General features: G+C 34.2%; 1 long non-coding RNA gene and 2 pseudogenes across 1 annotated transcript; all 3 read left to right on the forward strand.

Annotated features, from left to right (window-relative positions):
- Window positions 1-39,658: 39,658 nt before the first annotated feature.
- On the forward strand, window positions 39,659-41,123 carry LOC120144396 (annotated as a pseudogene).
- Window positions 41,124-45,649: 4,526 nt separating this feature from the next.
- Window positions 45,650-47,054, forward strand: LOC120144550. Its single transcript, XR_005518045.1, has 4 exons — window positions 45,650-46,259; window positions 46,360-46,435; window positions 46,531-46,679; window positions 46,811-47,054. It is a non-coding gene; the product is annotated as an uncharacterized LOC120144550 (long non-coding RNA).
- A 1,549-nt stretch (window positions 47,055-48,603) lies between these two features.
- LOC120144407 lies at window positions 48,604-55,429 on the forward strand (annotated as a pseudogene).
- Window positions 55,430-61,731: the final 6,302 nt, after the last annotated feature.

The following is a 61,731-nucleotide window of genomic DNA, read 5'->3' on the forward strand; positions in this document are numbered from 1 at the left end:
TGCCGGTAGAATTTCATCTTGAAAATCTGGGAAATTCTTTTGCACATGGGGAAGTATTTCCTGAAACATAGTTTCCACCACAACATCTCTATGTTTCACATAACCAAAGAAATTTTTGATGTCACCATGCAAAGCATGTAACTGAGTCTGGGTTTGCATGATAACTTATTCGAGGGTAAGCATTCTTGCCTTGACATTAGATGGTACATTATCCACATACTTTTCATTATTAGGGGCCTTAGATTTTGGGTTTTCAAAACCCAACAATTATGGTAATCGGGCCCTAGTAATACCCGAAACTCCAGATAAAATTTCATCAAAAGAGTTTTTATATACCTTTTTCTTGAGACACAAAGTAGTAATCAGATTTGGAAAAACTAAAGCATTAGCCTTTTTTACCCAAGCATTCATGCACTTGTTGGACAATAATTCTACCCACGTCATTAAAACAGGTTACCATAATAGAATGTAAGAGCATTAATCAGGGGATAGATATTGTCATATTGTGGGTTGTTGGCATTAACTTGTGCTTCATGAAATGGTTCCACAGCTTAATACGTGGTTGGAGGTGTTCATGGTTAACCGAGTAACGTCTTGTTTGGCGGTCATTCCAAGAGGTATTCGAAAAAGACAAATCCTCTAAAACTTTGTCGTAAGTTGCACTGTTGGCATCTTTCTCAAACTTTGCATGTTGGCCTTAAACACCCTGCAAACAAAAGTAATGACTAATGGTAGTTGGTTTAAATTGAATATACTTATCTCACACGAAAATATCATTTTGGTTTAGTTTGGAAATATTAGCTTAAAACTCTTTCACCAACGATGCATTCACCGAACCGGGGTGCTTTGCAAACTTGTGCCACTTGTGTGGAATGACTATATTTAATATCCCAAATATTAGACCAGGGATTATATCGAAAAGATTGGAAAATTTAAGATTTAAATTGAATAAGTGGAAATAGAGGAGAAAAAGGATTTGGAATAGTGTTTAGACTAACTTGTATCAATGGATAACTTAAGATCGCATTTTAGTCTATTAAGAGGAAAATGAAATTAAAAATAGATAGGGATTTTAAATGGGAAGAAAGAGGAAAGTAAGGTATTTTTCTACACTTCTTCTTCTTCACGTGGGTGCTCTCTCCTCCCTAGCATAAGGTAAATTCTCATTAGCTAGTATCTTTTTTAAATTATGGGTTGCTTTGGTATCATTAGGTGATTTATGTGCATAAGGAAGGATTAGATGAGATTTAAAATGAAGAGATAAAGGAAATAATGGGGATTTTATAAAATGGGTATTGAAATGATATGTTAATATAGGAGTGTTTCTGGATGTTTTATGGTAAATTTGACTTGTCATAAACATAAATGAGAGATTAGAAGCATTGGATATAATTAAAAACACATTAGAAAAATGGTGTGATTCTTAGAACTTAGCGTTCTTGATAGATGTTAGATGCTTTATGAAACAAGATGAAGGAAAATTTGTATGGATAAGTATAAAAGAGTTAAATAGCATTGTTGGGTGTAAATATAAAGAAATTTGGCCCCATTTGGCTAATAATCGGGTTTAAAACTGGAAAATCTGGGCAAGGGTATTGGTACTGATACCGTAAGGGGGTATCTGTACCATATTATGGTAGTATCGATACCATGGTAAGGGTATCGATACCAAACAACATCAAACCTAATTTTGGTATCGGTACTCGGAGGAAGTATCGGTACCATAGTATTGAAGTATCGGTACTAGGGTAGTAGTATCAATACTACAGAGCTTGGAATGACCAATTAGGTTGTAAATGTTATAGAAATTTAGATAATGATATTTTGAATATTCTTAAGGTACAAAGTTAAAGAGTATACTAACATTGGCGTGTACTACATTAATGGATAATGGTGTAGAACATAATCAAGCTCCTGAATCACATAAAGAAAAATGCAAAGGACAAGTTTCGGAGTAGCAGTTGGTGAGTTTTGGATATCAAATCAAGGCAAGCCAAGTGAGTAAATTTATTGTATGCAATATATATGAAAATGATTAGAAATTATTCACGATGCAATATTTAATGTTAATGTATGTTTTCCAGTGACTATTATGTTTTATTGAATACATGAAAATGGTATTGTTAATTAGTTTTAGAGTAAGAACTGCCTTGAAATGAATGAAAATAATAATGCATATGGGTGCATTAACGGCATGAAAGATATGCTATAGTTGAAATGCATATGGGTGCATTGTCAACATAAATGTATGCTATAGTTGAAATTAATATGGGTGCATTGTCAACAGAAAGATATGCTATAGTTTAAATGCATATGGGTGCATTGTCAACAGAAAGGTATGCTATAGTTAAAATGCATATGGGTGCATTGTCAACAGAAGAGTATGATATAGTTGAAATACATATGGTGTATTGTTAACAGAAAAATATGCTATAGATTAAATGCATATGGGTACATTGTCAGCAAGAAAGTATGCTATAGTTAAAAATACATAATGTACATTATAAACATTAATGGAGGTTATAAACAAAAAAAAAGAATAATGAACAATGATTATGATAATTGTGAGTAAAATACTTATATATACATAAGGGTTATTTTACAATATTATGACTCACTAAGAAATACTTAATGTGTGTGTTTCCACGCCTAGGTAACAACAGAGAATAATCAAGTAAGGAGTGCAGCCGTAGCAACATATATCATCCATTAAGGTTGACTCACCAGTAACATTAGGACAATAGTAATCATTTTGGAAACTTGTTTGGCATGCAATTAAGTTAACAAAAATATTTTGTAATATGTCTTAATGAATACTTGTTTATTATGTTTATCTATGTGGAATTAAAATTTGCAACCAAATTTTAAAGGTTTTTCAAAATGAGTAAATAGTTTTTAAAGTAATTTGACATTTGTATTTGTATAATTAAACATATATAGAATATGGATGTTATAGTTATTGGTATCAGAGCCACAAGTTTAACCGATTCTCAGCCAAATCTAGTACTACTTTAAAAATAGAAAAATGATTACATGCCAATAAGGTTGTCAATGTTATTGAGATGGTGTCATTAGGGGGTGATTGATAATACTCCTTACTATTGGTATTTTTATTATTATGAATGTTTATTAGATGTTAGAATCCTCGAACTCACGAAGGGCGGGGAAACAAGATATGCAAGAGGGAACTGAGAGTGAAAGTTATGAGGATAATAGTGCATAACCTCTTCCTTCTGAAAATGCAAGTGCACCTGCACCTCAAGGGATTCCAACACCTAAGTTTGGAACTTTCATGCAAGTCCTTGATGCTATATTGACTCGGTTGCAACCTCCCCCTACTCCTCCAGTACCTAGAATGTTGATCCCAAAGGAGCTAAAGAGTTTGAGAGCTCCAGAGTTCAGAGGAGATGAGAGTGAGGGTCCTATGGAGGCTGATGTGTGGTTAAATGATGTGATGTTAATGCTCGAAAGCCTACAATGCTTAGATCAGGAAAAGTTGGGAGGAGTTGTATTTTTCTTAGAGGATCAACTTGAGTATGATGGTCCAACACTACGATGTATGCACCACTGGAGCAAGTCACCTGGCAATTTTTCCAAGAAGAATTCAAAAATAAGTATGTGGGTGAACAGTTCAAACGAGCAATATTGTTGAAGTTCCTTAATTTAAAGCAATGTGATCGAGCCATTCATGAATTTAAGGTTAAGTACAACAAGTTGAGCCATTTTATCGCTGAAGTTATGCCAAACAACAAGGCAACATGTGATTGGTTCATAGAGGGTTTGAGGTCGAAGCTAAAGATATGATGTTGGCCTTGAACTTGTCGAGTCTACAAGAAGTTATAAATAGAGCAAAAGCTATTGAAAGAGCACATGAGGAAACATTAGCGGTGGAGCAGAGTGTTCAATCAGTGAAAAGAGTGGGAATATCTTCCACTCCCCATCATGCTAAAAGAGGAAAAGGCTCGAGTTCCAGATTCTCTGAGAGAGATAGTTTTGCAGCAGCATCACAGAAGAATAGGCAATCCCAGTATTTTGTTGTTAGCTCGGGCAGAGCTTCTGGGGAAAGGAATCCATGTCATAATTGTGTAAATTTCACCGAGAAGTATGTAGATTTATCAATGTAGCTTGTTTTCTATGTGGCGATATGGGTCACTTTGCATGGAACTGCCCTAAGAAATTTGGTGATAATTCGGTACAGTTTGAAAGATCAGTAGTAGCCTCAAATAGAAGTAGAGGAAGGGGTGATCTAGGGGGAAAACAGATTCAGTGTAGAGACAAGGTACTCAGGGAGTCGCTAGAATTTATAACATTAAACCCAATGAGGATCGGGATGACCCTGAGATCATAACATGTATTTTTCATCTTTTCAATGAACATGTATTTGTTTTGGTCGACCCTGGTTCTACACATTCAGACATTAATACAAAGTTGGTTAAAGCTAGAGGAATTCCTTTAAAACCAATTGTGAGTGAAATGATAGCAATAAATCCTATGGGTCACAGTGCGAGAGTAGTTAGAGTATGTAGAAAATGCCCTATAAAGATCTAGGGGATGGTGTTTTTGGAAAACCTAATGGAATTACCCTTCAATGAATTTGAAATTATTCTAGGCATGTATTGGTTATCTTCACATTATAGATGGGTCGATTGTTGTAAGAAACGTTTGTTTTTAAAGAATGTCGAAGGTTCAGAAATGATTGTAATCGGTGAAAGATTGAAATCACCCTCGAATATGATATCGACTATGACTGCAAAGAAGATGATGTCGAAATGATGTATACATTTTCTATACAATGTGACAGATACTAGAATTTCGGAAGTCAGAATAAATGATATTCCCACGATTAGAGAATTCCGATGTATTTCCTGATGATTGATTAGGACTGCCTCCAGATCGCGAGGTAGAATTCAGGATTGAGATTTATCCGGGTACCGAACCTGTTTCTATGGCTCCGTATAGAATGGCTCCGATGGAATTGACAGAATTGAAAGCCCAACTATAATAATTACTTGATGAACCGAGTGACATTTATGGACTTAATGAACCGAGTATTCCAATCTTATTTGGATTAATTTGTGGTGATATTTATAGAGGATATCTTGGTATATTCCAAGTCAAGAGAAGAGCATGATGTTCATCTTCAAGTAGTTCTTCAAACGCTACGCGAGAAAAAGTTGAATGCCAAATTGTCAAAGTGTGAATTTTGGTTAGTAGAGGTTTCTTTCCTTGGTCACATAGTTTCCACAGAAGGCATATGAGTAGATCTCAGAAAGATCCAAGCTATAGTGGATTGGCAATCTCCAAAGAATGTTTATGAGGTTCAGGATTTCTTGGGCCTTATCGGTTATTGTGGATAGTTTGTGAAGAACTTTTCAATGTTAGGTTTGTCGCTAACTAAACTGTTACGGAAAGATGTGCCTTTTGTTTGAATGGAAAAGTGTCAAGAAAGTTTTAAAGGGCTCAAGAGAATATTAACAGAGGCCATTGTACTCGTATAACCTGAGTCCGAAAAAGACTATGTTGTGTTTAGTGATGTATCTCATAATGGATTGGGGTGTGTGTTGATGCAAGATAGTAAGGTTGTGGCTTATGCTTTAAGACAGTTGAAGAATCATGAGAAAAATTAACCGATGCATGATTTGGAATCAGCAGCATTTGTGTTTGCATTGAAAATCTGGCGCCATTATCTGTATGGGGAACGATTCCATATCTATACTGACCATAAGAGTTTGAAGTATTTATTAACGCAGAAGGAATTGAACTTGAGGTAGAGAAGATGGATTGAGCTTCTAAAGGATTACGATCTAATCATCGATTATCATCCGGGAAAGGCGAATGTGGTAGCAAATGCATTAAGTCGAAATATATTTGTTTCTTTAGGGCCTTTGATGCACATATGTCATTAAAGGAAGATGGTGCTTTAATTACTAAGCTTAGGTTAAAGCCAACGTTTTTGGATCAGATTAAAGAATTACAAAAGCAAGATGCGAAATGTTTGTCAAATATGGCACATGTCAAAATAAATGAAATCAAAGACTTCGAAATAAGAATGGATGGATGTCTATATTATAAAAGAAGACTTTGTATTCCTTACAATGATGATTTGAGGAAGGATATTCTGTGTGACGCACATTATAACCCTCTGACTATGCACCCCGGTGGAAATAAAATGTATCAAGACTTAAAGAGTCGTTACTGGTGGTCTGGCCTGAAAAGAGCTGTAACAGAGTTTGTTGCTAAATGTCTGACATGTCAGCAAGTAAAAGTCAAACATCAAGTGCCATATGGGTTACTACAGCCAATGATCATCCCTGAGTGGAAATAGGATAGGGTTATGATGGATTTCATTTTGGGGCTACCTTTTTCACTGGGTAAAAAGGACTCGATATGGTTAATAGTAGACCGATTGACCAAAACAACTCATTTTATCCCAGTTCGAGTGGATTACTTGATGGATAAGTACGCAGAGTTGTACATTAAATAAATAGTCAGATTGCATAGAGTACCTATATCAATAGTGTTTGATCGAGATCCAAGGTTTACTTCAAGGTTCTGGAACATGAGGCATTGGGTACTCGATTGAACTTTAGCACAATTTTTCATCCGCAGACAGATGGACAGTTAAAGCGAGCCATTTAAATACTTGAGGATATTTCTAAAGGCATGTGTGATTGACTTTAAAGGATCATGGGAAATGTATTTGCCTTTAGCCAAATTTGCGTATAATAACAGTTATCAGTCAAGTATTAAGATGGCCTCGTATGAAGCATTATATGGAAGAAAGTCTCGTACACCATTAAATTAGTTTGAATTGAAAGACCGAGACATAATTGGGCCAGAGTTGATTAAAGAGATGGGGAGAAAGTAAAGATTATTCAATGGAATCTCAAAATAGCCTCTAATCTCCAGAAATCATATGCTGATTTGAAAAGAAGAGAAATTGAATTCCAAGAGGGAGATAAAGTATTCTTAAAGGTGTCGCCTTGGAAGAAAGTCTTGAGATTTGGGCGAAAAGGAAAGCTGAGTCCAAGATTTATTGGACCTTATGAAATTTTGAAAATAGTCAAACCAATAGCATATCAACTAGCCTTGTCTTTGGATATGGAAAAGATTTACAATGTTTTCCATATATCGATGCTCATAAGATATCGATCTGATCCATCCCACGTTATTAATCTGGAGGAAATAGAATTGTTAGTTAAGGTACTCTGGCAAAATCATAAGGTGGAAGAAGCTACTTGGGAAAGAGAGTAGGACATGAGAATGCAGTTTCCCTACCTTTTTGCCTCAGGTATTTATCTAAATTCGAGGATGGATTTTCTTAAGGGGAGAATTGTAATATCCCAAATATTAGACCATGGATTATATCGAAAAGATTGGAAAATTTAATATTTAAATTGAATAAGTGGTAATAGAGGAGAAAAATGATTTGGAATAGTGTTTAGACTAAATTGTATCAATAGATAAGTTAAGAGGGTATTTTAGTCTTTTAAGAGGAAAATAAAATTAAAAATAGATATGGATTTTAAATAGAAAGAAAGAGGAAAGTAAAGTATTTTTCTACACTTCTTCTTCTTATTCTTCTTATTCACGTGGGTGCACTATTCTCTCTAGCATAAGCTAAATTCTTATTAACTAGTATTTTCTTTAAATTATGGGTTGTTTTGGTATCATTAAGTGATATATGTGCATAAGGAAGGATTAGATGAGATTTAAAATGAAGAGATAAAGGAAATAATATGGATTTTATAAAATGGGTTTTGGAAGGATATGTTAATATAGGAGTGTTTCTAGATGTTTTATGGTAAATTTGACTTCTCATAGACACAAATGAGAGATTAAAAGCATTGGATAGGATTAAAATCACATTAGAAAAAGTGGTGTGATTCATAGAACTTAGTGTTCTTGATAGATGTTAGATGTTTTATGAAACAAGATGAAGGAAATTTTGTATGGATAAATAGAGAAGAGTTAAATAGCATTGTTGGGTGTAAATATAAAGAAATTTGGCCCCATTTGGCTAATAATAGGGTTAAAAACTACAAAATATGGGCAAGCGTATCAGTACTAATAGAACAATACTGATACTATAGGCAAAAAGGATATGAATTTACTGGATATTATCGATATTGATTCAATCAGTATCGATACCGTTGAGGCAGTATTGATACCATTGTAAGGGTATTGATACCAAGCAAACATCGAATCTAAAATTGGTGTCGATACCGTAAGGAGTATCGGTACCATAGTATGGTAGTATCGATACCATGGTAAGGGTATCGATAACATAGAACCTAATTTTGGTATCGATACCCGGAAGAAGTATCGGTACCATAGTATTGAAGTATCGGTACTAGGGTAGTAGTATCGATACAACTGAGCTTGGAACGGCCAATTAGGTTGTAATTGTAATAGAAATTTAGATAATGATATTTTGAATAATCTTAAGGTACAAGGCTAAAGAGTATACTAACATTGGTATGTTATGTGTACTTAATGGATAATGGTGTAGACCAGAATCAAGCTCCTGAATCAAGTAAAGAAAAAGGAAAAAGCCAAGTTCTGGAGTAGCAGTTGGTGAGTTTCGGATATCAAAGCAAGGCAAACCAGGTGAGTACATTTATTGTATGCAATCTAGATGAAAATTATTAGGAATTATTCACAATGCAATATTTAATGTTAATGTATGATTTATAGTGACTACTATGTTTTATTGAATACATGGAAATGATATTGTGAATGAGTTTTAGAGTAGGAATTGCTCTAAAACGAATGAAAGTAATAATGCATATGAGTGCATTATCGGCATGAAAGGTATGCTATAGTTGAAATGCATTTGGACGAATTGTCAACAGAAATATATGCTATAGTTGAAATGCATATGGGTGCATTGTCAACAGAAATGTATGCTATAGTTGAAATGCATATGGGTGCATTGTCAACAGAAATGTATGCTATAGTTGAAATGCATATGGGTGCATTGTCAACAGAAAAGTGTGCTATAGTTGAAATGCATATGGGTGCATTGTCAACAAGAAAGTATGCTATAGTTAAAAATGCATAATGGTGTATTATAAACATAAATGGAGGTTATAAACGAAAAGAAAAAATAATGAACAATGATCATGATAATTGTGAATAAAATAATTATATATACATAAGGGTTATTTTGCAATATTAAGACTCACTAAGAAATACTTAACGTGTGTGTTTCCACGCGTAGGTAACAGTAGAGAATAATCAAGTAAGGAGTGCAGCCGTAGCAGCATACATCATCCGCTAAGATTGACTCACCAGTAACATTAAGACAATAGTAATCATTTTGGAAACTTGTTTGGCATGCAATTAAGTTAACAAAATATTTTGTAGTATGTCTTAATGAATACTTGTTTATTATGTTTATCTATGTAGAATTTAAATTTGCAACCAAATTTTAAAGGCTTTTCAAAATGAGTTAACAATTTTTAAAGTAATGTGACATTTGTATTTGTATACGTAAATGTATATAGAATTTGGATGTTACACTATATCCATTACGTCTGGTCTGAAACCACCATCCTCTTCATCTATAAAAATGACCCCTAACTCAAAGTAAAACTTCATATTTTTTAAGTTTTGAAACCTTGTTTTTTCTTCATCATTTTCAAATTATTGAGTAATAGGAGCTTCTCCTTCGATAGGTCTCGTACGCACCATTTTTTTATAGTTTTGAATAAAGAAAAATGAAAAAGATGTGAGCTTTGTGTTCTTGGAAAGCTTGAAGAGTTTCGACTATGGAGGAAAATGAGGGAAGAATAAGATGTAAGTAAAAATTAAAGGAAATAGTGAGAAAGATTGAGTGAGTGGACGATTGAAAAGAAATGAGTGGGTGGAGTATATGGATAGGTGGGAAAAAGAAAAATTAATTGTAAAATTAATTGTGATGTTACAAGACAATGGAGAGATAAAAGTAAAAATAAGGAAATAAAATAAAAGAAAGGAATAAATCAAAAAGAATAATTTACCCTTTTAATTGCTTTGTCTTTTCCGCCCTTGATAATCTCTCCATGCATGGCTGCAATACTGTAGGTCCCCTACAAAACAAACCAGAATTATACACAAAATAATAAAAGTAAAAATAAGGGAAAGAATAAATTTATTATTTATGCATAGTCAACAGAATTAAATGTCGTGGCATTGAAATTTGGTTTTCAGTTAGGCACACTCCAGCATCATGCAGGTACAACACTGCCTTATCGCGCAGAGGTGGAACTGTATTGTAAGCTTTCAGATGCTGGCCATTGACTTTGAAGATTGTCCCATAATCTATGTTCTTAATGTCAACGGCTCCATGGTTATAAACATAATGCACCTCAAATGGTCCTGACCATCGATATTTAAGCTTCCCAGGAAAAAGTTTAAGTCTGGAATTGTAAAGAAATAATTGTTGGCCAACATGAAAATGTTATGGTATAAGTTTTTGTTCATTCCACTTCTTGGTTTTTTTCCTTGTATATTTGTGCATTTTCATATTCTTGTGTCCTAAACTCATCCATTTCATTAAGTTCCAGTAATCTTTGCTCCCCAACTAACTGAGCATCAAAATTCAATCGATTAATGGCCCAATACGCCTTTTGTTCGAGCTCGACAGGGAGATGACATGCCTTCCCATACACCAACTTGAAAGGTGACATGCCCAGAGGAGTCTTGAACATTGTTCTATACGCCCATAGTGCTTCATCTAATTTTGGTGGCCAATCATTTTGCCTTGGGTTCACCGCTTTTTCTAAAATATGCTTGATCTCGCGATTGGATATCTCAGCTAGACCATTTTTCTGTGGATGATATGCATGGCAATCTTATGATGAACTCTATATCTCCTTAGTACCATGGCAATCAACTTATTATCGAAGTGGGTTCCTTCATCACTAATGATGGCTCGAGGTACTCCAAACCGAGTGAAAAAATTCTTGTGTAAAAACTTGAATATAGTTTTAGAGAATTCCATGATGTTGTTATTGCTTCTACCCACTTGGATACATAATCCACATCAAGCAAGATGTATAAATCACCTCCAAAAGATGGGAATGGTCCCATGAAATTGATGCCCAAAACATCAAACATCTCTATTTCCAAAATACCTTGCAGTGGTATTTCATGTCGCATAGATATGTTGCCAGTGCGTTGGCATCAATCACAAGGTTTGTAAAATGTCTGAGCATCTCTGAAAAGATTTTGCAAATAAAATCATGATTATAGGACATTGGCAGTAGTCCTTGCTCCACTAAAATAGCCTCTGCTTGGGGTCGAGTGACAATGGTATAGAGTGTCACGTTACTCATCTTCAGATACATATCGTCTAATGATCTGAGAAGCACAATGCTTGAACAAATATGGCTCGTCCCAAAAATAATACCTTGCATCGTGCTTGAATTTCTTTTTGCCCTGGATGTTTAAATCAAAAGGCAGTATTCCACTAACAAGAAAATTAACAAGGTCAACGTACCACGAGATTGTTGTGGCATATAAAATTTTCTCATTAGGAAATTCCTCTTGAATATTTATAGTGTCATGGCATTCAGAATATTTCTCTAGCCTAGATAAATGATCAGCAACTTGGTTCTCAGTATATTTTCTTTCGAAAACCTCTAAGTCAAATTCTTGAAAAAGTAAGATCCACCTAATAAGTCAAGGCTTTGCATCCTTTTTGTTCACTAAGTATTTTATAGCCGAGTGATCAGTGTGAACAATAACTTTAGTGCCTATTAGGTATGGTCTAAATTTATTAAAAGAAAATACCAAGCAAGTAATTCTTTCTCAGTGGTGGTTTAGTTCAATTGTGCTTCATTCAAGGTACGACTAGAATAAAATATAACATGAAAGAGTTTACCTTGGCATTGCCCCAAAATAGATCCTACGGCATAATCGCTCACATCACACATCAGCTCAAATGGTTATGTCTAATCAGGAGGAACAATAATAGGTGTTGAGATCAATCGTTGTTTCAACTCAGTGAATGCGCCAAGGTATAACTCATTAAACAAAAAAGGATGGTTTTATTGAAGTATGTGCAAAAAGGGCTTAGAAATCTTGGATAAGTCATTGATAAATCTTCTATAAAATCCAATGTGTCCAAGAAAACTCCTTATACCCTTGATCGAAGTTGGTGGTGGCAATTTTTCAATTACTTCAATTTTTGCTTTATCTACCTCAATGCTCTTGTGAGATATTTTATGGCTTAACACAATGCTTTAGTTACCATGAAGTGATATTTTTCCCAATTTAAAACCAAATCAGCTTCCTCGCATCTTTTGAGAACTTTTGCCAAATTGTCAATGCATCGCTCGAAGTTGTCTCTAGAAACAGAGAAGTCATATATGAATATCTCAAGGAAATCCTCAACCATGTCAGAAAATATAGCTTGCATGCAATGTTGAAAAGTTTTCGGGGCATTACAGAGTCCAAAAGGCATTCTTCTAAAGGAAAAAGTGACATAGAGACAAGTAAATATGGTCTTTTCCTGGTCCTCTGGTGGGATGGCAATTTGATTATACCTTGAGTACCCATCTAAAAAGGAATAGAATATTTTGCCTACCTATCGATCCAATATTTGGTCGATGAAAGATAGAGGAAAATTATATTTCTTTGTAGCTTTGTTGACCTTACGGTAATCCATACATATCCTCCATCCAGTAACAGTACGAGTGGGTAATAGCTCATATTCTCATTTGTAATCATAGTCGTGCCTTCTTTCTTCGGCGCACATTAGACAGGGCTCACCCATGAGCTATTTAATATAAGGTAAATCACTTCAGCATCAAGCCATTTCAGAATTTCTTTCATTACCACTTTCTTCATAATAGGGTTGAGTCTTCTTTGGGGTTCTATCAAGTTGCCAGGGCATTCCTCTAGTAGAATCTTATCCATGCAAATCGTGGGACTAATTCTTTCAAATTATCCATTGTCCAACCAAGTGTTTTCTTATGTTGCATCAAAACACTAAACAAACTTTGCTCTTGGTTAGTAGTAAGGTTAGAGGAAATAATCACTAGTAAATTGTTTTCACTACCCAAGTAAAATATGTAAGCATTAGGGTAGGTGCATGCAATAAAGATGGCTTAAGAGGAATAAATTCATCAAAATTCAAAGGTTCAAAATTCATACTTGATCTAACTAGTAGTAAGCTAGATTGATCCTCCAAAATTGGGAAGTTGTCATACTCCTCTAAGCTTTCATCATCTATCAAATATTCCTTGTCTGCTAGTTGAATAAAATTTTTCTGGCAAAGTTGTTCAGTTTCTTCTTCAATTACTGAGTTCAGTTTAGAAATACCTTGGCATTCTTCAGTTTCATCAACATACTTGAGAGAACGAAACACATTAATAGTCACACATTGATTAGCCACTCTCATGGTGAGTTCACCTTTTTCACAATCTATCAAAATACGACCAGTGGCTAGAAAAGTCTACCCAGAATGATAGGTGCCTTGGCATCAACTTCATAGTCCAAAATTAGGAAGTTGACTGGAAACACAAATTTATCCACCCTTACTATGACATCCTCGACTCTCCCTTTAGGTTTAACATGTGATCTGTCAACAAGTTGTAAAATAACCAAGTGGGTCTTGCATCTCCTATGTCAAGCTTCAAGAATATAGATTTCGATATTAAGTTCACAATTGAACTAAGATCACATAGTGCCTTTCGAATGAAGTTAGCTCCTATAGAATACGGAATAATGAAGTTGCCCGAATCATTTTACCAAGATCACATAGTGCCTTTCCAATGAAATTAGTTCCTATAGAATACGGAATAATGAAGTTGCCCGAATCATTTTTCTTTCGTAGAAACTTACTCAATGAAGAACAAAATTATGTTGTCGTGGCAACTGTCTCATACTTCTCTACTTTCCTCTTTTTGGTATAAATTTCTTAAGAAATTTGGCATAAGTCGACATCTGTTCAATAGCTTCTAAGATAGGTACGTTAATATGGAGCTGATCAAGAATGTCCATAAACTTCTTAAACTAAACTTTATCATTATGCTTCTTCAATCTTTGCGGAAAGGGTGGTGGGGGTCTAGTTTCCTTAACTGCAGGAGTAGGAATTGTTTTCGCCTTGCCATCAGAATTTTGTGCCTCGGCAGGCTCACTAGTAGAACCCTCCTCCTTGTCCTTCTCAATAATGATATCATCATGTAATTCAGCTTCAACCTCTTTAGTAGTGGGGGTAAAATCATCATGTTGTGTCCCAATGACCTTGACTTGTTGGTTAATTTGTGTTCCACTCCTAAAAGTTAACATGTTACAATGCCCTTTTCCATGCATTTTAGTGACCTCAGTGTCACTTGACAAACGTCCTTGCTGACGCTGTTTCAATGCTACAACAATCTTACCAACTTGACCTTCCAAAGCTCTTAAAGACTAGCTATGACTTTGAAGTAAGGCGCCTTGACTATGAAGTAAAGCTCATTGATTCTTAATTAAAGTAGAATGGTCTTACAGAATTATATTTATGGTAGATATGAAATCTTGAATTGTAGCTTCCAATGAATTAATGATCGCTAAAGATGAATCTTCTTTGTTGGTATTATGCCATGGCATAGCATTTTTGGTAGCCTTGAGATTCATTGTGATTCTGATACCGAGTGGATTGACTAGCATTATGGACTCCTTGATTTCCCTATGAAAAATTGGGATGATGATGTCATCCTGCATTATAAGTGTTAGAATAAGGATTATTATTGCCTTGATTGAAATTACCCACAACGTTGATGGACTCATGGTTGGTTGGGCATTCACTCTCATGATGATTTCCATGGCATAACAGACATGCCAAGCTGGCTGCTTTCACTTCCTTTACCTCAGTGGATCAATGTAAATTTTTTAGCATATTAGTGATAGTTGAGAGTTGAGCGGACACCGAGTCCTTGGTATCTAACTCGAATGTTCCATGTGCTTTCCTCCCACTCCCAAGTCTTGAGGAAGGAAATTGATAGTCATTATTGGCAATTCTATCCAAAATAGCAAATACCTCACTAGGTGATTTATCCAACAATGTCCCATTTACCTAGGCATCCAACATCATCCTTGTGGGTGTATTGACTCTATTATAAAATATAACTACTTGAGTCCAATCGTGAAAACCATGATTGAAACACTTTGAAACAAACTCTTATAACGATTCTAACACTCATACATAGATTCGTCATCGCCCTGGTGAAAAGATGACATGTCATTCCTTAGCTGAGTGTTCATGTTTGGTGGGTTATACTGCAATAAGAAACTCTTGCAAAGATCAGCACATGATTTCATCGAACCAAATGGAACACCACTCAACCAAGCCCTTGTTCGGCCACGTAAAGAATATGGAAACAACTTTAATTTCAACACATCCTCATGCACTCCTTCTTGGCAAAAAAAATCACAAACCTCCAAAACATTACGAATATGCTGCCTCACATCTTCAGTTGGCATGCCCCAAACTGCCCTATAGAATTCAACATATTAAACATAACTCATTTAAGCTCAACATGTGCAGCTTGAATTTCGGGTGCCACAATTCCAAGATTCAGATCATCTAGCATCGGATTTAAATGATCACGTATAACACGAGGCCTATCAGAAGGTCCAACATTTTGTAATGCCTCGACATTCTGATTTTTGTCATCTTAACCAATGCCCTGATTTCCAATTTGATACATATTTTCTCGAGCACATATAGCACGTCTCATTTGTCTAAAGAGTCTTTAAATCTCAGGTTCTATGGGTTCCAATGGCTCATCAGAATGTCTTCTAGGCATACACTAAATAAACTTGAAAAAGAAAAAAATTAAATATAAAGTAAACTATACAAGAATAAAGAAGCAAGAATAAAATGCTTTGGAAAAACTAATTAACTTCATGTTACCAATCCCCAGCAACGGTGCCAAAAACTTGTTGTGTGTTGTGAGTACTATAAAATTATACGCAAATAATGTGCAAGTATACACAATCGCTCAAGTAATAAAATGGTGAGTGAGTATCGTCTCCACAGGGATTGGTGGAAATTTTAAAGTTTAACCAAACCAAAGCACTACTCTATGTAATTATAGTTAGTGATTATATGTACCAATGAAGAATGTCATGATAATGAAAAACGTGTGTGGATCGATATGGATCGATAGTTTGATAGAGTAGCAAATGGAAATGTAGTGGCAATAGCATATTATAATGTTGAAAATGATAGAAATGTCAATGCAATGAAAAATGGTAAAAACAATAAATGATGATAGTTTGATAATCCTCACACAACAAGCTTCCATCGAAATGAATGGTAGGGATTGATTTAAGAATGCTAAAACTTGTCTCTCAAGAAGGTTTAATTTATCTAAGTTTCACTTGCTCGACAGTGTTTGCTAAAAGTGCTCTCGCTATCTCTAGTCAAATGAACCTAATAAAATAGAGTGCCACTACATCTCCTCCCAGTCTGAACTATGGCAACCTATGATATTGATAAAAACTACCCCTCTTAGTCGTTTAATTCGTATCTTAGTCTCTCTCAATAACTAAGGGATTAGGATATAGTATTACTATGTCGGTTCTAAGCATAAGAAAAATACTATACCCCATTGCTTATATGGATCTTACTTGTGTTTCTCTCGAATACTACAAGTATTAATGTCTAAGTTTCTCTCGAACACCTAGCCTTACTCTAAGTAATGGACACTCTCATGCCTCCTACAAACTTAGAAGATGAAGCATTCATAAGTAAAATAAGTAAATGCAAAAGATAAATTTAAATCTACCATTAAAATAATATCAAACATCTATAAGATCAACCCCACCAAATAAGGTTAGTTCATGGTGGGGTTTGAATCATCCATGAAATAAAACATGAAATTCATCCGTTCCAACAACCTAATATTGAATAGAAAATAACAGAAAAGGGGAAAGGAGAAGAAGCATTCAATGCACGCGGCCGAAGCTCTCCTCAACCACAACAACTCGCCTTAGCTTGCTAACTCCTCTCAGACACCTAGCTCGCCACTCCTTGGAGCTCGTTAATGGAGGAACATCACTAGAGAATTGAATGAAGGATACGGTGCAGAAGGTGAAGAAAATTCATTTGAAGATGGTCAATGCGTCTCTCCCTCTCTTCTCTCTCGTATAAGGTATATATAAAAAATAATTTCCAAGGGTAATATTGGGCTTTAATACTCCAATTACATATCATAACCCTAGAATCACTCCTTGGGAATGAGTCTTATCCTCCCAGGTGGTAGTGGTCCCCACCAGGCAATTATAACCATTAGACACGTGCCTTGTCAGCTGTACTTTTATAAAAATATATTTTTTCCTTTTCTGTGACAGAAATGCCAAGGCATTTCAATATGCTTCAGCAACGTGTGATGTTACGACATTCCTTCCCAATGCAACCTTTTGCTTGTTATTTCTTGCGCAACATAAACAACCACACATTTCCCTCACACAACACCTTTACAAGATAAAATAGCACCATCACCACTAATGCAACTATATGCAACTACATGATCCTAAAATGACCAAAATGAGTTTTTAAACAAACAATAACTTAAGTGAAAAAGGCCTAAATGTAGCCTTTTTAGGGAGTTATCAGTGGTTAAAAAGCAATTTTAATAAGTTGCGTGAAAATTATTTCGAGGACGAGGCAACATTTACTCAGGCGTACATATTACAAATCATTGGAGGTATATTAATGGCTGACAAGTCTCGAAACCAAGTCCATTGTATGTGGTTGCGGTATCTCATCGATTTTTAAGTAGTCGGCACATTGAGTTGGGGGTTCTGCAGTGTTTGCATTTTTTAGGGAAATGCGTTGGGCCACGAAATATAATAAAACTGCCATTAGTGGTTGTCTTATGATTCTCCAATGGTGGGTATGGTATCGTATGTCTTTTTTTTGTCTGATCATGAATCAGTCATTTGTTTTTCCGTTACTATCAAGGTAATTTCAATACTAATTTTTTTAAAACAATGTTTTTTATTATTATAGAATGTCATGTGATATACATATATTTGTATTAAATAGGTGGTCAACAAATAGAAAAAAATAATTATGATATCCCACAAGAATTACAAGATATATGATTATTCATTGACTAGAAATGTGGTGTAAAATTATATGTTTTACTTTTAATTTTTTAATCTAATTGTCTTTATATAATTTGGATCTCATTTTAATTTTAATAAGAAATGTATATTTTTGTTTATGTTATTTCATTTTCTTTTAGCTCCAATTAATGTGATTTCAACTTATAATTTATTTTACAAGATCTCCCTTTATTATTATTATTATTATGATTATGATTATTATTATTATATTCATTTTAATGTTTAAGAATCATTATTTTTTAATCTAATCCTAAACCTTAAACAAAAAACCCTAAACCATTATAAAAATAAACCTAACCCTAAACCACTCCAAAAGAAAATCTAAACAGAAAACCAGGACTAGAAAGCGTGTGTCATGAAACGCGCCTTCAAAGGCGCGTCCACCGTGGTGCCACCTCACCAAAACACACAGGAAGCCGTGTCCCACATATTTTGCCTTCCCTAATGCACATTCACCAAATGCGCCTTATATTCTCTCTCTTCCAAAGGGTGTTAGATCGGGCATATTTACTAAAAGGGTGTCTGAAAGGGATTTATTTAATATTAGTTGCCCCATAATCGTAACCAAAAGTTCAAACTGAATTTATTAGGTTTTCTTAGGTTTTTAAGTTATTTTACCTTCATTTTCAACTAAAACTCGTTTATTTATATCAAGTATATATGTTATTATATTTTTATTTATATGGTGAAAACATATTTTTATCAAAGCTCATATAAAAATATTATACTTTTTTTATAGTCAATATCAAGAGAAGAACCTCTACGATACATGGAAATTTTTCTTAATTTAAATAAAGAATGAAAAATATAGAACATGGAGGATATTTGAAAGAAAAAATGAGTACTTTGGTGATGAAATATAATTTTTAAAAAATACGATAATACCCTCTTTACGTCAGAGTGGATGGTTAACATCGATAGAAATAATAACTTTGATGACTTATAATTTATCCTCTTGATTTAAACGAAGAATCGATGTAGTATGACATTTTATTAAACATGATAAATACTTGAAAGTAAATATACAAATATTTTTAAAATGCATCGTGAGATCGAACATAATGCTTTACATATAAGCATTCACACCGAACACAAGTTCAATGCTTGAATTCACACATAAATAGAGACAAAATACACTTGGTTTAGTTCCAACAATAAGTAGACCTAATCAACAAAATGCAGTTTATTTTTTCAATTAAGTTTGGATTCCATAGAGGGGAAAGAGAGAGGTCAAGTTAGATAATATTATCCATAAAAAACATGAGAGAGAGATTGAAGTTAAGAGTTGAGTTTTCATGTGATAATGGTGTTTTTCTTTTGGGTGGACTGTGGACAAGACAGGTTGTCATGGTAGACATGTAAGGGACAAACTATGGGCGATTTGACCAAACTGACACCGTTTAACCGAATATCTCTCTTTTTAGCACCGTTTGACCTATATTTCCTGAAGTGGCACCCTTTCGGCTGAGGTGGCGAAAGGCGCATCCCCGGGGACGCGCTTTATCTGATTTTACGCTGAGTTGGATGCCACGTGTGAAAGGCGCATCCCCAGGGACGCACTTTTCGCCACCTCAACTGAAAGGGTGCCTTTTATTAAATTTCTTAAATGTCCATCCGATTTTTCCCCAACTACCCCTCCTCCCCCCTATATAAACCCCCTCAACCCCCCTCATTCTTCACACCAAAATCATCTTCTCCTCTTTTATATAACTCAAATTCTCCAAATCTTTGAGTTTTAAATTTCTTATTAGTGGTAAGAAATTTATTTTTAAGTTAATATTTTTTAAAAATAGTTATTATATGCAACATATTATAAACTTTCAAAACAAACTTCAGTTCACAAGCTTTCAAATTCTCAAACTCTAAATTTCTCAAAAATCTCAATCCTCTATTCTCTGAAAATGAGTCGTCTTTCTGCTGTTGTTTTATATGATGGAGAAATTAAGGAAGCTGGAGAGGGGGTTGTTTTTGAGTCAAATCATTATATCCCCTTAACGTTGAAGAGAAATATCACTCTTGAGGAGTTAATCACAAAAAATTCGTTAAAGATTCGTGTAGCAGGCCGGAGAAGACTATCTTCACTTCAGTACAGATTTCCTACTAAACTTTTTCCGCTCACGTATACATCATTTCAGCTTTCAAACGATGATGATGTTTCTATGATGGTTGATGCTCATATGGGAAGTTCACAATCTCTTATTGAAATGTATGCCACTTTTATTGTGGTTTGTGCTTCTCGTGGTCTCTCATATTCCTCTCACTTTGGCATTGTATATCAAGCTGATCAAGTTGATAGCCCGACACAACTGATCTGTAATGATTTCACATCATTAATGGCAGATCCAACACCAGATTCTATGTCATCAAGTTCAATAGGAAGGCATTCATCTGCAACTGCTTATGATCTCAACCCACGTGGTTTCACCAATAATCCATATGGCAACATTTCTTTTACTTCAAGGGGCAGACATTCATCTGCTAATGTTTTCGACTTACATATGAAAATGCCAACGAGACGGCAGTCTATTCACATCCCACATGATACAATGGCCTCAAGTTCAAGGGGAGGACACACAAGCGGGAACTTATTTGACCTTAACATTGGATTATCGAATGAACCCTCATCTCCACCAGAAGAACCTCTTCGGGAGCCAGGTGTAGATGGTGCTGAAACGGGATTATTCGTTGAACCTGACTCACCGCAGTTTAACGTACATTCTGATGATGACAAGGATGACGTTCCGATAAATACAACACCAGCTGAACTTCCTGCACATATGTATGGGACTGATTATGATGCAATGTATTAGCCTGAATTTCTGGATCTTCCTGATGTTGGCAACTATGGACTTCAATCAACAGTCAATGACAGTGATTTATATATTGGAATGGAGTTCGCATCGAAGGAGGAAGCAATGATGGCAATAAAGAGTTACAATATTCGTAACTCAGTTCAGTCTCAAGTTGATCGATCTAACACAGAGAAATATGTCTGCTACTGCGTCCAACGTGACAACGGATGTCAATGGATGGTTCGTGTATCAAAAAGGAAGAGGAAGAACAACTTATGGGAACTAACCAGATACAACGGTCCTCATACGTGTTGTGCAAGAGGTATAAACCAGGATCATCCCAACTTGGACTCCAACATTATTTCCCAAGCAATCATGCCCATTGTGAAGAAAAGCTCTGATATAGCTGTTGCAGTGTTGATTTATGCTATACAGTCACAATATGGGTACACCGTCTCATATAAAAAAGCTTGGTTGGCAAAACAGAATGCCATTTGCAAACTTCATGGCGAATGGGATTCATCTTACAATGAGCTGCCCAATTGGTTTTATGTTGTGCAAAGACTCAATCCCGGGACAATTATTGAGTTCAAAACTTAACATCATTACGTGAATGATCGAGTGGTTCGCGATCACTGCCAATTCTACCGTGTCTTTTGGACTTACCCTCAGTGTATTAATGCAATCAAGTACTGTAAATCAATTGTCCAAATTGATGGTACTTTCTTGTATGGGAAATACAAGCAAGTTTTATTATTGGTTGTGGTCCAAGATGGAAACCGCAATATTCTTCCCGTTGTGTTTTCCCTCGTTCAAGGAGAAGACACTGAGTCTTGGGCTTTTTTCCTTAAAAATTTATGTTTACATGTTGTCACCAGGGAACGAGTATCCATTATTTCAGACCGAGGAGCCGGGATAAAAGCAGCAATGGACTCTTTGGGTACAATGTATAGACCTCCATATGTTCAACATCGTTATTGTGTCCGTCATATTGCTGCAAACTATTACGGAAAATACAAGAAGAACGATGAACTTCAATTAGTCGTGCGGATGGGTATGTTACTTTTCCCCAATTTTTCTATCATTTTCGTATTACTTATTTATACTTCATATTAACTATTATATATTCCTAATGGCTTAGGTTACGAACTCTTACCTCAAAGGTTTGAGTCGATGCTACAAGAGTTATTTGGCAAAAATAAGAAGGGGTGTGAGTACATTATGGACATTAGCAAAGAAATGTGGACAAATGCGTATGATAAGGGGTATCGCTATGGTCATATGACAATAAACTTGGCTGAAGCAATAAATTCAACCTTAAAGGGGCGCGTCATTTACCAGTCATGGCGTTGGTCAAAACGACTTATTTTCGTTTGGGTCAACACTTTACAAAGCTCGGTGGATAAGCTCTTACTTGGATGCAAAACGGCCATATTTACCACCCAAGACTAGTAACTGATTTACAGAAAAAAGTGGATGCATCAAATGGGATATTGGTTACAAATTTTTCTCGCACCCGTGAATTGTTTCGTGTAACCGAAATGCCACGTCCATTGCAAGGGATTGAAGCTAACTCTTTCAGAGTTAATCTGCATGAGAGGTGTTGCGATTGTGGTTTCTTTCAAGCACTCAAATATCCATGCTCTCATGTCATTGCAGCTTGCTCACATTCACATTTGGACTACAAAAATTATGTTGATCCCGTATACCAACTTTCACAAGTATTCAAGGTATATGAATGTGAGTTTCCGCCCATAGGAAACGAAAGAGACCCAAATGAGATTTAAACTTGGCTTACAATTGTACCATATTCATTACTACTGAGGGACTCAGGTCGTCCAAAATCTACTAGAATACATTGTGATATGGATATTCGAGAGAAGTCAACAGAACAAAAACGATGTGGGCATTGTAGAAACATCGGACACAATAGAAAAAAATGTTCAGCTCTATTATCATCACATAACCTTTAACCCTTATGTAACCTAATATTCTATTTAAATGAATGTTTTTGTTTCTAATATTTAAATGTCAACTAGGACTAATTTTATTAACTTATGCATCAATATTTTGGTTAAATAATAATAACATATGACTAGATTGATAATATTTAAATAATTAAGTGATAAAATTAATAGATCGATAATCAAAATAAAAAATAATAATATAACCATACGTGTAATATAATAATTTTATACATTTTTCATATAACTGCAATAAAATAAAAACTAGTTTTCATCTATCGTTCTATCCGATTAATGTGGATAATACACTCCACCTTTAACACACATTAAAAAAATACATTCGATTATTATTAAATTATAACCGAAAAAATTTACATAATATATTACTAATTTATAATAACAATAAAAATAAAATTTTTATTATTTAAAAAATGCCACCGTGGCAACCGAATCAGCAAAACCCCGTGAAGGCGCGTCCCAGGGGATGCGCCTTTCACACGTGGCATCCAACTCAGCGTAAAATCAGATAAAGTGCGTCCCCGGGGATGCGCCTTTCGCCACCTCAGCCAAAAGGGTGCCACTTTGGGAAATATAGGTCAAACGGTGCTAAAAAGGGAGATATTTGATTAAAACGGTGTCAGTTTGGTCAAATCGCCCAAACTATGAGCTTCTATAGCAGAATACAATAAAGCTTATCGAAGAAATAAACTGTGAACCACATATACAAACTATCTGTTGTCTCATACTTGACATCAACTCAAACCCTAATAATAATAAGGCTTAATATAAAAATAAGTGCTTAAATTATACCATTTTTTCAAATAGGTGTCTAAACTATTTTTTTACTCATCCAAGTGCCTAACATTACAAACGTTACCCATTTAGGTGCTCGGGTCATCAACAACATTAATTTTCCCGTTAAGTGTCACGTGTCATAATATGGTGATTTTGATTTTTTTTTTTAAATTCAAAATATTATGATATTTATAAAAAAAACACTAATTTTTTCTTTTATTATAAAATAGCTCCAAAATCACAAATCTTAACCTTAATATGTCGCTGCAGCCCTTTTTGGCCACGACCACCGCCACTGATATAGTCTCTGTCATCCTCCTACTCATATGTTGTCGTAGTTTCCATCGATTGGCCTTCAGAATCGCGTGGGATTGTGATTTTCATCTTAGGGTACACGGGGTATAAAACATTTGTAATCACCATTTTTACCTCCATCCAGCAGCCCCTCCACGTGCATTTCCAGCAGTTTCCATCCAGCAACCCCTCCACGTTGCAGCTCCAGCACCTCCCAGCACCAACGACAACTCCCCCCCCCCACGTCACAGCTACAAGGTGACTCACCAAACTCGACCCTTGTAACCCATCCGAGCAGGGCTCCGTGGTGGCTATAAAAGCCACCAAATCCTGCAAAAGAAAGATAGACAGCCACCACCAACAAATAATCTATATCTACAAAACTGAAAGAAAAGAGAAGAGAAAGAAGAGATTTACCATCGAGAAGTCGAACGTCGCCGAAGACAGCGTAGAACCGAAGGTAAAACTTCGGTTTCTTTTAGATCTACAGAATTTGGTAAAACTTTAGGCTAGAATAACCTTAGATTTGGGTTTAGAAAAATAAGGGCTTTGATTTGGGGTACTTTTGTGATCCGGCCACCATGGATGGTGGCTGGCGGCAGCGCTAGCGAATGCTGGACGACCGGTGACCAGCTCTCCCTCCGGTGAGGGAAAGCCAGAGAGAAGGGAGAGCTTCTCTCTAGAGAGAGAAGCCAAATAGAGAAATAAAAAAAGGGTTAAATGGCCTATTTATAGTCACTCCAAAGCTACGTCGTTTTGGAGAGGGACCTCTGTGCAAATTTACGCATGGGTAAACCTCGTCCTCAGTCCCAATAAGTTGTATTTAGTTTGTTTTAGTCACTGAAATCAAATTTTGAGCATTTTATTTCGATCTTTTAATTTTGTTTTATTTATAATTTAGTCATTATATATATGTTATAATAATTAAGGTAAAAATATCTATATAGTCCTTACAATTTTAATGACTTTTATTTTAATCCCGAATAATGAATTAAGGCTAAATTACACTATTATTGCTTATTTTTTTGGTAATTCGAATTAGGCACTCAATTTATATATTTTACATCTTAATCCCTAATTTGTTAATATTTTTTATTTTAGATCATAAGTTTTATTTCTTTTATATGTTAATGCTATAATTTTAATTTTCTTTATTTTGTCATTGTTTTATTTAATTCTATGTTTAATTGCAATTTACTTTTATTTTATCTCAATATGTTTAATTTAATACTTTAAATATTAATTATTATTTTATTCGTATAAATATATTTGATTAAATAATAATGTTTATTTATTTTTAAATATTAAGAAAGGGCGGTCTTAAAATAACTAGACGTCCTATTCTGGTATTTTAAAAATAAATAAATATATTATTTATAAATATATATATATATATATATATATACTTCAATTTTATTATTTTTAGGAAAAATTATTATCTTCTTATAAATATTTATTTATTTATTAATTTTAAAGAAATGAGCTGTCTTAAAGCAACTAGATGTCCCATTCTGATATTTTTAGATAAATAAATATATCCTCATTTTATAAATTATATATATCTTAATTTAAATTATTTTTAGGAAAATATTTTATTAATATTTATTTATTTATTTTAATATTAAGAAATGGGTTGTCTTAAAGCAACTAGATGTCCTTTTCTGATATTTTCAAATGAATAAATATCATATTTATAATAACTTAAATATTTACTTTACTTTTATATTTTCTTAGAATTATCTTAATAAATTTGAAATAAGAGGATCATAAATTAAATTTACATTCGAATTCTTAAATTTCCACTATTAAAGACAATTTATAATCGACAAGGACCAATTTTGGGCATTGTGGGGGTGTTAATCTTTCCCCAAACGTAACCTACCACGAATCACTTTTTATTATTAAAAAGAACGAATTTTTGGTTAAACGCAGACCGACTTATCTTTTAACTGATGTTTTCTTAAAAACTCTTTTAAAAGATGATTTTTTAGATATTCGACCTACCTAGCCCAAAAGGCTGATGGCGACTCCCAAAACATTTCAATAAAAAACCATATATTTATTCACTTTACTTAATCCGCCAAGAAAAATTCATGCCCGAGCGAAAACCGGTTACGACAACGTTGATTCGTTGTCGATCGGTCACGATTTTATGCGGGTTTGGTCGCCAAGGAAGGGGAGATCAGGTGGAACTTCGTCAACGACAAAAGGCGACGACCGATGTGGGTTTAGGGGTTGAAATATTTTCAAAGTTTTAGGTTTATTTCAAAATTTGTGTTTTCTTTTTTTTTAAAAATATAATATTATTTTTAAAATTTTAAAATTACCAGGTTGTGACATGTGTCACTTAACGGATGAATTAACACCGCTGACGGACTGGACACCTAAATGGGTAACGTTTATAACTCTAGGCTCTAGAATAAGTCAAAAAATAGTTTATGCACCGATTTGGGAAAAGAGGTATAGTTTGGGCACTTATTTTGGTATTAAGCCTAATCATAATGGAGGGTAAACAAGACGGATGACCACTCAACTATGGTAAAAATCATTTTGACCATCGATATTTCAATTTGATCAAACAAACCACTCAACTATTTAAATGGTTCAATCAAGCCACTTTCCATTAAAATTTAACGGAGATAATTACATGTCAATTAAATATCTCAGAAAAATTATACATTTGGTCCCTATTACTTATACAAAATGATAATTTAATCCTAATTTTAATTAAATACAATAATTTTAATCATCTAATTAAATTGTGACACGTGTCAATTTATTTAAATGACAATACAAAAGTCTATCACTCAACTATTTAAATAATTCAATCAAGTCACAATTTAATACATATAATATCATGTCAATTAAATATCTTGAAATAATTATACATTTGGTCTTTGTTACTTATAATTTAATCCTAATTTAAATAAATATAATTAATTTAATCATATAATTAAATTGTGACACATATCGGTCTATAATTGAATAATTAAATTTATTTATAGCTTATTTAATTCATTAAATTTATTTTCTTCCTCTGACCAATCTCTGTTTGTAAGAAAACGAATTGAAGAAAATGGTCGCAAGGGTATTCAAACCTTGAAAGCCTGGTTTAACAAGCCAACAAGCAGCCACTGAGCCAAAGGTATTCAGTTGTTTACGATTTACGACAAATAATATATATCTTGTATTTCACTTTGAAAGATAAAGTTTTCATTTGAGTAGGTCAATAGGAGTCTACTGGATTACTGGGTTTGACTCAAAACTTGAAAACTATCTCTGGGTTTTACAGATCTCCATCACGATTTCAATCTTTATCAGCTATGATGATGGGGTGCAAATCTAGCAAAACAGCAAGTGGTCTCGAAGTATCTTCGCAAGGCAGGACCGATTCTCTGTTGGAATCAGACTTGAGATCCTACGAGGCTGCTTGTAGAAAGGATTAAACTTTCCAGCAATTTGATGGGATCCTCCGTCGACACACTAAGGAAGTTGAATACCCTTGGCTCGGTGGCTGCTTGTTGGCCTGATAAACCAGGCTTCCCTGGTTCGAATCCCCGTGCCCATTTTCTTCAATTTGCTTTCTTACAAACTGAGGGTGTAAATAAATTTAATGAATTAAATAAGAGTTATAAATAAATTTAATTATCTAATTATAGATTGACACGAATAACAATCTAATTAGATGATTAAATTATCATTTACTGTAAGTATCAGAGACCAAATGTATAAGTATTCTAAAATATTTAACTGACATGTCATTATTTTCGTGAAATTTTAAAAGAATGTGATTTGATTGAACTATTTAAATAATTGAGTGGTTTGTTTGATCAAATTGAAATATCAGTGGTCAAAATAATTTTTGACAATAGTTGAGTGATTATTCAAGTAGTTTGTCCTTCCTTTTATTAAGATAAAGGATTATGAAATATTATATGCTCTAAATATCCTCAACTATTTGACAATAAAAGTTCAATCACTCTTGTAGTTGTCGGTGTTCGAATTCGTGACTTCTAGGAGCAACAATAATTATTTTAACAACTTAAATAAATTGGTTTGTGCCTAATAATAATGGAATGTAACAAGATATGCAGTGACATATCCAGAAATATTTTTCAAGGTAGACACACATATACTAACAGCATACATTTTTTAAATGGGATAGGTATAAATAAAATTTTAATGTGGGCATCATCCATAAAATAAGTAACTAATTGAAGAAAACTCAGATTTCAATGTGAGCACAAAAAATTTTAGAGTGAACACCATTAGTAAAATAAGTAGCTAGTGGAAGAAAATTCAGATTTTAGAGTGGACACATGCCAGCTCTCGGCAAGATGTGGTTTTGCCACTGAATATAGGTAGGAATGTCATGGGTCGGATCGGACTTTTATCCATCCAAATTTGATCTGAATATTACACCCCTCTACTTTTCATTTGATTTGATATAGGTTCAAAGAGTTTTTTTCCAATCCGAATTGGACCTAATTTTTTTAGATAAAAATTATATTAGACCTGATAAGTAAAATAGAAATTTAATTAGAAAAAAATAATATTATAATTCTACTTAATATAAAGAAGAGTCATAATATTATCTCGGTTCGAATTAATTTTTTTTATCTTAATTTCTAAAATTTATTCTAATTTAAATCTAAATCCAAATCAAATTAAATCAAATCCCAATATGCAGGCACGATAATACGGTAAAAAACCAGACCCTTTTTTTTAATGAAACCAATAACAATGTTATTCCGAATGTTGCGGAGGGAAATACGGGAGATCTTCTCGAAGAGACTACTAACTCCTGCCTTTTTTATTCCCTTTAGGAAATATTGACATATTTATGTGAACATGGTTAAGAGCGAGTATTGGATCGAATCGAGTTGATTTGAGTTAATATTTTTTAATTATTTAAATTGATGATTCATATTTTATAACTAAAACTTGATTTAAAATTCTTTTATTTTAAATCGAGTTTTTGAAATTCAAATCGAATTGAATCGAGTTGTTTGAACTTCTGTTTAAATTTAATTGTAACTATTTATAATATTACGATACTATTTAATTCAAATTTAAATAGTTTTCTATACAATACTGTCGGAATTATCTTTTGGTTGGACCCCGGAGTTGGACATCGATTTGAATAATTGGGCTAGAGTCGCCACCGATCACTTTAAAAATATTTAGGTAGATCAGACACCATCTTACATGATCTGTGCTTTACCATAAATATGTCGGTTCGAGAGTCGGTTACGGTCAAGGAATGATTAGCACCCTTGAACCGCCCTTTCGGTACCAATTAATTTGTCGGTTGTCTTAATCCGTGAAAATTTAAATTTAAATTATTCGATCTGAATTACTTACCTTAGATAGTTTTAAAAGTGTACCCTTAAGAGAGTCAATAAACATGTTAGATAAAAAAATAAAAATAAATAGAATAAAAAAATAAAAAACGACTGAAATAAAGGAATAAAAAAAGGAGTGAAGATAAAAATGAATATGATAAAAAAAATTAAATGAAGAAAAAAAGAATAATAATGATAATAATATATTAATAATAAACATGTAAATAAAAAAGAAGAAAATATAAATAAATAAAACAAATGTAAATAAGATAAAAAAATGAAAATAAGGAATAAAATGAAAATGAAATAGAGGGGAAAATAAAAAAAGGTAAATAGAAATAAATAAAATAGAATAATAATAATACTAATAATAATAAAAACAATAAGTAAAGAGTAATAAAATAAAATAAAAATAGAAGGGTATAAGAATAAATAAATATGTATATATGTATAATATATAATATTTGCAACAAATAAAAAATAATGAAAAAATTATATATATATATTATATATATATATAATAATACGTATAGAAAATAATAGAGAGAAAAATATAATAATGGTAGGAAATGAAATAAAATAAGATAAAAATATAATGAATATACATATAAATAAAATATTTAAAAAAAGATAAAACAAAATAAACATATAAAATAATAATAATGAAGTATATATAATAATAATAGTAAGAAAAAAATAAAATATAAAAAATTGAATTTTTTTAAAGCTCTTCCCTTCCTCTTTCCAAATGTCCGAACGATTTTCTTAAAATAGTCTCGGGGTTCTATAGATCTAAAAAGTTAGTTTCGAAAAAAATCCTCCGGTCATCGGCCTTTTGAGTTTTTGTGGTTTTATAAATCGAAAGCAATAAACAAACGACACATGCAAGCCTAAAAACCGAAAAATGTAAGGTCTTTTACCTTTGTTGCCTTCGAAACTTTGCAAAAAAAAAATGCTTTGATTGCTCCAAATTTTCTGTTTGTATTTCGTCTATAAATTGTTTGTTATAATAGTGAGTTACAATGGCTATTTATAATGCTTGTGGATCCTATTTTTAGGAGCTTGAATAAGAGTAAAACTCTATCTTGCTTGTAGGAGTTTGAATCCTAGCAAAACTCTAACATTATGTTTGTTTTCTGAATTCCACTAAATCGGGGTTATTGAGAGTATTGTACCCGGACAAAAAGGTGTGTTGACAACTGTCCCTCTTTGCCCATAGTCGTGTAACGGGGATAGGACAAAGATTAAAAGACACGCTTTTCGTTCAGTGGAGTTGAAAATTGACTCTGATATTTCAATAACTCCCTGTCGAATTGAGTTGTGGATGACTCCTCCGTCGTGAAGTCGAGTTCATCTTGAAATGATATGGAATTGAAGCCGTAGTTTAGAATTTGAATCAGCACGTGGCTTCTCGTTGCCCTTCGGTATTCTTCTCAATTTAAAGACCTTGGATCGAAATCGAACTCAGAAATCTTCGTTGACATATAGCTTTTCTTGACTTAAGCTCTGCTGCTTGAAAACGGTTGCTTGTCACTAAGGAACGGCTAACCCAGGTCCTCTTCTCGACTTGAAAACCTCGACTGCAACTGGAAATTAGTGTGATTGATGTGTCATCGAGCTGAATAGAATCGAACTCGACAATTTTGTTGGCAGATAGCCCTCCTTGCCTTGAGCTATGCTATAAATTTGATTTGCCTCTGAGTTGAACGGAATCGAACTCGAAGGTCTTTATTGACCGATAACCCTTCTCGCCTTGAGTTATGCTGGATATGCCTTTGAGTTGAATGTAATTGAACTCGAAGGTCTTTGGTTAGCATATATCCCTTCTCGACTTAAGCTATACTGCAAATGATGTGCCTTTGAGCTGAGTGTAATCGAACTCGAAGGTCTTTGTTGACAGATAACTTTTTTCGACTTAAACTATGCTGTCGGAAAACAGTTTTTTTTTTCAAGAGAAACAATTTCAAAGGTTTTTTTTGTGTTCCAAGATAAATGATTTCAAAGGTTTTTTTGTGTTTCAAGAGAAATTGTCTCAAGAGAGACAAAACTTTGTTTCAAGGGAAACTGTTTCAAGAGAGACAAAATTTGTTTCAAGAGAAACTGTCTCAAGAGAGACAAAACTTAGTTCCAAAAGAAACAGTCTCAAGGGAGACAAAATTTGTTTCAAGGAAAACATATTCAAAGATTTTGAAGGGAAACTGTCTCAAGAGAGACAAAATTTGTTTCAAGGGAAACTGTCTCAAGAGAGACAAAATTTGTTTCAAGAGAAACTGTCACAAGAGAGACAAAACTTAGTTCCAAAAGAAACTGTCTCGTGGGAGACGAAATTTGTTTCAAGGAAAACATATTTAAAGATTTTGTTTCAAGGGAAACTCTCTCAAGAGAAACAAAATTTGTTTCAAGGGAAACTCTCTCAAGAGAAACAAAATTTGTTTCAAGGGAAACTGTCTAAAGAGAGACAAAATTTGTTTCAAGGGAAACTGTCTCAAGAGAGACAAAATTTTGTTTTGAGTAAATTAATCTCAAGTGAGACGACCCCTTGTTTCGAGAGAAACAATCTCAAAGGTGATCGATAATCTGCTTTTTCTTGCATGATAAAGAAATCCTTTCAGAAGCTCTAATCGTTGACTTAAGGAAGTCAAATCTGTGGATGGTTTGCTGTGACGCTAAATCACTTCATCGGGCACTATATCCTTCTTCGTGAAGTTGAAATCGTGGATGGCTACTTCGCTGTGAAATTGAGCTTTTAATTGGACGTCCTTTGTTGTGAAGTTGAAATTGATTCTGAATGAGACTCAAAAAGTTATTTTGTCGTTAGACAGTCGCCCCTTCGATGTGAGGTCGAGCAACCACCCTCAACTTTTGAATGTGCTTTTGAATCGAGTATCTTTCGTCTTGAAGTTGACACTTGACTCAAAAAGCTACAAAAAATTATGTATGCTAAAAATGATAAATGTGATGTCTAAGATGCATGCAACATGAATTAATTCTTTTCTATCTCCTGGATGAAGCCTCATTCTTTGTCTGCTTGTTCCTACATGTGGAGGAAAGACCTTCAGAAGATCTGATAATTCGCATCAGGATGTTGAATCCCCAAAGATACCTTAATATTCGATATTGGATCTTCAAAGATGCCCGTATTGTTCCTCATTTCTTGCTTCCACATTGATTCTAAGTATGAGTTTAGTGTCTGAGAGCCACATGTCATTTACCAAGATCCACTCTAGAGAGATTGTCTTGTTTGAAAAAAAATGTTTTTCTTTCTCTTTTATTTTCAAAGTTCTGGAAATATCAATTAAAAGAGTTTCAAAAAATGTTTAATCAAAAGTTTTGAAAATATTGCCCCTTTTACGATTTTACAATTGAAACGAATCATAAAACTAGAGTTCATTGGATATCAAAGAATTAATTACAGTGTTAATCCTTCAATAAATTATAGCTATTTGACAAGTGCCAAGATCAAAGCTATCTTTGAGAAATTGTTAAACAAGGAAAAAAAAGTCCCATGTTATTGTGTTTGGTCAACGGTTTGGCATTTTTTGTTTATTTGATTCTCAATGATTTCATGGGGTAGCTCGTATGCTCCTTTACTGGAAGTGTTCTCCGACTCCCAGCTTTTATGGTCAGACTCAGATTGTGCGATGACTTATCAAGAAATTTGTATATTCGAGCTACCTTTTTAGGTTTTCAACTCGAATCCTCCTTTGGTTTCAAGACGTAATCAGAATCTATGTCTTGAACCCCCCTTTGTTTTTTTCTCTATCATGCATTAAAGATTTTAGAAAACGCTTTGCAAATAAAGATTAATTCTGATGGGCGGGATGAAATCTAAAGATAGTCTCTTCTGTTCAGAAATCCATGTATGATTAGAAGGGACTTTTAAGGCACGTAACGTAGGCCATGATTCATGGTTATGAAAGAAAAGGATAAATAAGCCCAAACAAGTGTTTCAGGGTATTGAACCAAGGATCAATTCATTCTGATGCCTTCAATCATGTCTTGCTCAATTTGAATCTGCTCGTATGTGTTTCTCTTGATTTTCTCTGGATGCTCCATGATCTTCGAGTGAAGTGATTCTGAAATGATTGTGCTTGATCAATCTGAATCTCGATGCGTAATTTGAATCGAGAGAATCTTCGCATATGCGTCTTGTCTTCTTTTTCACTGTTTTGTTTTTTATTTTTTATTTTCTCTTTGCTTTTTTCTTTATTTTTTTCTCTTTTTTCTTTTTTATTCTTATTATCTTCGCACTTGGCATTTGGTTCGCCTTTTGGTATCTCCTTTATATTGATGTCTTCACTCATGTGAGCAAATTCTTTCCACCTTGCCCCCCAGTATGGAGGGTGATCCTTGGTTAGGGTTGAATCAGGAGAAAAATATTGTAGGCTCAAAAGGGGACACAAGGATATATGTTTTCTCCTGTTGTGAAGGGATAAAAAAAAGAAAGTCGTTCATCATTTCATACATGGAAGTCTTCACAGAAAAGGTATCCCCAGAGAGATAGATTTTCAGGATTAATTTTATTCACGTGAAAACAATGTAATTAATGCACGATAGAATTATTTCAAATGAATTCTTCTTTCGTCTTCTTGCTCCCAACATGTCTCAATGTTCAGGCTCCCTGCGAGATGCTCCAAGTTGTGTCTTAGAAGAATGCTCATGTTCAAAAGAACAACTCAATGCCTTGGCTTTTAATGGTATAAAAAGTCAATTTTGAGTCTAAAGAGACAATGGTGTGACTTTATTGACTCAAAGAAAGGTTCAAAAGTTTCAAATGGTGATAATGTCAAAATCTGGTCTTTTGGTAATGACCATGAGTTATTTTGGGTAAAGAATCAAGGTATTTTATTTTGGGGTTTGAGAAAGGATAAGAAAGGTCTAATATTGTCATATGTCAAAAATCTATAATTCTTAAAGAATTAAAAGAATCCTTAATTCATTTAAGATTCGAAGAACTAAAGATTAAAACTCGTTCAATTATTTTATCTTAAAAGGTAGCATAAATTCAGCCGTTTAAAAGATTAAGCAAATATGAAAGATTAAAAACGTGTACACACAAGACAATGCTCTCAATGTAAATGGTAGATGCAATGCCCCATTCTTCGATTGCCCATGCCCCTGAATCTATCAACTGATCAGGCTCCTGTACTGATTTCAATTTTTCTTTTAATTGTTAAAATTTTGCTTCCATCTTCCTTTGCGTAAGTGTTGTGAGGATGACACATGTCCGAAGCTTGTGGAGGTACGTCCAGTGTTTGTACTCCTTTGTTCATGAAAATCTTTTATTAGTTCGTGTTGATGTAATGAAAAAGAGAAATTATGTGAAATATGCAAGAATGCAGATGCATGAAATGTTCGAGGCATTGATCCAAAAATATGTATGTTATTGTAAATAATCCTTATTGGGGCCAAAAGTGTTACGTCTTAAGAGACAAAACATTTTAACATGAAGATTAAAACGTGTTCCACAAGACAATACTCTCAATGTAAATGGTAGATGCAATGCCCCATTCTTCAATGTCCAGCCCCTGAATCTATCAATGATCAGGCTCCCACTGTACTGATTTCAATTTTTCTTTTAATTGTTAAATCTGCTTCATCTTCCTTGCGTAGTGTGTGAGGATGACAAATGTCCAAAGCTTGTGGAGGTACATCTAGTGTTTGTACCCCTTTGTTCATGAAAATCTTTTGTTAGTTCGTGTGGATGCAATGAAAAAGAGAAATTATGTGAAATATGCAAGAATGCATGATGCATGAAATATTCAAGGCATTGATCCAAAAAATATGTTGTTATTGTAATAATCCTTATTGGGGCCAAAAGTGTTACATCTTAAGAGACAAAAAACATTTTAAAGGTATAGACCTCGAACAACTTTGAACTGGTTGATTCGCCTTCAGCCTTTTTCTGTCGTTGGTTGAATGCACTGTCGAACCATTCGGCTCCTTTGGCTAAACTGTGCAAGTGAAGAGCTACTTGCCCCAAAAAATTCTCGAAGAACTGTATCTCCGGCTTTCACTCTCTACTAAGTATGTTCCTAACGAAAGTGCCATTGGAGTCCTCCATTGATAGGAACTATTCGAAGCTTGCTTCTTGAATTTGTCAATAGTGGGCTCCAGTTTCAGCTATCACTTTGCCACTTTGTCTTATTATCTTGAAGGGATCAGGTCAACAACCTTTTCTCGTTTTACCCCTGCAACCTTCGCCACCCATTTTGGAAAAAAGTTGACTTTTGACGAGCTTGATGGAAACCCGGTCTATTCCGAGTCTTTTCTAACCATAGATGGATTTCTGAGCTTTTCATCTTTTGTATTATAACCCCTTTGTCCATTAGTGCGGATTATTCAAGTTTACAACACGTTTTATGGATCACATCTCTTGTGAATGATGCAAATGAGAAAATAAAATGAAAGAGAAAACAATGAAAAGAGTTAGTGAGGTAAAAATAATCAAAACAACCATGAAAAAATCCAACCCCACATGCTTAGTATTCCTACCCGGACATGATATCTATCCCACAAGTTGATTTTGAACAAGTCCTAACCGCATAAATTTCTAGTTCACATGCTTTGAACATAAAATAAGGTAAAAAATGAACTCATAATAGCCTAGGGTTTGGAATGAGGTTTTGGGGTGGGCTCTAATTCCCTGTACTCTCTCGATTTAGGTTCTAAAGAGGGTACCCGAGTTCTCCTTGCTGGTCCCCCCTTGGGCTTGCCAGACCCTTAGTCCTAAGCTCATTTCAAGCTTATGTGGACTAAGTTAAACTCGAGAGGAAACATTCCCTTATGCCCATACAGAGAATAAATTCACACGAAGACATAAGGTATATGAATCCCGAAAGTTACTTGCTAGGCCTATACAGAGAATAAATTCCCACGAAGGCATCGCTTTCACCCCCACTTAAACAAGGTTCGGAGCTTGGGTATAGAGCTTGAGATGAAAATTTTGAAAATCTGAAATCATTGAGAAAATCGTCAGTACAACTATTTATTTGAAAAAAAAATAATCAAAGATAAATAATAAGATTCGAAGAATTAAATTAATTTAAACTTCCAATTTTCAATTAAAAAAGACAAACGAAAATTAATTCGGCTTGACTTACTTATATGTCCCCAGCAGAGTCGCCAAGCTGTCGGAACTGTCTTTCGGTTGGACCCCGGAGTTGGGCTTCGACTTGAATAATTGGGTTAGAGTCACCATCGATCACTTTAAAAACATTTAGGTGGATCGAACACCATCTTACCCGATCTGCACTTTACCAGAAATATGTCGGGTTCGGGAGTCGGTTACGGTCAAGGAAGTATTAGCACCCTTGAACCGCCCTTTCAGTACCAATTAATTTGTCGGTTGTCTTAATCCGTGAAAATTAAAATTATTCGATTCGAATTACTTACCTTAGATAGTTTTAAAGGTGTACCCTTAAGAGAGTCAAGAAACGTGTTAGATAAAAAAATAAAAATAAAAAAAATAAAAAAAATAAAAAAAAAGACTGAAATAAAGGAATAAAAAAAGGAGTAAAGATAAAAATGAATACGATAAGAAAAATAAAATGAAGAAAAAAAGAATTATAATGATAATAATATATACATAATAAACAAGTAAATAAAAAAAGAAGAAAATACAAATAAATAAAACAAAGTAAAGAAGATAAAAAAATAAAAAATAAGGAATAAAAATAAAAATGAAATAGAGGGAAAAATAAAAAAAAGGTAAATAGAAATAAATAAAATAGAATAATAATAATACTAATAATAATAAAAACAATAAGTAAAGAGTAATAAAAGAAAATAAAAATAGAAGGGTATATGATAATAAATAAAAATATATGTATATATGTAATAATAAAATAATATTTGCAACAAATAAAAAAAAAATAAAAAAATATATATATATATAATAATAAAAATAATAATAATACGTATAGATAAAAGAGAGAAAAAAAATATGGTAGGATGAAATAAAATAAGATAAACAATATGAATATGCATATAAATAAAATGTTTTAAATAATAATAATAAATTAAAAAAAAAAAGATAAAACAAAACAAAATATATAAAATATGAAGTATATATAATAATAATAGTAAGAAAAAAATAAAATATAAAAAAATTGAATTTTTTAAAGCTCTTCCCTCCTCTTTCAAATGTCCGAACGATTTTCACAAAATAGCCTCGGGGTCCGTAGATCTAAAAAGTTAGTTTCGAAAAAAAAAACTCCGGTCATTGGCCTTTTGAGTTTTTGTTGTTTTACAAATCGAAAGTAAGAAACAAACGACACATTAATAATAATAATAATAATAATAGTATAGATAACTAATAGAGAGAAAAAATATAATGGTAGGAAAATGAAATAAAATAAGATAAAACATATAATGAATATGCATATAAATAAATGTTTTAAATAATAATAATAATTAAAAAAAAAAGATAAAACAAAACAAAATATAAAATATGAAGTATATAAATAATAGTAAGAAAAAAATAAAATATAAAAAAATTGAATTTTTTAAAGCTCTTCCCGTCCTCTTTCCAAATGTCCGAACGATTTTCACAAAATAGCCTCGGGGTTCCGTAGATCTAAAAAGTTAGTTTCGAAAAAAAAAACCTCCGGTCATTGGCCTTTTGAGTTTTTGTTGTTTTACAAATCGAAAGTAAGAAACAAACGACACATGCAAGCCTAACAACTGAAAAAGGTAAGGTTTTTTACCTTTGTTGTCTTCGAAACTTTGCAAAAAAAATGCTTTGATTGCTCTAAATTTTCTGTTCGTATTTCGTCTATAAATTGTGTGTTATAATAGTGAGTTACAATGGCTATTTATAATGTTTGTGGATTCTATTTTTAGGAGCTTGAATCATAGTAAAACTCTATCTTATTTTAAAGAGTTTGAATCCTAGTAAAACTCTAACGTTATGTTTATTTTCTGAATCCCACTAAATCGGGGTTATTGAGAGTGTTGTACACGGACAAAAAGGTGTGTTGACAGATACATATATATATTTGTTTATATTTTTCATATATGATATACATATATCATATAGAGCCAATATACTCAACTCAAATTTAAAAACAATATTAAAATTTTTGAATTATTAGAATTACTATTCAAAATTTCATAGCTTAAAACTTATAGGCTAAAAATAAGTAAATTAGAATGTATGGATTAAATCAATAACTTACACATAATACATGGAACAATATAAGAATTAACCTCCTTAAGCTCGAACATGATATTTATATTCCAATAGATTTATGTCGGATCAGATCAAATGTAGATTTTCATCCTAAAAATAAGTTCAGATTACAGGTTGAATTAAATTTTCATCCCAAAAATTCACTTTAGTCCAATAATGCCAGTATGTGTTTTTTTTTGTTTAACTTTGGACAAAACATCCTCGTATATCTTTCTCTAGCTGATTTGTAATTATTATTATTTTCGTTGTATTTTTTAAATAATTATGATATGACATATTTTGTTAATTAATTTTTTAAATCGTGACTTTTTTTTATATAAAAAGGGTCATTGTTAGGTACACCTAAGATTTATGTATTTACGTTACCTTTCTTTAGCAAAAAAGACGTATATAGTTAAAATCAGGCTTTGGGTACAACCAAAAAAAGAGGGGGGAAGGCAGGAAATTAAGATGCCAAATATGTTATTTTCAAATTTATTTGTTATTTATGTTATCAACATGAGAGTACGTTTTGAAATTATTTGGTGCTTGTCACCCAACCCATTTATTTGTATTTTGATTAGCCGAATGGCAGGGGTCAATGTGTTCTAGAATCAGTGTTACCAAATGTGTTTTAAACTTTATCATAATATTCAAGTTGATGCTTTATCAGGTTGGTGTGACTGGGTGATCCAAATCCAGCATCCATGAAAGGCTTAATTAATATAATCATTTCAGGCGATTATGACATATATTACTCTTAATTCCCAACTGGGCTAAACTTAAACCCTAATTGGATTTTACTGGAACTTGCCTGATTTACTTGCAGGCAAAACCTACATTTTTTTAACACTTTTTGTATTTGTAAGAAAACGTATTTATCATTGAGTTCGTTTTTTCTCTTTTAAATTTACGCTCAATTACTTATATATATATTTTAATGAAAAAGGACAATTGCTCAATGGAGGAGATTCAGATTCATGCATATTCATAGATTGTAATAAAAAAATTCTTTTTTTTTTTAATTTTTAAATGAAGTTCAAAGTCAATAACTATTCTGGTATGGCGAGTTGGTGACACAAAATAAGCAGGCTTGTATACATTAAAACCTATAATTATATGTATATTAATATATAGTAGGTAAGTGAATGAATTACTATAAAAATCACAAGAGCCTTCGCAAAAACTCCATATTCCCTGGAAAAGATTTATATTATATTCTCTCATTTTCTTGGATACTTTTCTTTGCATACCACATTTGAAATCTAGTGTTGTGTTTTATTTGCAAAAACATGACAGTGAAGAAGGTTACATGGAAATCCCTCATGTTAAGCTGTTACAAGAGCCAGGACATCTCCATATCAGATTCCGGGAGGAAAAATTCGAAACCGAGTCAATTCCAGAGACTGTCCATGTCCGACGTAAGTTATCCGAGCTTGCCGATCTCGATCGACGACCTCTCGACTTCTCTACCTGGCTCAAATCTTCATGTGTTTACCTTTGCGGAACTAAGACTAATAACCCATAATTTTGCTCGGTGTAATCTGCTCGGCAAAGGGGGGTTCGGTCCAGTTTTCAAAGGTTTCATTGATGGCAAACTTAGGCCAGGATTGGAAGCTCAACCAGTAGCTGTCAAGGCACTTGACTTGGATGGCTTGCAAGGTCACAGGGAGTGGTTGGTTAGTTCAACTCACAACTACAATTTACATACATACATATGTAGCATAAGTTCTGATGTGACTACATGCACAATTAATCAACTCTTTAGAAGTACATTGTTTTATTTCAGAAAGTATATATATATATATATATATATGGGGAATATGTTTTAAACCATTCGATACCGAATTTTGCAGGGGTGTTCGATGGAAATTCTGAGAGAACATAGTTCTCAAAAGGCTGATTTGGGTTGCCTGTGATTCTCATTTCAGGATTACAATTGTAACTATCCGATTTTGGGTTAGCGAAGGACGGTCCGGAAGGAGGAGAGACGCATGTAACGACACGAGTAATGGGCACACAAGGGTATGCAGCTCCGGAGTACATCATGACTGGTATGATGTGTGCAATTCACTCAATTAAATTTGCAGCATATGTACATCAAACGTCAATATCTTTGTTTTTCTTATGTTAATTTGAGGTCATTTGACGACAATGAGCGATGTGTACAGCTTCGGAGTGGTTATGTTAGAGTTATTAACAGGGAAACAATCTGTGGACAATAGCCGTCCTGGTCGAGAGCGGAGCCTCGTGGAATGGGCAAGGCCATTGTTAAGGGACCCTATGAATGACAGGCTAATAGATGCAGACTCGAGGGTCAATTTTCCAACAAAGGAGGTCAAAAGGTGGCCACATTGGCGTACAAATGCTTGAGCCACCAGCCGAAGCCGAGGCCGTGCATGGGCGATGTGGTCAAGATCCTGGACTCTGTTCAAGGGTTTGAGGATGAATTTGTTGGAACATTTGTTTATGTAGTGCCGAACGAAAAATGATAGCAACGAGTTCTTTACGACGGAGGACCGTGGTGTCGGAAACACAATCGGCATCGTTGTGGTTGGCGGAATCGGATCAAATTTCCTCGTTCTTTGGTGGCTAAGCGAATCTCCATGTAACATGAGCATATGATAATTGCATATACATATGGTTAAATTTATATTGTTTAAATCGTAAATATTATGAGTATATTTATATATCGGCAATCCATCATAATTTATATTTACAATATTTACGATGCAAACATAAAAGACTCAAAAGTATTTATTGAGTGGTTGAAAATATCTTAACTTACATTTTATATTGGTTTAGCTAAATTTTGAAATTATGTACGATTTTCTGAAAATAAAAAGTAATCTTTACTGCATTAGATTATAATTTTGAAGGAGTTAAATTGAAGTTATTTTCATTATAGAACCAAATACAAATTCACCATTGCATTAAATAAAAGCATTATAATTTACAGTGACATCGAATATGATTTTTCCATTAAGAAGCGTCAAAGCCGTTGTCAATGTCCTCCCCCTAATTCATTACTGGAGTTAGAGATGGACAAGAGACTTATCTAACGAGATTCGACAGACCTGATATAGGATTGTATTTTTTTTTTAAAAGTCGTTCGAAAATGAGTATGAAATTAAATTGTTTCACATTTTTTTGAACTATAACAACAACAACAACAAAACCCTATTCCCATATGCAATGGGATAAGGGGGAGGTAGGATAGTAGTTGTCCCCCATGCCAGGTTGAGAGCAGCTTCCGTGGAAGACCTCCGGCAGTCAAAAATTAAAATAAGATAAATGCAATGCAGTTTAAATAAATAAATAAATGCGTAGTTGAACAATCTTCATATGCAGTCTTCATATGATCTGTAATGGGAAGTAATCCCTGCATAAAATATCTGCATATAGATAGAAACGTAGACCCGACCAAAATTAAAAAGAGGAAATGAAGAGCATTATACACAGAATTCAACGAGTGGTCTACGAGAAGGAATAAAGTCAAATGGGATAAAACCTAAACTAAGGCAACACTACTCTGCTACCTTAGTTCTAAGCCTTCATAAATTCCAATAACAGAACGTATAGAAATAAGTATTGAAATTACTACAAAGGCATTAAAGAAGACAAAGATGATACACCAATGGATGTGACTCGCCTACTCGGCTACCCTGGTCTTAAGTCGCCATAATTTCCTATCAGAGGTCAGTCCTCGGTAAGGGCTAAATCCTTCAAATCAGATCTCAAGCAGTCTTCCCCTTCCGCCTTGGTCGACCTTTCCTTCTGGTACCATCGACTGTAATCGACTCTACCCTCCTACCGCATCCGATGGTTGTCGTCTTAGGACATGCCTAAACCACCGTAGTCTCCCTCCCTCAATTTTCGGATACATGCACCACCCCCAAGGACATCCTAAGAGAAGAGTTTGGTGTCAGTCCCACAGAGTCTTACCACATACCCATCGAAGCATTCTCATTTCTGCCCGCCTCCATCCTCCTTACTGATCCTTCTTGATTGCCCAACATTCTGATTCATACAGCACGATGGTCTTATTGCCATTCTATAAAATTTTCCCTTAAGTTTTAGAGGTACCTTCTTGTCACACAAAACTCCATAGCAGCCCTCCACTTTAGCCATCCCGCCTTTATACGGTGTGAACATCATCATCTACACCCCTATCTTTACGTATCATACACCCTAGGTACTTGAAACAATCCTTTTGAGGGGAGAACGTGCCCTTCTATGCATATTTCTACATCTTCATCGTTTTGGTTCCCACTGAAGTTTGAACATAAATACTCTGTCTTTTCAATATTGATCCTTAGACCTTTTCTTCCAAAGTTGTTTCCCAGGTAGACAGTTACTATTCAACTCAGTTTTTGTTTCAGCCACTAAGACAATGTCGTCAGCGAAAAGCATACACCATGGAACATCGTCTGGTGTCACACAATAGATGTCGTTCATAATCAAAGAGAAGATGTAAGGGCTAAGAGCCGACCCTTGGTGGAGTCCGATTTCCACAGGGAATGCCTCGGTGTCGCCAACTGTAGTCCTGACGTAGGTAGTAGATCTACAGTACATATCATTAATCGCACGGATAAGCAGTTGGGATCCGTCTCGTTTCCAAGGTCTTCCAGATCGTACGCGGGGAACGCTATCATACGCCTTCTCAAGGTCATGAACGCCATGTGAAGATCTCTATTTTTCCCCTATATTTCTCCATAAGCCGTCGAAGTAGATGAATCGCCTCCAATCGCACGGATATAAGCAGTTGGGATCCGTCTCGTTTCCAAGGTCTTCTAGATCGTATCGCGGGGAACGCTATCATACGCCTTCTCAAGGTCAATGAACGCCATGTGAAGATCTCTATTTTTCCCTATATTTCTCCATAAGCCGTCGAAGTAGATGAATCGCCTCCGTAGTAGACCTGCCTGGCATAAAGCCAAATTGGTTTTCCGAAACCCTAATAACCTGTCTCAACCTAGACTCTATCAACCTTTCCCATAGCTTCATGGTATGGCTGAGTAGTTTAATACCTCTTTAGTTGCCACAACGTTGGGGATCTCCTTTATTCTTATAGATTGGTATCACCGTAGACTCTCTCCACTCCTCTGGCATATTGGAAGTCTCTAGAATAATATTAAAGATGTTGGTTAACCACTTAACTCCCTATTCTCCTAGGGCCAACCACACAATGATAGGAATTTGATCTGGACCGACTGCTTTGTCCCTTCCCATCTTTCTAAGTGTCATTTTGACTTCCTCAAACCCAATCTTACTTGTAGAGCGGTCAATGACCGTTGTATGATAGTCGGCTGACCCCTCAACGGTACTATCTCTATAGGGAGAGACACCGTTATTAAATAAGCCAAAGAAGTAACTACCCCAAACCCTCTTAATATAATGATCTTTCACTAAGAGAACACCATTATTGTCCTTAATAAACCTAATTCTACCTAGATCCTTTTTCCTATTCTCCCTGGATTTTGCAAGCATGAAGATATCGTTTTGTCCTTCCTTGGTGTCTAATCTCTTGTACATTTCCTCGTATGCCTTATCATTTGCTTTAGCCACTGTTTTCTTGATTTCCCGCTTTGCCTCCTTGTATCTTTGTTTAGCTTTCGATCTTTCTTCGTCGTCATTGCATTGTAACAACTCCTTGAAGCAAGTTTGTTTTGTCTTCACCTTAGTTTGGACTTCGTCGTTCCACCACCACGATTCTTTATGTTCCTTGACATTCCCTGTCGACAACCCAGGGGTGTTTTTGCCTACCTCTCTGATGGAATCTGCCATATTTTTCCATAACATATCTGCATTTTTTGAGTTTGACGTTCCAAAACCTGTATTAGACAAAACCTTACTCCTAAAGTCATCAGTTGTCGCTCCATGTAAGTTATTCCAAAGGATCCTATGTTTACCAAGCTTAGCCCTCCTATGAGTGATCTGTCTGTGGCATACGCGGAACACCAAAACCAACAATATGTGTTGTGATGCACATGCCTCTTCAGGGAACACCTTACAGTCAATGCAAGCCCATCGATCCCGATTTTGAATCAGGATGTAGTCGATTTGGGTATAATGTCCACCGCTCTGGAACGTAATCAAGTTCACATATCTCTTGTTAAAGAAGGAGTTTATGAGCACCATATCGTGTGCAGTTGCAAATTCAAGCAACGTACGCCCCTCCTCGTTCCTACTACCAAATCCGAAACCCCCATGAACACCGACATACCTGTCGGTTGCACTACCTACATGGCCATTGAAGTCTCCCCCTATGAAAACTCTTTGGTCCTCCGGAATGCTTCTAAGTACATCATCTAATTGATCCCAGAAGTAACGTTTCTCCCCCTCCCTAGGCCAACGTGTGGGGCATACACTGAAAGGACATTCACCACTTCCGCTTCTATAATAACCTTAATCATCATAATCCTATCTCGATATTTACAAACTTCAACTACATTTTCCTTGAGCCTAGAGGATACCAAGATACCCACCCCATTTCTAGCGTTATCTACGCCTGAATACCACAACTTGTACCCATTACACTCCCTGGCGCGAGCCCCTTTCCACCTAGTCTCCTGAATACATGCCAAATATATTTTCCTATTACTAAGTACGTCGGTCAGCTCCAGGAGCCTAGCATTTAATGTGTCTACATTCAACGAACAAACTCTAAGTCTAGTCTCCTTGACACCACTCTGTCGAGCCCTCCCCTATACGCCCTATGGAGTCTAAAAGAAGGACATGACCTCAAGTGATCATCTAGAGCTGAAGCTATGAGGAACTATAAAAAGGAAACAAAAGAAGACAAAATATGCACCAATAAAGCTCTAGAAAATTGAGGGGTACTAAGAAGCCTAGTTGGTTACTAAATATGATTTTAAGACAAATTAACACTATCTTACTTAACTTTAGGGAAAACAAAATATTAAAACAGATCCCTCAAACTATTAAAACAACATATATAAATAAAAATACCCAAAAACAGATCTAATAAGTTGAAAACTCGCAGAATCCAGTGTGATCACGTAAAAATCACTAACAAAAATATTCTTAAACTAAAAAATAATTAAACTTCATAACTATGTATAATTCATATAAAAGATTAACAACTGGGTCTTTCTCTTTATATAAATGGAGTTTAGCCGATCTGACAAAAGATTTGCATTGAAAAAAGGAAGCTGAAGAACAAAATAAAAACTGGGAAGTGGCGTAGGTTTGGTTTAATTAGTTCTGGAAAAAAAAGGATCCCAATATAAACACGATCCTAATTCGTGAAATTAAGCATTAAATAATAACTAAACCTATTTTAATTATAAAAGAGGGCATAGGGACACCTTTAGGAGGATGATATAAAACCAAGAAAAACCTCAGAGCTTGATTTAGAAGGTTCTCTGAAGACAAATTTGTAAAACTCCTCGGCAATTATGTACGCAGTTCAAGCCACCACGTATCTCATTGAGCCTCCTCTTCAACTGCCATCGATGTTTGTTCGATCCAGACCCTATGACCCTCAAGCACTTTACCGGCTTCAGCAAGGACACGCGTAGTGTTGTTCGAAGATATGAGGACATGCAAGAAGGAAATAACATCAAAGGTCTCCTTTTTCTTTCTGATATTTTCAATTATTGGGCTAATGAAGGATCTATCTGCAGATGTACTGTTGATATTTAAAATAACTGTGAGAGCATCTCCTTTTACATGGATCTTTTGAAAACCCAGTTCCTCCGAGAGAGAAAGCCTGTTCGCAAGCTTTTGCTTCAGCCATCTCAGCATCCAGGATAAAGTCATTATGGTAAGTACTCGCATCCATTTCTAAAATTAATGTACAGAGACAGAGGATTTGAGATCTTGATTGAAGCTTGCGTCGAAATTAACTTTGATGATATCTCCAGGGGGAGGCGACCATACTTTGGTGGCTGGGGTTGGAGATTGAGTAGGGGAAACCTTTGAAGCATCGAGTTCTTGTATGTAAGAAACAAATCTTAAACAATATTTTTTTGTAGATTGATTTTCTCCCTTATGACAGTTTTTGTTTCTATAATACCAAATTGCCCATAATGTAGTGAGTGATAGGCGACGTTGTTGAACCGAGAGCAATTCGAATAAAGTAAGCTAGCCAACGGAGCAAGTTTTGTTCAGCAGGAATAAACGAGAGGTTGATGCTAAGATCATGGAAAACCTTGTGAACAAAGTTGCATTCTTGAGTGAGATGGTATGTAGATTCATTGCTTGCCTCACATAGGATACATTTTGGATTAACCAAAAGCCTTTGCAATAGTAAATTGGAGAAAGTGGGAAGCAAATTATTTCTTGGTCTCCAGTGATGAATTTTTATTTTTGCAGTAAGGTTTAGAGACCAAATGGAGCCAAAATAAGTAGATAACCAACCATTTTGGATGAGGTTTGGATTTCTTGATTGCTCGTCAGTGGAATTGATCAACCAATGATAGTTACTTTTGACAGAATAAATTCTCGAGCGATCTCCTCTCCAAATGTGCATGTCTTTGATGTCAACAGAAGGGAGTGGTAAGCAGAGAATCTGATGTGCTTGTTGTGAATTCAAAAGAGAGAGGACACTGAATTGCTTCCAGGTATGAGTAGGACTATCAATTAAATCAGAAACATATGAGAACCGAGTATCATATTATCCTTTAGATGTGCAAAGGCTTCCCTCTTTTTTCTGCCCACCATGGTCTGAAGTCTAAGATATTTCTCCAAATTTGAGGAATATCGAACTCTGAATAAATCATTGATAATCTCTAAAATATGCCTCGAAACGTTATTGATGAAATTAATCAAAAACTTAGAATAGTTCACTTGTGGACTAGATTCTTTCTCATAGGTAGTAATGAGGGCTTTAACTCTTTCAGCTTCTGACATAGTACTTTCCCCAAAAACAGTATTGTCATCTGCGAAAAACAGATGAATAATCAGAAATTCATATATGCCCACCTTTATGCCATGAATTAAATTTGTTGCTTTTGGCTTAATTAAATAAACTTGACAAACCCTCAGCGCAAATTAAAAAGAGGTAGGGCTTAATAGGTCTCCTTGCCTCAAGCCACGAGTAGGAAGAAAACGACAGCCATTAATTCCATTAAAATTGACCGAGTTAACACACTCCATGATCATGGAAGTCCAGTTTCCATCAAGCCCATTCTAGTTAACATATTCTCAAGAAAACTCCAATTAACTATGATGTATGCTTTTTCCATATCAATCTTTAGGGCAAAAGCAACTTTATAACCCGTCTTTTTCATTTTCACATGCAATAATGATAGGCTATCAAAACATATATGTTATGAGTCTACCTGGTACAAAGGTGCTTGAGTCTGATCTATACAATTATCAAGAATACTTCTAAATCTTTTGGCAAAGAGTTTGGTGATTATTTTATAGGACACTGCATGAACTGATCGGGTGGAATTGACTCATAGTAGTAGGGGACTCTACTTTTGAAACAAGAACAATAGTCGTCACATTGATATCATCCAAGTCTCTAGATCTAGTGAGAACGGAGAGGCAAAATTGACCAACTTCATCCCAAACAATGTGCCAATATCTTTGGTAAAAGACTACAAGGAAACTATCAAAACCGAGGCCTGTAGGGGGCCATGCTTTTGATTGCCTTTGTCACCTCCAACTGAAAGTCAGCATTAAGGATATCATTCATGGGGTCGATTATGGATGGAGTCATCTGATTAATAATTGGAGTCGGGTCGATAACTGGCGACGAGATAAATAATTCCTGAAAATAAGCATATACTAGTTGCGCGATTTCTGTTCATCTGTGACCAAGTCATTTTATCATTCATAAGGCTACGATTAGTATTTCTTTTTTTCCCTGTAGGTAGCCCAATTATGGAAAAAGTAGGTAGTTTGGGTCTCCCTATTGTAACCAATTCACCCAAGCTCTTTGTTCCCAAAAAATTTCCTCATTGTCAACTTCCATTTAAAAGCCAATTTGACATCTAAAAGTTCAGCCAAAGTTTCATCATCAGGGTCTTTATAAGAAAGATCAAGAAGCTTGCTATTTAAAAGATTCCTTATGCGTTGACCTCATTGATTTCAAGCCACGACTCCAACTCTTAATTTTTCCACTTAGGATTTGAAGTTTAAGCGGCATATCTCCAGACATGGTGGACAAAGTATTCTTTATTTATTCATTGAAGTCTTCTTCTAGAATCCATTCAGCATCGAATCGTAAAAAAAGAGGTATTCGATCTCGAAGTTGGAAGATTAAGCGAGGTATTAACCAACATTGGGCAATGATTAGAGAAAGTATGAGGAATGTGCAAAATAGAAAAATTGGGGAAAAGATCTCTTCAATCGAAGTTAGCAACAACCCTTTTTGGGATTCGATGCAATTAAACAACAGAATAATTTGCCTAGAGGGAGTGAATTAGCTTTTTGAGTTTAGTGAGTAAGGAGTAAAAAGATGAAACAATTTGCACAATGATTTATAGTGGCTTTCCTTCTCAATCAAGTCTAAATCCACTACTTAAGCTCTTTACTTAGGATTTTCTAACAAATTCACTAATTTGTTCTTTCTTTTTCCAGAACAAAGAGATAACTTTATATAACTCCCTAGTTTTTCAAAGGCTAAGCTAGAACCAATCCCCTTTTACAAAATGTTAAAAGATGTAAACATGAAAACCTCTTAAAAGGAATGTTGATAACTCCCTAAAAGAGTTACTTTTAAGGCATTTTTCACTTAAGTTATTGTTTGTTTAAAAGCTCATTTAGGTCATTTTAGATGCATATAATTGCATTAATGGTGGTTGTGCTATTTTATCTTATAAATGTGTTGTATAAAGGAAATGTGTGGTTGCTTATGTTGTGCAGAAAATAACAAGCAAAAGGTTGAACTGAGAAGAAATGTTGTGACATAACAGGTTGCTGAAGCATATTGAAATGCCTTGGCATTTCTGTTGTAGAAAAAGATAAATAGATATTTTTATAAAATGACAGTTGACAAGGCATGTGTTTGATGGTTATAATTGCCTGCTGGGGACCACTGCCACCTGGAAGGATAAAACTCACGCCCAAGGAGTGACTCTAGGGGTATGATGGGTATTCGGAGTGTAAAATCCCATTAATACCCTTGGATATTTTTTTATTATTTAATATACCTCACATGAGAGAGGAAGGAGGTTACACACTCACCATCTCTAGCTAGATTTTCTTCATCTGCTCCACCGTTTTCTTCCCTCTATTCTCTTAGTTGTGTTCCTCCATTAACGAGCTCAAGAGTGCAAGCTAGGCGTCTGAGAGGAGCTATCAAGCTAAGACGATTCGTGCTGGTCGAGGAGAGTTCTAACTGCGCATGTCGAAGGCTTCTTCTCCCTTCCCCTTTACTGTTATTTTTCATTTGATATTGGGTTGTTGGAATGAATGATTTTCATGTTTTATTTCATGGATGATTCGAACCTCACCATAAACTAACCTTATTTGGTGGGGTTGATTTTATGGAACTTGATTTTGTTTTAATGGTAGATTTAAATTTATCTTTGCATTTACTTGTTTTTCTTATGAATGTTTCATCTTCTAAGTTTCTAGGAGGCATGAAAGGTTCATTACTTAGATGAAGACTAGGTGTTCAAGAGAACTTGGTCATTAATGCTTGTAGTATTCGAGAGAAACACAAGTAAGATCTGCATAAGCATTGGATGTAGTATTTCTTAAGCTTAAACCCTACATAGTAGTACTATTCCTAATCCTTAGTGCTTGAGAGAGACTATGATAAGATTTCAACGACTAAGAGGGTAATTTTATTAGCGTAGGCTACCATAGTTGAGACTAAGAGGAGATGCCGTGACATTCTATTCTATTAAGTTCCTTTGACTAGAGATAGCGGGAGCATTTTTAGCAAACTCTGTCGAGTAAGTGAGGTTTAGATAGATTAAATCTACTTGAGAGATAAGTTTAGCATCCTTAAATTAATTCCTACCATTAATTCTCTCATGCAGCTTGTGTGTGAGGATTATCAAACTATCATTATTACTGTTCTTACGTTTTTTATTGTCTTAACATTTCTATCATTTTCAACATTATAATGCTCTTGCCACTACATTTTCATCTGCTACTACATCATACTATCAATCCATATCTACCAACATACACTTTTCTTTGTCGTGACATCTTCATTGATACATATCATCACTACTATACTTAGATAGAGTAGAGCTTTGATTTGGTTAAACTTTGTAATTTCCACCAATCTCTGTGGAGACGATATTCACTCATCACTTATTATGAGCGATTGTATATACTTGCACATTAATTGTGTATAATTTATAGTACTCACAACCATAACAAATGTGTTACAAAAATTAAGCTCACAAGAAAACAATTAAAGATTTGCAATGAGCTTAAACACTATATTTACAAGAGAAATGAAAATAATAATGAAAACTCTTCTCTTGTTTGATTTCTTGGATGTTTCCAACCTTCTTCAAGTGTCTCAACTTGTTGTTATATGTTAGAATGAATTTTTGACGTTTTAGCCGTTGGTGATGTTTTGGAGCCGTTGGGGATTATCGATACAACTGTGTAAATAGTATCGGTACCCCTTCGGTATCGATACTTATTTTGTATTCTAGTATTTGAGCAATTTCGAAATCATCTGGTAGTTTCGATACTACCTAGAGAGTATTGATACGTCTCTTACTTTTGGTATTGGTACCACATGAACAATATCAATATTGTTCATGTAGTATCGATACTGTAAGAATAGTATCGGTACTACGTAACCAGAAAACTGTTTTGTGCTCAAATTCTAGTTTAATGGACTTTGAATTATTTTTGAAAGTTTTGAACAAATTCAATTAAGTCCAAAAACATTTTGCTTTAATTTGTTATATCAAATATTATAAAACATGGTTCAAAATCTCTCCCTTTTTATATACAAAAACATTGAAAAATTATTTTGGCAAAACTCCTCCTTAATAAACATTTAATGAAAGGGGACATATTTTGGAAAATATTAAAGCTCCCCCTTTTTCATTCTTGAAATTGAATTTTTCAAACTCATACTTCTCCCCCTTTTTGTTATATAAAAATAAATTCAACTTTAAAGTTTAAAAATAACAATTGAGAGTAAGTGGTAAATTTTAGCATAAACCATTTGAAAAATCAAAGCTTCCCCAATAAAGCATTCCAAACAAATTTTGACTTTAAAAGCTTGACATTTAAAAGACATTGAATTTCAATAAAGATGAAAAACATGTTAGTTAGTACATGAATTCTAAAGCTATCCAAAAAGTTATGCATTTGAAAAATTAATATCAGTTTTTAGAGAGATATCATTTGCAATAAGTCACATGCATAAACATTTAAATTAAGGTCAAAATTAAAAATTTTAAAAATAAAGTGTTAAAACCAATTTTGACCAAAATTTGGTTAACTAAAAAATTATGAAAAACCATTAAAACTTTAACATGTCCATCACAATTCTCTTTAACAAACATGAGATAGAAACTCATGCATGCTTAAACTAAATGAGCAAATGTTTTTTATCGCAGTCAACGGAACAGGGCAATATATCTATTTATAGATTAATGTTGCTTCTTTTATGTACGAAATACAATTGAATTGAGTAAAGAGTCATAGGTGTTGAGGATATTGGGGCTTTTAAAAAAAAAGTTTTGCGTTGTGATTTATATTGTTGTTCTATAAAGGGTCATAGGTGTTAAGAATTGAATTGAATTGATATCATTGTTTTTGTATTTGACTGGAATTTGCAGATGTGGAATGGGTTCAAGAGGAGAGTGTCACTTTGTTCACTTCAGATGGATTAATTCAAATGGGAGGTTCAATGGTTCCGCGGCGTATAGCTACTTCTGATGTATGTGTTCTTATTACCTTGTTATTACTCGGTCAAATTATGGTTTCCTTCCCTGTACTACACTTAATTTGGTGACAGTACCTGTATTTAATTGAGTTATGGTTATCAAACTAGTTATTTTCCACTAATTTAGTGATTTGGACCAATGCATAACATTAATAAGTGGGACAGAATTATGCCAAAAGTATGAGGACTTAATCCCTAGATTGAGTATAGCACAGAGATGAAAATTGTAATTTGACTATTCTAACAAGGTGATATCATTGGTTTTTGGAATCTTAATACCCAAGTAAGGATACTTTAAAACAAGGTGATTTATCCAAATGAACATTAAAAAGCTCTCTTCTATTTTTCTCATGTTTTTGATATTGCAATATTCTTCCCCCCCCCCCCCCCCGATTCTTTACCCTCTCCTTCATCCACACTCATTGATAATATATAAATCCACATTTTCTTATTTTAAATAACTTATAACCGGTGACGGAGCTAGAAAATTTAGATTAGATGTCAAAATTTAAATAAAATGTGGTGTTAATATTCTTTTAAAATGGTATCAAATTTATTTTTCATATTTAATTTCAATACCTTTTGTACAAAGGAAATGAATATGACTGATAGTCAAATGTACACTTAGAAAGATTATTCTATGAGAATTGCATTGATTTTTTTTTATAAAAGGTGTTGTTTAATTATTTATAATAATACATATTTACTTATAGTAATTTTATGAGGAAAAAAACCCATTTTTGGGTATTTTATGAAAAAAATTTGTTTTCACAATATTAAGTTGGTTTTGTTTTTTTAATCATAAACTTAGGGGTTATTTGTTTACTGCTGAATGGAACCATTCAGCGCTGAATGCTGAACCGTTCAACATTCAGCGTGTTTGATTCTCACCTCTGAATGAAGACTATGCAGAATGAAACAACAAAACACTGCTGGATGATTTAGCATTAAAGTACATTCTGAATCATTAAGCACCCGGTATTTTACCATAATACCTATTTTTTCACATGTTGTCTTATTAAACAATCATATCTTATAATATAATAAATCATTATGAAGGTAAAAATGAAAATATTCATAATTCAGATTGTACATTCAGAACCATTATCAAACATCATGTTACATTCAAAGCTAATTCATACAAAGTCTTTGAATCATTCAACGCTTAATCATTTTATTTTATCAAACAACCCCTTAATAATGGGGATTGATAACAACAAGAAAAGAAAAGATTTATATTTCTATTCGACAAGGGTGGAAGGAGAGGATGAGGAAGTTAGGAAAATAGTGAATTATGCAAAAATTTTCAATAGGAAAATGATTTACATTTTATTTTTTTATATCTATTGTTTGAATAAGAAAATATAAGACATTTGAAAAATAGTAATGAATGAAACAAAAAAATTGAAAGAGATGAGAAGGTAAACACTATTTAATTCTTTATATGTATATTTGAAATATAAAATATATTCGAAAAATTAATGCTGAAAGAGAAAATTGGAAAAAATGTGAAGTTAAGGCCTTAATTGACTTTTGTGATGCTTATTTGAATAAATAATCCTATCTTTAGGAATAAGTATAAAAATACCTTTCTTTGAGAATTAAGATTTCAAAATGTGGAAAAAGAACTCTTATAACTCTTTCTTAGAGTATTTAAGAGCCATCAACGATTATGTTGTTAATTGACCCAAGTAAAATGGAATTTTGAGCTTAGATGGTATGTGGGACTCGGTCTTGACATTTGTTTCATTCATTGGCTCATCTTTTTAGAACATGTACTTAATTTGTATTTTGGGTGAAGAATTTGTTATTTGTCCAGAAGAAACAGGGGAAGTCAAAAGCATCTCAAAGATTACAACGGTTTCAAGAGAGTAATTACATGGATCCTAACCGAGGCTTATGTCTAGGTGCTCTTTTCGACAATGCAGCGACAAATGTAAGAAACTTCCATGCCGTTAATTTGTCATTAAACCGAGGTTTTTAATCCTAAAAGACTTTAGACGTGGTTTGGTCAATCTAGGGAGACTTGACAGGTGCAGACGGCTTTGTATCATTGGCTTTTGCCGTTCCATTGAGATGCTAAGTGATGTTGTAGAAGATACTGTTTTAGAGCCTGGTGGGGAGGTATGCAGCATATGCAGCATTGGACCATAATCATCTTTTCTTAATCATTACCACATTCCATTTTCACATACATAAAGAAATTGAGTTGAAAATCGTAGTTTAACATATTATCCAAGACATTCTAAGCTAATATTTCATAATATAGCCTTAAGATTCTAAACAAATTCCATTTGTTTGAGCTCTTTGTTCCTTTGTTTTATCAGGTACCAGAATCCATATTAATGTTTTAATTAGTGAGCAATCTTTTTGTTTGTTTAGTCAGGGACTCGGGTGTAAGTATCAGGTATGAGCATGGATCTGAAATGGATACGGTTAGTTTCTTTTTTATGTTTTCTCCATGTATTTGGAAGATCTTTAGAGGGCATGTCTCCATATCCATGTGTCAGACACGAAATTCAAGAAAAATGAAGGGTTCGATCAACATAGGTTCACAATTGGTAGTTGTTGACCCATTCTCATATTCAATCAAACATACGAGTCTGATCTATTTACTAAACAAATCATGAAAACGTATTTGCTGAGTTTTCCAGGTAGAATCCTCTCAGCTTTGAGTGGTCTTCCATTTTAGTAGCTTTCTTGAACTCTGAATCAAAAGCAATATGTTATTATTAGAAACCTATTGGTTAACTTTCAAAACGTGGTTTCATGTCCTCCTTTCTAAACTGTTCTCTTACACGCATCGCGACATGCAGTATTTCTTTCATTTATGTTCCGCATTCGTATGATTATTGTCTGCTGATCCTTGGAAAGGTCTGCTTGCTTCTTGTGGCTACTTGTAGTTTTGAGATATTCACTTCTATCCATAATGTTCAGGTCGTTGCGGCGGAGAAAGCCATCAAAGGTGGATTGCAATAAAAGCTTGCCATGACAGTTGCAGTGCCATATCTCAGGTGTTCCTCCGGCATCAGATACACTTCACCTTGCAGTAAGAAGTTGGTGGAGGGATTGTTGAGAAGGTTTATTGGCAATGGGATTTTTGTAAATAATTCTTGAATTTCCTCTAACCATTATTACCTTGTTGTCTCCCTTTGTGCGTGCTGTACATATAACTGTTGTATTCATTTGAACAAAACAGAATGTTGTATTTAAACTCACCAACCCAATTCAATTACTTGGGAATTTATTGTCAATATCCAACTGATTATTCTTAGTTTTTCTGTTTATGCCATCATCCTTGACTGCTTATTATTTAATAACCCTCTAAAATCATTAAGTAACTGGCTATTTCATCAGATTTTGACACCCAGTTTTTTTTTTTTTGAAATGTTACATGTTTTGAGTTTTCCGCTATCTTAGATTGCAACTTAATTTTTTTGTTCAAAGATTTAGATTTAAACGCACGCAGCAGACTCCGTTACCTGAACCGGATCAATAAGAGAGTAAAATTCCCTTAACCACTGGATCAATCAGAGAGTAAATTCCCTTAACCACTGGGATCACTCCAAAGGTTATCAGACTGCAATTTAACCAGCAAATCATGGATGCCTTTTTAGAGTTCAACACAACACAATATCACATGAGAAACAGCTTTGGTTTATTCTTTAACATCGCTATTTCAATCATTTTCATGTTGATATGCCTCTGTTTTTAGCAAGGGGAATTAGAAACTTATCAGTACGAGCAAACAGGTGATCATTTTAACAAGCAAATAGAAATGTTACCGTAACATTTCCGGTTGCAACCGGAAACATTAAAAGATTAACATTTTAGGTAACGAAATTAATTGTTTAGGTGGCGCTCCACCGGAAATGTTAAACAAAATTACATGTCCAGTTACGCCTTTCCTTAGCCTTATATTAGGATGTGTTTCCTTAGACATCTCCCTAATGGCCACGCCTCACTCGGGTTAGATATCATATTCTTGAGTTCCATCATATTTTAGTAGCAGTATTAGGAATTTTCTTCTAAATTGTTAAAAAAATAGATCGTTGTAAAACAAGACATTGACATTGACTGGAAAAATATAAATGAATTATATAATTAAAGAACCGATTAATCGTATCATGGTATTAACCACTGCTTTGGAAGCGAATTTGTCCCGATGTGTGTAATTGCTACAAAGGACGAATGCCCCCAAGTGTTAGCACGTAGGAATGGCAGAATGACCCGAACCCGACGGGGAAACCCGACCAAGTTTGGGTCGGTCGGGTTTGAATAAAATCGGGTCGGGTATCAGGGATTTTTTTGGGTTCGAGTTCGGGGCAAGGTATCCCCGTCCCGCCCCGATTATATATATATTATTTTTTATTTTTTATATTAATTATATATAAATTTTTAATCCCTTGGTAATTATTTTTTGTCTATTGGATGGAGGATTTAATACCTGCACATTTAGGCTGACGATGCTCCACCACTTAATGTGGTTTTTAACCACCAACTGTTGTACCGAGCAGCTCTGTAATATTTTATGGTGGTTGTGTTATGGTATTATTATTTATAAAAGAGAGAAAAAAAACACCAGCTAAAGTTTGGGGGAGTTAAATTTGTGGTAAAATTGTGTCAGATCACTATTTAACGTGTCACATCAGTTTTCCATCACCCAAGTTAACAGTTGTTTACGTCGAGTGATCGATTTGTTACAAATCAACAACATTAGTAACTAATTTGTTACAAATCGATAACATTTGTAACACCCTTAACTTATATCCGACCCGAATACAAGTCTAAGGTGTCACATTGACTTTTCAAAACCTTGACTCTTATAGAAAATCCCGGGAATTTTTAAAACTTTCATTAAAACGAAATACTTTAATTTACATAAGACCATAAAATACAAAATCGATCAGAGTATTCGTAATTAACACTTATTACATGCCAACATTCTATACATAACCAAGTCCATACTTTGTCAATTACTTATGATCTGATCTCTTAGTAGTATTGATGTCCGTGCTACTTCTATTTCCACTTTTCCTGATTCTTGGTACCTACGTATAAATCACTTACACGCTAAGTCATAGACTTAGTGAGGCAATAAATGAATATGCAACAATAAACTTATGAATGTTCATACTTACCATTGGATCATGACATTTCAATATGCATGTATCTATCGCACGATACATATAATGCACATACGAAACTTACCTTTTGTATCACTTTCACTGTAAATCTGCATTTCAATTGTATAGCCCATGTATATTATTGAGAATAGAGGTATGTGAGTACATTGAGGTTGTGCACTAACGCTGTCACCACAGCTCGTATCAATTCGCTCATGGGGCACCGAACCTTAGTTCAGTATTTGTCCCATAGGACTATTATCTATGTCCTGTAGGACCCCTACATCCCGAAGGACTACATCCCGAAGGACTATTATACCCTCGACTCTTGGCATGCCAATTACACCTATAGTTCTCATATCGTATACTATGTGCATTATTGTTATATTTCATATGTTCATGTACTCATATCATTTCTCTTGTGATCATGTATCTCATATCACTTCATATCATGTTCTCATATCACATGTCATATCACATATCATATCACATGAACATATATATGTCTTATGCATGTATCACAATAATTATCATGTATGCATGTTCACCACTACTATATTATAAAATCAACTTAGGGATTAGACTTATCACAAGTCTTATTCCATTATAATATACATATAGTATGCACTCACCTTAGCTTTTCTTTGATTCGATTCTAATCCTTTGATCGTTCCGGAATAAGCTTACTTTTAGTATCTACATAATCACACATGGATTTATATCAATATTATAACTAATATACTCTAATGGTTCACTCTTTAGACTAAGAGAAAAGTCAATTTCATCTTTTAATGAAGGTATGCATTGATGCACTACTGATGCATCGGTGCATAAAAGGTATTCGATGTATTATTATTACTGGGATGCATCGATGCACTCCTTATGCATCGATGCACCAATTGCATTCGATGTTTCATTATTAATGGGATGCATCGATGCACTACTTATGCATTGATGAATGAATTGCATTCGATGTTTTTATTTTAAAAGAGTGCATCGATGCACTACTAATGCATCGATACACCTTCAAACAATTTATGGGTTTTAACCTTGATGCATCGATGCACTATGAATGTGCATCGATGCGCTCTGCCCAGAATCCTCTTTTTGAACCCGAAAATTCATTCATTTTGGATTAAATCCTTCATGTTTAATCCTCTTTTTCATTCTTAACTCTAGTACACATCCTTAAACCAATTTATACTCATTTATTTCATCTTAAACCTTCAAATCCTATCCTTCATATATAATTCAAGAATTACATTAATAAATCAACATGTTTGAATTCTGCTTTTAACACTTCGTATATCTTAACTAGATTGATGACAAGTCAAATATAACTTTCAATTCTAGTTATGAACTATATTCCAAGATTTCATTTAAGAACTTCAAATCTTAAATCTCTCTTAACTCAACCATCCTTTGATGTTAAGATAACTTAAGCTTTCCTCAAGCTTAGTTATCATCCAATAATCAAAACCCAATATTAAATTTAACAAGAAACTCAATAATCAGAAATCTTACCTTTGCTTTGGTTCACACGCACAAGGAAGAAAGAAGAAGAAGAAGAGAACTCTAGAAGCCTTTGTTGTTCTCTCCTTTTCAACCCACTTGTACTCATATATATCCTTATCCCTTCTTTAATTAATTTTCCTTGCAAATGACTCTTTGGCCCTTCCATTCCTTCTTCCTTTCAATTAAATTATACACAATCATTTACATATAAATCTTTATACTATTCATTCATTCTATTTTAATCACCAAAATCTGAAACTTTCTAATTTAGTCACTAACCCAGTATTGAGGATGTTACAACTCTCGCCCCTTAATTTAGTCATTTCCATTGAGGAATTGAAATCGGTTGTAACAATCCTGACGGAACTTGATGTTCAGCTTTGACTTGTTGACAAGTCAAACACTTTGATACAAATTCCGTAATGTTTTTCTTCATTCCCGGCCACCAATATCGACTCTTGAGATCCATATACATTTTGTTCCCTCCCGGATGCATTGTCAATGGACTATTTAACAAATCATTCTTTAATTCATCATCATCTAGAATTACTAATCTTTCTTGATAATACAAGTTCTCATCAGACTTAATCTCATAATCCGTATCCTCTCCATTCTTTATTTGTTGTATCCTCTTTAAACACTTTTCATCTTTAACTTGCAATTCTTTAATTCGATTTAGCCATACGGGCTTGACCATCAGTTCTGCACAAATTGCACCATCTTCTCTTAACGATAATCTAGCATCAAGAGTTCGCAAAGCTACAAACGTCTTTCGAACTCAAGGCATCAGCTACACATTTCACCATACAAGTAGTGACGCCAGATCTTTAAAGCAAACACTACTGCCGCCATCTCTAGGTCGTGTGTTGGATAATTTTTCTTGTGTGGTTTTAGTTGTCTCGAAGCATAGGCTACCACTTTGCCTTCTTGCATTAATATGTATCCCAAACCACTATGAGACGTATCACTATACACTATAAAGTTCTTTCCAGACTCGGGTTGAACTAACACTGGAGCTTCTGTAAGAATCTTCTTTAACTTTTCAAAACTCTCTTGACATTCTTGAGTCCAAACAAATTTTACTTCCTTTTTCAACAGTTTAGTCAGGGGTAATACTATAATCAAAAAGTTTTTAACAAACCTTCGATAATAACCAGCTAACCCCAGAAAACTTCTAACTTCCGATATATTCTTTGGAACTTCCCTCTCCAGAATAGCTTTAATCTTTTGGGGATCCACTCGAACTCCTTCTGCAGAAATTACATGTCCAAGGAATGCCACTTCATTCAACCAGAATTCACATTTAGAGAATTTAGCATAAAGCTTCTTGTCTCGTAAAATCTGTAAAACAATCTGTAAGTGTGAACTATGCTCTTCTTCTGACTTTGAATATATTAAAATCATCAATAAACACCACAGCAAACTGATCCAAATACGGTTGGAAAATTCTGTTCATTAAATCCATAAAAGCAGCTGGTGTATTCGTAACTCCAAACGGCATCACGATAAATTCATAGTGACCATATCTTGTTCTAAACGCCGTTTTTGAAATGTCTTTTTCTTGAATCTTTAATTGATGATAACCCGAACGTAGATCAATTTTTGAGAAAACTGAAGCTTCTTTTAATTGATCAAATAAATCGTCGATTCGGGGAAGTGGATACTTGTTCTTGATGGTCACTTTATTGAGTTGTCTGTAATCGATACAAAGACGCATTGATCCATCTTTCTTCTTAACGAATAGAACTGGAGCTTCCCAAGGTGATACACTTGGTCTAATAAATCCTTTGTCCAATAACTCCTTTAATTGAATCTTTAATTCTTGTAATTCCTTTGGAGCCATTCTGTATGATGCCATTGCAATGGGCGCTGTTCCTAGTATTATCTCAATCTGAAATTCTACCTCTCTGTCAGGAGGTAAACCTGGCAACTCTGCAGGAAATACATCGAGAAACTCTCTGACTATAGGAATCTCTTCAATCCCTTTCTCCTTGGTTCTAACATCCGGTACATTAGCAATAAACCCTTGACATCCCTGTAGCAGTAACTTCTTTGCAGTCATCACTGAAATCACACTTGCTAATGGATTCCATCTTTCACTAAATACAATAACTTCTATTCCTTCTGAACTTCTCAATGTCACTCTTTTCAATCTACAATCGACATCAGCGTAATAATGATATAACCAATGCATCCCCAGTATCACTTCGAATTCATCAAAAGGGAATTCCATTAGATTAGCAGGAAATTCAATTCCCTGACCTCGGCTCACCATATTTACCTGAGCACTGTGCCCTAGTGGATTCGTCACTATTACTTCATTACTAGTAGTTTCTAAAGGAATGTTCAATTCTCTTACTAACGAAATTTTAAATTTGGCGGGAAAATTGATGTGAATAAAAGGTTTTGAAAATAATTTGGGAGTCGCCATCGGCCTTTTGGGTCAGGTAGGTCGAATACCTAAAAATTATTTTTTTAAAAGAGTTTTAAGAAAACACTAATAAAAAAATAAACTGATCTGCGTTTATAACCAAAAATTCGTTCTTTTTAATAATAAAGAGGGATTCGTGGTCGGTTACGTTTAGGGAAGGATTAGCACCCCTACAACGCCTAAAATTGGTACTTTTTAATTATAAATTGTCTCTATTATTAAAAATATTAAAAATTCAAAATATATTTAATTTATAATCCTATTATTTCAAAATTATAAAAAATATTTAAAAATATCGGAAAAAGACTTCTAGGTGCCTTAAGACAGCTCTTTTCTTTGA

This window comes from Hibiscus syriacus, unplaced genomic scaffold (assembly GCF_006381635.1).
Source record: "Hibiscus syriacus cultivar Baekdansim isolate YM2019G1 unplaced genomic scaffold, ASM638163v2 tig00002317_pilon, whole genome shotgun sequence".
NCBI lineage: Eukaryota > Viridiplantae > Streptophyta > Magnoliopsida > Malvales > Malvaceae > Hibiscus > Hibiscus syriacus.